Source organism: Rutilus rutilus (assembly GCF_951802725.1).
Source record: "Rutilus rutilus genome assembly, chromosome: 1".
NCBI lineage: Eukaryota > Metazoa > Chordata > Actinopteri > Cypriniformes > Leuciscidae > Rutilus > Rutilus rutilus.
Window position 1 is genome coordinate 75,267,741 of NC_140209.1, and position 72,089 is coordinate 75,339,829.

General features: G+C 41.3%; 2 protein-coding genes across 2 annotated transcripts; one reads left to right on the top strand and one right to left on the bottom strand.

Annotated features, from left to right (window-relative positions):
- The first annotated feature begins 15,748 nt into the window (after positions 1-15,748).
- Positions 15,749-39,835, top strand: LOC311288747 (phenolphthiocerol/phthiocerol polyketide synthase subunit C-like). The gene is made up of 7 exons (XM_084406327.1): positions 15,749-16,080; positions 16,473-16,554; positions 16,640-16,793; positions 30,945-31,105; positions 31,492-31,698; positions 33,842-34,023; positions 34,128-39,835. Exons 2-7 carry the CDS (start codon positions 16,497-16,499, stop codon positions 39,663-39,665), a joined length of 6,300 nt encoding a protein of 2,099 aa, XP_084262453.1. The 5' UTR covers positions 15,749-16,080; positions 16,473-16,496; the 3' UTR covers positions 39,666-39,835.
- A 12,210-nt stretch (positions 39,836-52,045) lies between these two features.
- LOC311276587 (patched domain-containing protein 3-like) lies at positions 52,046-57,065 on the bottom strand. Its single transcript, XM_084386350.1, has 3 exons — positions 56,886-57,065; positions 54,420-54,565; positions 52,046-54,340 (listed from the first exon to the last, which is right to left on the bottom strand). Exons 1-3 carry the CDS (start codon positions 56,897-56,899, stop codon positions 52,803-52,805), a joined length of 1,698 nt encoding a protein of 565 aa, XP_084242476.1. The 5' UTR covers positions 56,900-57,065; the 3' UTR covers positions 52,046-52,802.
- Between the last annotated feature and the right edge of the window lie 15,024 nt (positions 57,066-72,089).

Genomic DNA, 72,089 nt, shown 5'->3' on the forward strand with positions numbered 1-72,089 from the left:
AAACAATGCTGGCACTGCTCGCTCCAGGCATCCATAAAGTCTGACCTAACACCCCTCTTAGGCCTGCTCTTATTACTAGAGAACTCTGCGGCCAGCCTATGCAGAGGGGCTGCAATTTTAGCAAACCCCTCCACGAAACGGCGGTAATAGCTTGCAAAGCCAAGGAAGGAGCGCAACTCTGTGGCGTTAGATGGACGACGCCACTGTGATACTGCCTGCGTTTTACTCGGGTCAGTGGCCACGCCTGCCGCAGAGATCACATGGCCCAAGTACCTCACCTGTGACTGCAAAAACACACACTTGTCCAACCTCGCCTTGAGACCCTCCCGCTCCAGTCGACCCAGAACAACCTCCAACCGTTCCAAGTGCTGCTCAACAGAAGAAGAAAACACAACAATATCATCCAAGTAAAGGAGAAGAGATTGACATTGTTGAAATGTCATGCATGTCAAAACGCAGTCTTATGCCTATCCCCCTCAGTAACCGGGACTTGGTTATACCCGCTGGTTAGATCCAAAGTGGAAAACCAGCGGGCACCCGTTAACGTATCCAGCGACTCCTCGATGCGCGGCAATGGAAACGCATCTTTTCTCGTTTTGGAGTTCAGCTGACGGTAGTCCACGCACATGCGCAGACTACCGTCTTTCTTCTTAACAAGAACGATTGGAGAGGCATACGGACTACAACTTTCTCGAATTACTTGCGTCTCCAAAAGCTGATTGATATGTGCCCTAACTACTTCGTATTCGGATGGAGGTATGCGCCGGTAACGCTGTCGAACGGGAGTGTCATCAAGGAGAGGGATGTCATGGGACAGGAGATCTGTACACCCCAAATCTCCCTCAAAAGTGGAGAAAACGGACTTATACCTTGAAAGAAGGGCCCTAACCTTACCTTGCTCATCCCCAGACAACTGGGACAAGTCCAATGCATCCAATTGCCCTGGCACAGTTGAGGAACCTACTTGGGAATTGGCGGAACAAATAATCCCCAGCCCAGGCCTGACCTCCGTAACACCTGGAGGCAAACTAACAATATGCACACTCGACAATGTACCGATCACTCGACGAGGAAACAGGAGAGCGTCAGTAGTCCCAACGTTGACAACTGGCACATAGACTATACCCCTGACCACCCTAACAAGGGCCGAGGAGATCAACAGTCCCACTGGGAGTCCAAACTCTGGCGGCTCAAGAAGCACAACACCACTAGAAAAAGAGTCAGAACAGGTGGCTTCTACCAATTTGAGGGCACCAGCAGGGATGCGAGCAGCTCGAGGACCCCGCACCTTAACCTTACCTATACTCTTAGAAGACTGCTGAATGCCTACCTGATGACAAAACTGTAAAGCCTGAAAAACTGACTTGGGAGCATGTGACACTGCTGGGGATTTAAACCAAGAGGATCCATGTTGTCCAAAGAGTTCCTGGTAGCATCGGCCCAATATGTTCATCCCCAGCACCCCAGGGGCTTGAGCACCGATGCCACCAGGAGGATCCCGGACCACCAGAACACCACATTTCGGGACCACCCTACCACAGAGCTCCACATCCAATTCCACATAACCTATGTAAGGAATAGATAAACCATTGGCAGCCCTCAGCTGCAGCCAATGACAAGACATAAGGCGATCCTGGCCCCAGGGCTCAAAAGATTCCCGAAAGCAACTTTCAGTAATCGTAGATACCATGGAGCCAGTGTCGACCAAACAGGATACAGGTACACCACTCATAATGACAACCAAATGCGGGCAGGAAGACATCAGTTGCGACACAGGGCAAACACTACCTAACAAATCAGAGCCAGTATATTCCCCAACCGAGCTGTGGCCCAACAACTCGGCGGGAATTAGTTTTCCGGCAACGAGCCTGAACGAGACGGTCTATGTTCCGGTACCCGGATGTCCGTACGAGGCAGCAAGGGCGCAGCGACCCGCTCCCCATCACACTCTGCAGCAAAATGGCCAGATTTCTGGCACCTTCTACAAACAACAGAATTATTACGGAAAGGTCGGCCACGACGAGGCTGGTCTTGAAATTGAGCGATACTTTGCGTAAGCTGATTTAACTGTTGCTGCTGCAAATGTAACATTTCCCTAAGTTCACTCATCTCCGAATGTCGAGGAGAATGGTCTGTTCCAGAACGCGAATCACTTTGTACCCCATACTGAAACCCAAGTGCCAATGGAACAGAATGGCTACGTCCTCGCACTCCCCCGGGCATACCCTCACGTTCCCACCTAATGGCCTCGCCACGGACGTCTAGAAGTGTAACTGAGGGTTGGCGACGGACCAACTGCTTCAACTCACGACGAAGGGTACTGTCAAGAACATGTTCAACGAATTGGTCGCGCAACAATACCTCAGCATTTGGAATCGCATCCGGCGAACACTGCTTGGCCTTCTCAAGGAGGCCCATAAGAGCAAGGGAAAACTCCAACAGGGTTTCCCCCTCCTGCTGCCTCCTAGAGAAGAAAGCCTCCTGCAACGCAACATATGATTGGGAACACCCATATACTTCTTTCAATGCCAAAATAATTTTGGCAGGGTCCTCACGTTCCTCTAGAGGCCGATACTTTATCTCTTCCCGGGCTTCCCCCTCCAAGTGATCAAACAAAAAAAAAGGATTGGTCTGCAATGGATAGATGACGAGCACGCATACAAGCCTCTACCTCTTCAACCCACTCATTAATCCCTATCCCAGACCTACCACTAAATTTTGGGCACTTTCGGTCTCTTGGTATAAAAACAAACCGCTCAGTCAATGCCGCACCAGCCCCAACTGGTTGAGATGCAACTACGGACGGACTAGGTAAACTAGGGTCATTACTAGGACCAGGCAACCCAGTCTGTGTGCGCTCCTGTCTCAATTTGGCATTATCAGCTCTTAATTGAGCCACAAGCTCTCTGAGTTCCTGCATTTCCTCTTCCATCATAAAAAAAAAAACTCTACAAAGTTCTAATAAATTATGGATCTTACCCAAAAGAGAGGTTCCAAATCCACAAACGAACACTGCTGTTTTGCTTCTGCCAAAGAAAAAAGAAAAAAACAAAGAACACAAAAAGGTATCCACACCTCAGGCCAGAGAAAAAAAAATAGAGAAACCCTGCCGACACTACGCCAAATGTGGCGTTATGGACAGATTGATAGATTATTACTAATTCCAAAAAGGTAACGACTACGCCACCCAGAACTTACTCTGGGAAAAGCCCAAGGGGCACAGGTTCAAGTTCTCAGAAAATGACCAAGAGGCATGGGTACCTTGTATAAAACTTGTACATCTTTATTAAACAACAATAATTAGAATTTGGCTCGTTCAATGAATCACACGTAACAGCAAGAAGATTTCCCTCAGCAAGCAACACCAACTGCTGCAAAACGACAAGAAAAGAGAAACCAAAAACACACACAACAAAAGAGCTGGGGCTTACCACTAGGGCGGCAGGCTTGACACCGGGCTTCAAAGATGCCCGTAGTAGTAATAATGATAATAACCACACACGTGCCCCAAACCACTCACACCCTCCAAAGGATTCACGGCAACTCCACGCCACTCTGATGAACAGTGAGACAACCACATGGGAAGGGTCAGCCTGCCCACTCCAGGCCCCAGCTCCAGTACAAGAAAAAAAGAAAAGGTTACAACAAAAAGAAATATCAACAAACAACAAGATACAAAAACAACAATAATCAAAAGAAAATAATCAATTACAACAAACCAAACATCAATTTGGCAAAACAAAATCAATAAGAGCAACACTGATCAATTGCAAACAAGCCCTACTATTTGCAACAAATCAAGGAAAACAAAACCAAAACAGAAAAATCAAACATAAAGCAAAATAAATGAAGCCAAAACAAAAACACATAAATACAAAACAAATGAATATAAGAAAACACAATAAAGGAAAAACAAACGTTACTGTATGCAATGCAAACTTAACGGATGCAAAACATTAAACAAAAGCAAACAAATACTAAAGATAGAAGTAATTGAAAGGAAAAATGGAAACACACAAGAATAGGAGGCAAAATAATTAAAATTAATGAATACAACCCAAATCATTAAACCAAACAGACTTAAAGCAAAACAGCAGTGTTGAAGGTGCAAGCCATGCTGAAATCAAGTGGTTGCAGGATGCAAACTGGAAGCCAAACAGGCCCACTTACAACATGGTTTCAACTCCTAAAACACAAAATAATTAAAACCCCATTTACCTTTATAAAAGCCAAAGGGAAATAGAAGGTTATACATACCAAATCGTGCAAAACACATCATCTATCCGGCAGCCACCACTCTATTTGATCACATGCAGACGGCGGAATTCACCCACAAAGGCATCACATGCAGTTCGCACATACAGCGGAGCGCCACGGCAAAGCAACGGTTGTTGATCATCTATGGGTGCAACAGGCACTCAACCGAACGCCAGCCCAACCGAAATTACTGGTAGCAAACAACAAACATGTAAAAAGGACCTTTAACATCTACCACACGAAAAACCACGGAGAAAACACCCATACATACCCCTCGTGCAGCGCAACGAGACGCCGGAAGTGAGATCGCCAGGTATGACGCAATACCCGTTTTACCGTATCGCTAGCCTTATATACACGCTCCCTCGCAAATATTACCCGAGGGAGGGGCGTGGTCAAAAAGGACCACAGCAATAATTTGCATTTCACCACACTAACGGACTTTTTCGAAGACACTAAACCATTTCTATTAAGTAAATATTCAACGAAAGCGAGTGATTTACATGAAAGAAAGTCTCAGAAACATTTGTATGTACTATTTGTGTAATTTTATGTACTAAACTTACCTTAAAGTTGTTAAAACAACAGTGATAGACGGAGTTTCGCTGATTGTCAGTTGAGCTGCTGCCTCGTTTCCATGGTAACGCCCTCCGCTCCAGTTCAAATGCGGCTTGAATGTTCAGCGCGCGCGCCCATTAAAATACATACAAGTCACGCAGCATTTACATTTAGATTGATGAAATGAATTATTTGATAAGCAGCTAAAATATCATGAAACTTGATATATTATTAAGTGGATACTGGGCCTGTGGCCATCGCAAACTGTAAATTGAATGAAACTATGAAAGCATTAAAAATGTAAAACAATGTTTCAAATCATTTATATATATATATATAATAGGCTACATTATAACATAATATATGTCTACCTTTAGAAATGGTAAACGAGGTGTAGAAATAAAATAGCAAAAACTACATGATATAATTATGAACATATTTTCATAAAGTATGTCAATCATCATTAGAGCGTCACCCTCAGGCTGCATGAATGCAAGGACATTAACATTTTTCCAAAAGTGTGTATGACATGTTCAGTGATGATTAGCGTAAAAAATGTTATCAGAAAATGTATAGGCTATTAAATGAGAAGAGACAACTGAGAGTAAGCATTCACATATCACCTCTAAGTCCTTTTGATACTTGATAATCAGGCTGCCTACAGCGGTCTCGTCTGTTAGGCTACTCGTCAATGAAGAATCGCTTTAATGTTAAAATGTTATACTGTTATATTTTATACACAAACAGAACGTACCATTGGAGATTTGGCATGGCTGTATTAATACTGTCGTGACGTTTCTTTTAAAACCTATTTCAACGTGCAGACTACGTTATTTTAACACCTAAATAAAACGTCTTGCCAAAGTTGCATTTTGGTCTGGTTTTGTTTTCGTAGTAGACGAACGTGATATTTACGTTTTTTTGACTACCTAAAGAAAACATACCTGGTTGGTATTTTCACAACGTTTCTAAAACGTTTTATTTTGGTTACATAATTTTTTTTATTTTAGGTGTGGTTTCTTAAACGTTTTTAAAACGTTGCAGTGCAACATTACCTAATTGCAACCAAAAAACAACGTTGTGAAACGTTGTAAAAACGTTTTGTGTTTGCTGGGATCCGCTTTTGAATGCGTTGAACGACGGAGTGAAGGACTGGCCCCCCAACCGGAGACCTATGAGCGTTCAATGCATAGTAAACATAACGGCAGCTGATACCAATGGAATGAGGGCAGAGACAGCAGAGCCGCTACTTTACCTGTAGAAGCGCAGCAGCAAAACACGGAGCGAGTGACCCGGAAGTATGACGCACTTCCGTCACCAGCGAGCAAGAGGGCAGTCAAAAGGACTACTACCTGTATTTATGGGGGGGGCTATGACACTGATTGGCCAAAAGAACGCAGAGTAGTTATGAGTTAAACTCATACTGCTACAATAAGTAGCGGTAAATTATATATACAATATAAAATAAACAATTAAGGGTATAGAGGAATTCATTATAAACAACATATAGGGTAATGGGCTCACCTTTCTCTCATTCGGGAAGAATCCAAATATATTTCCATATTTGAAATGTAACATTTGGTTTCGAAACTATTATTCATTATGTAAACAAGGCTTTGCACTGATGTGTTTGGTTCGGCACAATGCTTTTACAGAGGACCATTTAAGTTGAGCAGTGTAACTTGTGTGTTTGGTTGACTGTCAGCAACTGTAATGAAAAGGCAAAAGGATCCAATTGCGAGTGAACAATCAGTTTATTAATAACAAAGCAAAAACAGATAGAGATGCTGGTCAGAGTCGTCGTGGGCAGAGATGGAGAAGGACTCGGTAACGCAGGGACGCAAGCGAGACGAGAACCAACATGGACCAGGAACAAAGTCTCTGAAAAACCCTGTGGATTAACAGTTTTCTAGCAATATTAATTATTAATCTTAAGCAAAAAAATAAAAAATAAAGAGTTCATACTCAAACAGAGTATTAAAAACCTCCGTGGAAGGTAAGTCTTGGAACAAAAAAGTAGATTAACAAGAAGTAGATTAAAAAGGTACTAACACAAAAATGTGTTAATGCCCAGAGTATTAAAAAACTAAAAATATATGAAGAAAATAACTGAGCAAATACAGGCTATTTCTCAAGCCCAATGAAAAGTAGTCCTTATTCCTAGCGGGAGATCTGAGTCCGAGTCTTTTTCCCAGTGATTTCAGGTCTGGCTGCTGCTCTAAGACTGTCTTGTCAGTTAGACGTGAACGTTGATTTGACTTTATTATTCCCATTGCAGAGAAAGCACTTTCACACACATACGTAGATCTGAAGATGTTTAAAGCTCACTGGATTAATACAGGGTATTTCAGAACACTGGACTTGGTCCAGAAAGTCTCAAAGCTCTCTTCTCTATGTCCATCTTTAAGGGTGTTGTGCTGAGTTGCTCCTCAAACGCTGCCCACGCTGAAGGGCTCTGGCATGACTGCGAGCTCTCTGAGCGCTGGGTGAAAAGGAGCCTGGAAAAGTGAGTGAAATTTCTTTCCTGGAGTTGCTGCGCGAACAGGTCAATTTTCTTCAAATGCAGCCACATCGTTCAGCATCATCCGGAGGATCTTTTGTTCCCCTTGAAGCATACGAGCTTGAGTGCATTTAAATGTCGCGTAACATCAGTCAGAAAAGTTGCATTGTGCTTGAATGTGTCATCTTCGAGGGCCGCCAGTAAATCACGACGGGATCGGAATCTCTGGGCATTAAAACCATCTAACAATCAGGGATGGGCAGTACTGAAGTGTGAATCGATGGAGCTTTTTCTAAATGGTTTACATAGATGGCCTGTGTGTGGGGTAAGCGTGCAGCTTTCAGTGGCAGGAATTACTGGAAAAACAAGCACTGATGAAGGATACACCACAACAATCTTCAGCTTTTAGTTTTATTGTAGGCCTACATAAAAAATAATAATTAAAAAATGGGTAAATAGTGTCAAATGAATCTAAATTAAGTCTAATTTTTTATTTTAGATACACTTTCTAATTTGAATAAACTTATAGAAACAAATAAACTTTACATAAAATAAACATAAAAGTACTTAAAAAGCATTGGACTACCTGCAAAAACAAAAACAAAAATCAAGAGTTTGAAATTCAGTTTATGAATTTATGTCGAGTCGTCTCTTCATGGCCGTCGAGTCATCTCTTCACGGGCGTCGAGTCGTCTCTTCACGGCCGTCGAGTCGTCTCTTCACGGGCGTCGAGTCGTCTCTTCACAGTCGTCGAGTCGTCTCTTCACGGCCGTCGAGTCGTCTCTTCACGGCCGTCGAGTCGTCTCTTCACGGCCGTCGAGTCGTCTCTTCACGGCCGTCGAGTCGTCTCTTCACGGGCGTCGAGTCGTCTCTTCACGGGCGTCGAGTCGTCTCTTCACGGGCGTCGAGTCGTCTCTTCACGGCCGTCGAGTCATCTCTTCACGGGCGTCGAGTCGTCTCTTCACGGCCGTCGAGTCATCTCTTCACGGGCGTCGAGTCGTCTCTTCACGGGCGTCGAGTCGTCTCTTCACGGCCGTCGAGTCATCTCTTCACGGGCGTCGAGTCGTCTCTTCACGGCCGTCGAGTCATCTCTTCACGGCCGTCGAGTCATCTCTTCACGGGCGTCGAGTCGTCTCTTCACGGGCGTCGAGTCGTCTCTTCACGGCCGTCGAGTCATCTCTTCACGGGCGTCGAGTCGTCTCTTCACGGCCGTCGAGTCATCTCTTCACGGGCGTCGAGTCGTCTCTTCACGGGCGTCGAGTCGTCTCTTCACGGCCGTCGAGTCGTCTCTTAACGGGCGTCGAGTCGTCTCTTCACGGGCATCGAGCCGTCTCTTCACGGCCGTCGAGTCGTCTCTTCACGGGCATCGAGTCGTCTCTTCACGGGCATCGAGTCGTCTCTTCACCGCCGCCTAGTCGTCTCTTCACGGGCGTCGAGCTGTCTCTTCACCCCCGTCGAGTCGTCTCTTCACGGGCGTCGAGCTGTCTCTTCACGGGCGTCGAGCTGTCTCTTCACGGGCATCGAGTCGTCTCTTCACCGCCGCCTAGTCGTCTCTTCACGGGCATCGAGTCGTCTCTTCACCGCCGCCTAGTCGTCTCTTCACGGGCGTCGAGCTGTCTCTTCACCCCCGTCGAGTCGTCTCTTCACGGGCGTCGAGTCGTCTCTTCACGGGCGTCGAGTCGTCTCTTCACGGCCGTCGAGTCGTCTCTTCACGGGCGTCGAGTCGTCTCTTCACGGGCGTCGAGTCGTCTCTTCACGGGCGTCGAGTCGTCTCTTCACGGGCGTCGAGTCGTCTCTTCACGGGCGTCGAGCTGTCTCTTCACCCCCGTCGAGTCGTCTCTTCACGGCCGTCGAGTCGTCTCTTCACGGCCGTCGAGTCGTCTCTTCACGGGCGTCGAGTCGTCTCTTCACGGCCGTCGAGTCGTCTCTTCACAGGCGTCGAGTCGTCTCTTCACGGCCGTCGAGTCATCTCTTCACGGGCGTCGAGTCGTCTCTTCACGGGCGTCGAGCTGTCTCTTCACCCCCGTCGAGTCGTCTCTTCACGGCCGTCGAGTCGTCTCTTCACGGGCATCGAGTCGTCTCTTCACCGCCGCCTAGTCGTCTCTTCACGGGCGTCGAGCTGTCTCTTCACCCCCGTCGAGTCGTCTCTTCACGGGCGTCGAGTCGTCTCTTCACGGCCGTCGAGTCGTCTCTTCACGGGCGTCGAGCGTGATGGGTTGTAGGGCAATAGAAGATCCGTTAAATACACTGGAGCTAAACCTGGAGCTCAATGGCTGCTATTATGCATAAGTTTATTTGTAATTGCCAGAAAGAAAGAAAGAAAGAAAGAAAGAGAGAGAGAGAGAGAGAGAGAGAGAGAGAGAGAGAGAGAGAGAAAGAAAGAAAGAAAGAAAGAAAGAGAGGGCAGAGATGAGGTAAGTCAGTCGGCCTGTGTAGTTTCTTCATTCACTGTGACCTACACCTGCACTGGATGGCCAATTTCACATGGAGTTTGTGTATTTTCAAAATACAGAATATTTTTCCACACAGTATTTTGTATTTAAACATGCTGTAAAAAATGACCTGTGGGGTATTTTGAGCTAAAGCTTCACACACACACTCCGGGGACATCAGAAGCTTATTTTACATCTTGTGAAAGGGGCATAATAGGTGCCCTTTAAACTGATGTGTGTCACTTGTTCAGAGAGTAGTGCTCGTAAGTGTAATGACAATATAATTAGACCTTTTAAATGTTCTTCTGCGTTTCTCCCTCGTTTTCGAGTTTGTTGTCATATATGGTTAATTTTTTTTAAATGCCCTGAGCTTTACAATGCCCTGGTAAAGCTGCCCTCAACTCTGTGTTTTGTGTTTTTTTTTCTCCTTGTGGTTGTGTTGCAGGTCTGCATTTGATTGGTTGTTGTCTCCCCCATACCTGCAAACTTGTCGCTTTTCGGCGACAATCGCCGTTTTCTTGGTCAATTGGGTCATTTACGTGAATCGCATAGAACCGGAGAGTTTTTTTTCGGGGGGGGGGGGGGGGGGGGGGGGGGGGTATTGTTTCTCACAGTAACTGCCATGCAGGCTAGAATTGCGAAACATTATTGGATAATTCTTATAATTGACATTTCTCTGGGCCAATCGGAATCTTAGCACTTTTTCTCTTGGCCAATTGGAATCTTAGGACTTGCGTCAGAATCTTGAAGCACACAGCGTCAACTGAGCTGAGCTTGCCATTTGATGAGACGCCTGGCTACCGTGCGAGTCTAATGGAAACTCGCGCATGAATTTTCCTGCATTTTAGCGCCCACCAAAATGATTTTTTGTCCCGCCAAAGTCTTATTTGATCGGTGAGTAATGTAGATGAACGGCTGCGTTTGTGACAGGGCGTATGTTTAACTGAAAGAACGAGCAGAGAGAGAGAGAGAGCCGGTCACGCGCGCGCACTCTCTGTGTAAACTATGGGAGGCCGTATGGGACGAAACACATTGAAAACTTGCGATACACACTGAAACGCTTGCGCTACACACTGAAACACTTGCGCTACACACTGAAACTCTTGCGATACACACTGAAACACTTGCGCTACACACTGAGACACTTGCGATACACACTGAAACGCTTGCGCTACACACTGAAACGCTTGCGCTACACACTGAAACGCTTGCGCTACACACTGAAACGCTTGCGCTACACACTGAAACACTTGCGATACACACTGAAACGCTTGCGCTACACACTGAAACGCTTGCGCTACACACTGAAACACTTGCGCTACACACTGAAACTCTTGCGATACACACTGAAACACTTGCGCTACACACTGAGACACTTGCGATACACACTGAAACGCTTGCGCTACACACTGAAACGCTTGCGCTACACACTGAAACGCTTGCGCTACACACTGAAACGCTTGCGATACACACTGAAACGCTTGCGCTACACACTGAAACGCTTGCGCTACACACTGAAACACTTGCGATACACACTGAAACGCTTGCGCTACCCACTGAAACGCTTGCGCTACACACTGAAACACTTGCGCTACACACTGAAACTCTTGCGATACACACTGAAACACTTGCGCTACACACTGAGACACTTGCGATACACACTGAAACGCTTGCGCTACACACTGAAACGCTTGCGCTACACACTGAAACGCTTGCGCTACACACTGAAACGCTTGCGATACACACTGAAACGCTTGCGCTACACACTGAAACACTTGCGCTACACACTGAAACGCTTGCGCTACACACTGAAACGCTTGCGCTACACACTGAAACTCTTGCGCTACACACTGAAACGCTTGCGATACACACTGAAACGCTTGCGCTACACACTGAAACGCTTGCGCTACACACTGAAACGCTTGCGCTACACACTGAAACTCTTGCGATACACACTGAAACACTTGCGCTACACACTGAAACGCTTGCGCTACACACTGAAACTCTTGCGCTACACACTGAAACACTTGCGATACACACTGAAACGCTTGCGCTACACACTGAAACTCTTGCGCTACACACTGAAACACTTGCGCTACACACTGAAACACTTGCGCTACACACTGAAACTCTTGCGATACACACTGAAACACTTGCGCTACACACTGAAACTCTTGCGATACACACTGAAACACTTGCGCTACACACTGAAACTCTTGCGCTACACACTGAAACACTTGCGCTACACACTGAAACACTTGCGCTACACACTGAAACACTTGCGATATTGCGATACTAAACAAAAGAAACAAATGCTTTCAAGGCAAGCTTCTATTCCATTCCAAAACCTTGAGTGTTTTGGATTCCAAAGTCCATGTTGTTTTTGAAATCCTCGTAACTTGGACTGTGAACAGCTTGTTTTCTCTGTCATTAATATTTCTGACAAAAGTAAGAATAGCAGATGTTGTCCGTTTTGTTGATAGTTTTCAGGGAGCTGTGACAAGATTGAAATTGGACAAAGGTTGCAAATTATTCTTGACCTTTTCTTACATAAAAAAAAAAAAATAAGTTTGATTCATTTAAATGGCATGACACTTGATGACTAAGCTCACACTTTCTATAGCTAAACAAAATAAATAAATACATTGAAATAATGTCTGATTGTGGGCTATGTTTGAAATCTAGTGGCTTTTGTTAAAATTTCATGTTATTAAGTGTTAGTTTGTCCCGGAGATTGCAGCAATATTCCACTAGTGACTAGATGTTTCTATCATGAATGAAACTAAGAATTGTACATCTTTACAGTGATAAATAAACCGCGCTTCTGTTTCCAAATGAACCAAACTTCCGGTTGCAATGAAATATGGGAGGCCGCATGGGACGAAACACACTGAAACGCTTGCGCTACACACTGAAACACTTGCGCTACACACTGAAACGCTTGCGCTACACACTGAAACACTTGCGCTACACACTGAAACACTTGCGCTACACACTAACGCTTGCGCTACACACTGAAACACTTGCGCTACACACTGAAACGCTTGCGCTACACACTGAAACGCTTGCGCTACACACTGAAACACTTGCGCTACACACTGAAACACTTGTGCTACACACTGAAACGCTTGCGCTACACACTGAAACACTTGCGCTACACACTGAAACACTTGCGCTACACACTAACGCTTGCGCTACACACTAACGCTTGCGCTACACACTGAAACGCTTGCGCTACACACTGAAACACTTGCGCTACACACTGAAACACTTGCGCTACACACTGAAACACTTGCGCTACACACTGAAACGCTTGCGCTACACACTGAAACGCTTGCGCTACACACTGAAACACTTGCGCTACACACTGAAACTCTTGCGATACACACTGAAACGCTTGCGCTACACACTGAAACGCTTGCGCTACACACTGAAACGCTTGCGCTACACACTGAAACGCTTGCGCTACACACTGAAACTCTTGCGATACACACTGAAACGCTTGCGCTACACACTGAAACTCTTGCGATACACACTGAAACGCTTGCGCTACACACTGAAACGCTTGCGCTACACACTGAAACACTTGCGCTACACACTGAAACACTTGCGCTACACACTGAAACTCTTGCGCTACACACTGAAACACTTGCGCTACACACTGAAACTCTTGCGCTACACACTGAAACTCTTGCGCTACACACTGAAACACTTGCGCTACACACTGAAACACTTGCGATTTTGCGATACTAAACAAAAGAAACAAATGCTTTCAAGGCAAGCTTCTATTCCATTCCAAAACCTTGAGTGTTTTGGATTCCAAAGTCCATGTTGTTTTTGAAATCCTCGTAACTTGGACTGTGAACAGCTTGTTTTCTCTGTCATTAATATATCTGACAAAAGTAAGAATAGCAGATGTTGTCCGTTTTGTTGATAGTTTTCAGTGACAAGATTGAAATTGGACAAAGGCTACAAATTATTCTTGACCTTTTCTTACATAAAAAAAAAAAAAAGTTTGATTCATTTAAATGGCATGACACTTGATGACTAAGCTCACACTTTCTATAGCTAAACAAAATAAATAAATACATTGAAATGATGTCTGATTGTGGCCTATGTTTGAAATCTAGTGGCTTTTGTTAAAATTTCATGTTATTAAGTGTTAGTTTGTCCCGGAGATTGCAGCAATATTCCACTAGTGACTAGATGTTTCTATCATGAATGAAACTAAGAATTGTACATCTTTACAGTGATAAATAAACCGTGCTTCTGTTTCCAAATGAACCAAACTTCCAGTTGCAATGAAACGACTTCCGGACACACTGAAAATGTTTGTGCTCTCTCACACATGCGAATGTTTGAAACGTGCAGTCTTAATGCAGGTACAGTGTTTCAGTGTGTAGCGCAAGTGTTTCAGTGTGTAGCGCAAGTGTTTCAGTGTGTAGCGCAAGCGTTTCAGTGTGTAGCGCAAGCGTTTCAGTGTGTAGCGCAAACGTTTCAGTGTGTAGCGCAAGTGTTTCAGTGTGTAGCACAAGTGTTTCAGTGTGTAGCGCAAGCGTTTCAGTGTGTAGCGCAAGCGTTTCAGTGTGTAGTGCAAGTGTTTCAGTGTGTAGCACAAGTGTTTCAGTGTGTAGCGCAAGTGTTTCAGTGTGTAGCGCAAGCGTTTCAGTGTGTAGCGCAAGTGTTTCAGTGTGTAGCGCAAGCGTTTCAGTGTGTAGCGCAAGTGTTTCATTGTGTAGCGCAAGTGTTTCAGTGTGTAGCGCAAGCGTTTCAGTGTGTAGCGCAAGCGTTTCAGTGTGTAGCGCAAGTGTTTCAGTGTGTAGCGCAAGTTTTCAATGTGTTTCGTCCCATACGGCCTCCCATACAAACGACTTCACCGTCTCCAAACTAGGCGCTGTGTTGCTCTCTCTCCCTCGCACGCACATATTAATCAAAAATAAATCGACACGGTGGTAAAAGGTCGAAAGACCTTTTTTTTCTGAATTACTGCTGGGTGTGAATTTTGCTAAATAAGTTTCCTTATCTTCTCTGAAAAGCTTTCTGGACATTCAGCTGACTTAAACAACACTTTAATTAAACGAAATAAAACTATACAGTGATGAAATGTTTTTATGTTGACACAAATCTTGGATGTCAGTGTCCTAACTGCTGGGATAATCACACAACGCGCACGACACGTCCAATTCGCGAACTAATGACTCCTTTGAACCGATTCATTTTAATGAATGGTTAAAACAACTAATCTTTCCAACAGTGAATTCAGGAGACGTCTGAATCGGTGTAACTAATCAGTAACACTTTACAATAAGGTTATATTTATTACATAAATTATATAAAAAAGTACAGTTTGCTAACTCAAGCTTAAACTTAAAAATAAAGAAAACCACTTGTTTAAAAAAAAAAAAAAGCATATGACTACATTTTTCCACACAGTGATATCAAGAATCGATAAGAGAATTGATAAAGAATTGGATCGATAATCAGAATCGTCAGTGGCATTATTATTGATAAAATCTTATCAATTCCCATCCCTATGTGAAGACCGACTGAAAAAAACATGCCATACCCCCCCCCCCCCCCCCCCCCCCCACCACCACCACACTGTCACCTTTTTTAGTCTGAGGAGTTTGCAGGTCTGCTCCCCTCTTCCCCCGTCTGCACTCCCATTCTTCCACAGCTTTACACGCCCATTCCCTGAGGTGGGAACGACCAGGCTGAAACAGGGGGGTATCATGACACAGTTAAAGGAGAAACTCCATCAGGTAATGGACAGGCCCAGTCAGCTCAGTTCTCCACTGGCCTAAAATATGTCTTGGGTAACATTTCTAAGGTAGAAAAAGTATGTTTTGAAAACATTGGAAATATGATTGTCAAATTATAGGTTCCTATCAAACATAACATCCAGGTTCAGGAGTCTGGCCTCTCTCTATTGACAAGCGTTAACTTCCTTGTAGGCGGGTACTCAACTATTGGATCTGCCCAGAGCCACTCTGGATATGCCATAACCAATCGCTAACCTTTGGGCTATAATGCAGCAGCTCTGTTTAGTCAGAACTGAGAAGGAAAATACTGACCATTCAGTCTTTGATATCATTCATATTCTGCTGATTTAGAGGTTTGGGGGAAATATAGAGCTAAATTGTCTTAGGTTATATCTAAATATCAAACATGTGATAAAGAGTTGAATCAACTTTATCTATTTAAAGGAACATTAATAACAAAATTGTTTCATGAGCTAATGGAAGTCACTTCTCCTTAAGCTCAATAAATATTTGGTAGACTCCGCATCATGTAAGCATTTTCAACAAGACAAGATACAGCGTGAGTAACCAGGCAAGTCCATATTTCTCATTTCATTCGCTTTATTTTTTCTTGTTCTCAGTGCCAAAATTTTAAATAATAATAATAATAATAATACAAAAGAGAAACTATTTAACAAAAGAAAAGTATGGACAGCTTCAGCTTATCAATATATATTACACATTTTCATAAAACATTAAATGTATAAAGTTAAAAAGTTTTGTAACATTTATTTATTTATTAGCTATATTTAAAATCAGATTCCACATTTCATCCGATGTTCAGATTGTCTCTACATTATACAGGATTTTTTTTTTTCTGGTTGACTAGTAGTAACAAGTAGTAAATATATATTTTTTCCTGCTGAAAGAATGCATGAAGAAGAAAGCTAAAATATTAATTGTGTTTATTTGTGCTGTCTATAGATTGTAACACACGGCGCATGAAACATGATGGATGATGATGTAGAAATTGCCATTGTTGGCATTGGATGCCATTTTCCTGGAGGTAGGCTAGCATTATTTTCATTATTTCTTCATGCTGTGATTTTGGCCTTAATAGTATTTACATTGTTTGTTCTCCTGTATTTTAGGCGAGGGACTTGAAAACTTCTGGCGAGTCCTCCTTCATGGAGAGAACTGTACAGTTCAGATCCCAGACGAGAGGTTTAAGCTCTCTCAATGGTACGACCCAGACGAGAGTAAGGCCGGGAAGACGCACACGGCTAAAGCAGCGCTCATCGATGGGTACGTCTTCAGTTCATGTGCCCTCATAACAATTCAGTTTTAGTCTTAGTCTTTTGACATATTTTAGTCATCTGAATTTAATTTTAGTTGACGAAACACAATAAGATTTTAATGATCTACAGTAGATAGAAAACGACGAAAATTTTGTTGACTAAAATCTTTTACAATAAAAGTTTAGTTAAATTGTAATTGTTAATTTTGAATTTCTCTAAAATGTTCAGTCTGTCCCGAATAGAGTTCCTTTTCTCTTTTTAAGAGTCGTCACTCTTATCCAGATCCACATGTCTGCTCTCCTCTTTCTCCCTGATGTTTGCATTGTTGAACGTTTATGAGACGTGCACACCAGCTCGTGTCCCGCCAGGTAGATCAGCACGTTACAGTATAAATGTGCGCATCACAAACGCAGGACATCATTCTGACGGGATCTCTTCCCAAATCGTCCCTACCGAACATTTTCGTCTAGCTTTTATTTGTTGATGAAAATGTCAAAATATTTTCGTCATAGTTTTAGTCTCGTTTTCGTCTGTAAAAAATAAAAAACACTGGCAGATTAGTGCTATCTGGTAGAAATTTATTTAATAAAAAAGTGTCATACATAGTATAACAGCATTTTAAGCAGGGCTGAGAAAACGCTCAAAAAAACTGTTTGCTAAAACTGTTTGATAAAAATCTCTCTGTGTGTGTGTGTGTGTGTGTGTGTGTGTGTGTGTGTGAGCAGGGATGGGCAGTATTTCAGATACATGTATTTAAAATAAGTATTTGAAATACAAAATACTATTTTGTAAAATAGTACAAAATATTTTTAGATTTATTTTTCTTCTAAAAAAATCAAATGTAATTTGTATTTAAATACATTTAAGATGAGTATTTTTGTATTTTCAAAATACATACAATACTTTTTGCCAGTCAACCTGTTTCTCAGGGTACTGATCTCGTGCATCAGCTAGTTCAGACACGCTCTGCCCCCAGTGTGGAAAAGTGTGAATCGATGGAACTTTCTCTAAATAGTTTGCATAGATGGGCCTGTTTGTGGGGTAAGCAAAGTTATCCGTGCAGCTTTTAGTGGGCAGGAATTACTGGAACGTTGGAGTGGAAAAAGAAGCACTGATGAATGATACTCCACAAACATCTTCAGCTTTTAGTTTCATTGTTCATAAAAAATTATAATAAGGGGTAGTTTAGGGGTAGGGCACTGTAAGCCCTTCTAGTGGTCCAATGGGGGTTTCCAATAATACGGGTAAGGTTTCTCTGCGTATTACTTGTCTTTCCTTTTCGCAACACAACACAATTAAATGCAATATATTTTCTCACATGTAATAACTCGTTGTTTCATCTGACCGAAGATATATACATAGCCCCCTTGGATGCCCCTCAGGAACTTGATTCAATCGTTTACTTTAGTAGAGTTTTTTGACCACCATTTAAAGACGTTAGTCGATCAACTTTACCTTTCTTAAAAATGGCTTTGTTTTAATGAGCTTGCATTTTAATGGGCTAAAAATTCCGCATGGTTGTATGTTTAAGGCGAGACACTACAGGTGAATAGGGTAAAATGTTTAACTAGCAAATATCACCATGAAACTTTCCCAGTTGATTACCTACATTAAGATGAGAAAAAAATGTATTACAAGTTTTCTGTAATTTAATGTTTAAATATGCAAATTAGGCAATATCTAATCAAATATGCACTAATTTGCATATATTTTAAAAACGAAATCTGAGTATTGGATAAAGCTGATATTTTTTCATTGTGTTCACATATCAGATGGGAAAAAATTACAGAGGGATTTATGGATATCTACTTTTGTTATCCTGTAAATCAGAAAATACTGTCAATAGCCTTAAAAAAATGATTTTCGCCATGTTTTTTGGAATAAAATGTTACATAAATCAGGCTAGGAATAATATATTTACAAATCCCTCTGTAAATGTCTTAATAATATAACTAGGTACAAGACTGGAAAGTTTGGTGTATATAGGTGCTACTGAAGTGGAGATTTCGGACTTGGAGTATGAGAGAAAAGTCATTTTGAGAAAACGGGCTTTAAAGATTTTTCATCAGCCAATGAGATTGCGCATTCAGCCCTTTTACTTTCACGATTGGTTGCTGATAAAAAGGAAATGACCATATTTGGATCCGACAGGATTGTACACTAGAGAGAGAGCTTCCTAACGGTGCTTGTGATGACAGGCTGCCGGCAGAGATCGCGGAGCAGCGGGAGGATTAAGAACGCAAACTTTTGTTGAATTTATGAGAAATCTACAGACGCAAACAGACAAAGTGTAATAAAATAAAGACCTAAATGTGTATTTCGGACTTTTTTTCAACACAAGTCTGAAAGAAGACATGTTATTGAAGACAAATATCCATGGGCAACTCCAGAGTGGTGAAGAGTCCATCCTCTCTTGAGGAGTGTGGTTCCAGAGCCCAAGCCGTGCGTAGAGGTGATCCCGACTATCTCTAGTCGGAACCTCTCAACCTCACGCACAATCTCAGGCTCCTTCCCCGCCAGCGAGGTGACGTTCCACGTCCCTAGAGCTAGCTTCCGTGTCCAGGGATCGGGTTGTCGAGGCCCCCGCCTTCGACTGCCGCCCGATCCTCTCAGCACCGGCCCCTTACGGCCCCTCCTGCAGGTGGTGAGCTCACGGGAAGGCGGCCCCACGTCGCTCCTTCGGACTGAGCCCGGCCGGACCCCGTGGGGGGAGGCCCAGCCACTAGGCGCTCGCATACGAGCCCCAACCCCGGGCCTGGCTCCAGGATGGGACCCCGGCTGCGCCATACCGGGCGACGTCACGGTCCTCTGTGTAATTTTTGAACCGCTCTTAGTCGGACCTGTTTGCCTTGGGAGACCCTACCAGGGGCATATAGCCCCGGACAAAATAGCTCCTAGGGTCATTCGGGTACTCAAACCCCTCCACCGTGTTAAAGTGGCAGTTCAAGGAGGGTAAATTAACCCCCTGAGGTCGGCGGTATCGCCGGCGATACCAGCTCGCTTTTTTTTTATCAGTGTAAAAGAAACTCATAAATACTCTGTTGACTTTGATTTTCCATAGGAGTTTCATACATCAATCGATTCTGTTAAATGTGTATTATTTTTCTGTATACTCACAATAAAAACAAAGTGTTGTGCTTTTCGCCAAATTAAGAAAAATAATCACGGAGCGAGTTCTGCCTTCTCTCTGTCCATGTAGTCCATTCTGAAACGCGTCCGAAAATGAATCATAACTCAGCGAATACTTCTCACACAGGCACGTGATATATGTCTTTATGAAGCTTGAAATCTCTTCTTTTAAATGAAGTAATTAATAAAAAAAACAAATGTTTTCAACTCATGTAATCCGTTTGAAAGCAAGGAGAGGTACCGTTTTTTCCTTCTGCCTAATTATCTCTATAATGAACTGAGGCCGCCCCGCCCCCGGCGCTATTGACATGGTAAATAGTTTAGGTAATCTATGCTTCGCACCCGCCCCCCGATCAATGCCTTGAAAACACGAAGTTTCATCAGATCAGATTCACTGATAGTTCATCGCGTTTAGAGAGGATGGCGCGTTTCTCCGGTAAAGACGCCCTTCAGATGATTCTGGACAGCGAGGAATAACTCACCTTGGCTTTTCCTCAGAGGAAGATTGTAACTCAGACGAACGGCAGCATGTTCAAGAGCGAATTGATCACGCCGAGTAAACACCGAGTTTTCACGTAAGTAAATACGTGAACTCAAGTGGTCTAGTGGTAGAACATTTTCCTAGCGTGTCAGAGGTTCTGAGTTCGAATCCGCACTCATATAGTTTTTTTTTTTTTTTTTTTTGTCAAATCAGATTATGTTTATCAGTGGTTGTATATCAGGCAGAGACATGTTTGTGTATTTTGTTTTGTAATTTCACTGGAACGAAAAGAGAGTCTCCACAACGGATTGAAGCGCGCGTCCGAGTGAAGACTGCGCGAGCCTAAAACAAACACAGTATCCGCGTCTGACTCGCGGGAATCCACGGCGCAAACCTGTGAGGGGCTGTGTTTTCTCGAGCCCCATATCAGCTCAAGAAAACACAAGTTTATTCAGATCATTACTTGTTTACACCGTCTCGCAGCGCTGTGAGGAATAATAATAATAATGGAAAATGTCCCTCAAAAGGTAGATGTAAACAAACTATTAAAAGGTAAATATAATTTTTTTTTCTTTAAATAATTTTTATTGTGTTTTATTAGTAACAAATTTGGGGAGAGGATAAATATTCCAAAACTGAAAATACAGTATGAGAATTTACTGCACAATTACTAGACATGTTTACCTTGGATATTATACAATTTGCAAGCACAATTTGTGGGAAAAAAAATGTATATAAAAAATATAAATAAAATTTATTTTTGTGTATAAATATATACACATATATATGTGTGTGTGTATGCACATATATATATTTGTATAAGCAACGTATTAAACTGCAAATTAGCATTTATATTCCTTATAATAAAAATGAAAGACCTATGTTACAGACATATGAAAGACAACATTTCGTTGATTAGTTTTGGATAGATTATACATTTTTACTGTAAAATATCTGCCACCTCAAATAAGCTTTTATTTGCCAATTTTTTTTGTCAAAAATAATCAAATAATCAATCAAATCCTTAACTTTGAAATATGTATGATAAAATGTATACTTTAGTTTGTACAAAGAAAGATTACACTTGAATTGTTGTTTATTTAAATATTTACAAGGTAGATGTAAACAAACTATTAAAAGGTAAATATAAGCCTTTTCTTTAAATAATTTTTATTGTGTTTTATTAGTGACAAATTTGGGGAGAGGATAAATATTCCAAAACTGAAAATACAGTATGAGAATTAACTGCACAATTACATGTTTTCCTTGGCTATTATAGGCCAAATTGCAAGCACAATATGTGGAAAAATAAAAAAGAATTGAGATGCTTCCAACTGTTGCTCTTGCATTCTTGTGGCTCAGTGACTCACCTGAATGAATGGCTCATTAAGTATGCGGTCCTCAGGTGTGAACCACTAAATATGCATGATCGTCGACGCCCACTCGAATATTGCCTTTCCAAACAGAAAGTGCTTTGCAAAATTCAAATCAATGTATTGTGTTATGTGAAGGATTAGGCAGGGTGATTTTCACATAATTTTGAAGAAAAAACACTAGGCGATGACATCTATTAGACAAAAGTCTTATTGGCACATATTTAGTGTGTGTTTTGTGGTCTTATTTCAGAAACTTTAGTTTTTAGTTTTTTCAATAACCACGCATAAACATTATTCTCTCAAAAATGCAGACATGTACATTCTTGTTGCTCACATATTATGGTAGCCCTGTTTGTGCTAAATAGTGTGTAATTTTTTTTTGCCATTACTATGTTTATAAGCAACTGAAAAAAGCACAAATGTCAGGGCATGTCAGAACATCTCAAGGACCCCAAAAACACCTCAGACCCCAGAGGGTTAAGATCGACACATAAAGCCTAAGGAGTTTCTGGGTGTATCGCCCTCATTTCTGCTCCGAGGTTTTGATTGTGGCATTTCTTTGAGATTTAGAATCCAGTATTCCTATAGGCTAATTATTGTTTCTTTTATTAATTTAAGAACTCGTATTCTGTCCAAACGATCCATATAGGCTACTTTTGTGTCATTTTGTTTTTCCTTTTTTAACCCGTAATTGAAAAACGGTTGTTGTCTTTTTAAAACGCAAAGTTGAACACCAAAATTTTAATTTGAACTGGCTAAACCAACTGCTGCGCAAAAAAGTAAATATCGATGAATTTTCTGATTTTTGTTTATGACTTTTTGCCCCTTTATTAAACATTTAAAATATTCACAAATTAATATGCCAGGCTTGCCAGGCTAAACTTTGCCTGCTCTTTAAGATAAAATCTGTATCATCAGGCTGGCTATCAGACACTATCCATGTGAAAGAGGGGCGATTAACACCTTTATTGTCCTGCACCCTCACGATAAAGCCACTGAACTGCCCCTGCAAACCCCCCACAGGCTCTCTGAGAGGAGGGGAGTGTCTGAGACAAAGAGAAGTCACTATTAAACGATTATTATAATTGTATATAAATATAAAACCAGTCCTAATTGAAAGAGAAGAAGTTGACAAAAAGATTGAATGCAATTTTGGGTGATAATATAGCATAATGAGATATTTATAAGCTATTTTTTGTAGGCCGGGAACACAACAAGTGTAACAAGGTGACAAAACCCCTCCTAAAAAAGTAAGAAAATTTTCCAAAAACATTTGAGAAGTAGTTATACCCTTTGTGAACAAAGTCACTAATTTTCAGTCCAATGGGATAACATTAACTAGTATTTTCGGGAAAAATAAAATGTTCTCCGGGTCAAAATGATCCGAACACAACCTGAGGGTTAATAATAAAATAATTTGCAAAAAACATGCAGTTTCAACTCCACCAAATCTTTGTTTGTTTCATTGTTATACAGTAAATGTCAATAGTTCTTGTTTTGATTTTTCATGTTTGTTGTAGGCTTATTTGGAAATTACCATAGATGTAGTATTTCATCCTTACTGTTAATTGACACCAGCCACACTTACGTTTCAATTGCGGCAATTGCTGCTGTTTTGCAAAATGTCCCTTTGCGCCACCTGGCGGTCATTTCGTGAATGACTTTGAAATGCGAAATAATTTTTGCCACGGTGACTTTTTCCCAGCGGCTAGTGTGGCGGTAATAGGCATTTTGGTTGACTACCTACTGTATATATATTATTCATTTATTCACACTACTTTATCTCTGTGTCTGATTCAAAGCGGGCAGATTGTTTGATCTGACAAGCAGTAACTGACAAAAATAACTGTCAGTTTTACCCTTCCAGTCAAATATTGCACTGAAAACATAAATAACAGCTTTAAAGGAGTTGTATGTAAATTTATGACTGTCCTAAATTTCATTTCATTTTCTTTCATTCATTCATTCATTCATTCATTCATTCATACTTTAACGCTTTGCGCCGTGCAGTTCCTTGCCTCCATGTTGTGCATAAAAATGCATTAAAATGTAATGCACAGATAGCCGTGGATTATCCCTTGTTTAATTAAAAGGTACCAGAAAACAGGAAATAGCAAAATTCTGGGGGAGGTGTGAGTTGCGTCTTTCTAAAGATGACATTCCAGCCGTGTGTTTCTGGTTGCGGTCGTTTCCTGTCCTCACTGACGGCCACGATCACTGTCTCGCATGCCTGGGAAACATGTGAGACTGTGTTCGTGGGTGGTTCATGTTCTCGCACGGGAACATGACCACGTCGGCACGCCGGTCAACTCTTCTTTCTCCGGAAAGTTTGAGTCCCCTCTGTTGTTGGCCAGCCGCTGCTTGTGTGTAAAAGCACAGCTGCAGGTCTGCTCGACACTCTGGGGGACCGTGGAGATCGGCGAGAGCTTCCGCGGGGAAAACCCGACGGATCTCTCGCTCCTCAGCGTGTCTTGTGCCGTCGAGCTGCCGGGCTGCAGCGCGGGTTGTCACGGCAACCCAGCGCTCACTCGGCGCTGTAGGTGCGCGGTCTCCTTGTCTATTCTCCATTGTAGCGCCCTCCCTGGTGGCCACCAGGAGAGGTCTACTTCAGTAGAATGGCTTGGGTGATCTGAGAGCTGAGGGCTTCTCCTTCGGGGAACCAACCCCCTAGGGCCCCTCCCTCTCTAGCGCATCACAAGTTGTGCAGCTTCTGGATGGGATTGCTGGTCCTTCAAAATTGGAGGAATCTAGCGTTTCATTCAGGGCTCCAGCTGAGGGCAGATGTCGATTGCTGCATCGGAGAGAGGGCCTGTTTTGTTCTGGAACTGAGGGTATGCTGAGTTCCCACTGAAATAGTGTGTGTGCTTTAGGGCTGTCCCCGACTATGGATTTTCATAGTCGAATCAGAATCGTCATGTCTTGCCTATAGTCGACTAATAGTCGAATCATGTGTATGGGGGCGGGGCTTTAACGTTTCAACGATGAACAGAAAATCACACAAAGATATAGAAAAAAATGTATAAAAACATTTTGGATCAATAAAACTAAGAAATAACATAAATAACTCCAGAAAGGCCACACTGCAGACAGGATTTGCATTTCACATGCAAATCAGATTAAATCGGCTAAATTACATGTGCGAGCAGGCCAGCCTACAGCACAACATCGATGCACCGAAAAAATAAACAATTAATTTACTCAATTAAATTAGAACAGAATATACCTTTCTAATAAATAAAAATACAAAATGAAATAAATCAGAATCAAGTCACAAGATGAGGAGCAAATGTGTGCAAAATGCCTAAAGTGCAGGGGAACATATATTCAAAACACAAGCCACAAATAGTTAGATTAGATAACCCTGACAGATTAATAAATAAAATAAAAATAAAGAAATTATTAAAATAACGATAGTAGCCAGAATTTTCAACTTTGTCTTTTTAACTGCAGAAACAACAATAAATGCTAAACTGGAGAGGCCGTCTTTTTAGCTAAAAATGTTCACAGCATCCAAAAATCTAATTAGAACCGGCTGAAAAGTTTTGAAATCACTTGTACCCTAATATAACGTTACCTGATCGCGAGAACAAATCCAGTCTTTCACTCTGTCTGTGTCCGTTGGAGTCTTTTCAAATTGTGCGCGCGGATAAAATACATTCTAACGTGAAACCCAGTCTATGCGTGAAACGTGTTAACGTTGGCCGGCAGAAGTGCGATCATGGTTTTCCTGATGCTAAATCCAGCCTTGGAGAATATCCTTTCTGATGGTGTACATTCACACTTTAGATTTTCTTATCCCAGACATTGTTAAAGATTTAAATCCTTGCCGCGAAGACGCTCCTCTGACGGTCACGGATTGAAAGTGAAACTTAAATCTGTCACGGGGTGTTTGGATTTATTCACGGACCTTAAAAGATATTTATTAAAAGCTTCTTTCTTTGCACATTTTTATATACAGCATTATCATAATAGGCTGAATATTAACGTATTGACATAAAAGCTAATTCTATGTGAAATCAGACATTGAGCGCCCTCATATAGCCAAAGTGGCATGATCCTCGTTTCATAACACCTCCGCGAAGATTCGACCGTGAGATCAAACCCTATCGAAGCATCGAATCTTCGACTATTCGGGGTCACCCCTAGTGTGCTTATGCTGAATCAGATTCAGAACTGACAGCCATGCTTTCCCGGGTCTTTCTCGGATGTGCATTGAAAACTTAGGAGTATGGAGCTATATTGGTGCCAAAATATGGAACGCCAAAAGTGCCAAATTCTGCATAAGTTTTCACCTCTCTCGCTACCCTCGATTGTGGGGTGGCTGTGCCTCTGGCGAGCCACCTCTGCCCTGCATGCGAGGCCAAGGCACTCTTATTGCACGAGGGTAGTTCTGAGCCAGAGTTGAGCTGCGCTTGCCGACTGACCGTGTTCAAGTCACAGCGCAGGCCCTCGGCCAGACGATGTCCACCTTGGCGGTCCAGAAACGCCCCTGGCTGTCCTTGCAGAGATGCGAGACGTCGTCAAAGTACACTTTCTCGATGCTCCCATCTCACAAGGTGGCCTTTTCGGCAACACTGTTGAGAATTGGCCCAGCAGTTCTCTGCAGTTAGCAGCAGACTGAAGCGCTTTCCCCGACGTACCACCAGAGTGCCTCGTGGGCCGCCCCTCAGTCTACTCGTCGCCAAGGGTGTCATCCCCTGCAAAAAAAAAACACTCCGGCACAGCCTGCTCTACTGTGTCCGCTGCAGGAGGATGACACCGCCCGTCTAAGCCACTGTTTAAGTGGTCGGTGAAACAATCACCCCTGAGATGGGTGACCCGGAGATGGGTGGAGCTGCTCTCACCCGGTGAGGGCCGGGGAACGAATCTTTTGAGTGTTCCACCACTGGAGTCACAGTGGTACCTAAAAAAAAAAAAAAAAAAAAAAGAGCAGTACTTCTATATCTGGGTCTGAAGAGGGTCAGGAGAGCAGTGGGAGGAGAGAATCCTCACCACTCTCATCCGCCTCTTCTATCGCCAGCAGGCAACAGTGTGCGGTTCGAGAACGCAACCAAGCCGCCTCCTGCACCTCCTGCCTCGTGGAACCGGGTAAGTGTTGCACAGCACACTCAGACTCCGCTGCGGGCCGCCTCCCAGAGAGAGCCTCCCGAGCCGAGCCCCTGTGTTCCACCTCGCTGCCCCACTTCGTGTACGCCTACGGTCCCATTGGTCCCGCTTGTACGGTCTCTGCGAGCCTGGCTAGTGCTCCCCAGTCCGTCTCGCTGGCTCATTCGGACCATCAGGCTCGGCTATGCGATTCAGTTTGCCCGGCGTCCCCGCAAGTTTCGGGCCATCCACTCCACTACAGTGAGAGCAATGCCCATGTCTTGTGCGCGGAGATCGCACACCGATAGAGCCGGTCCTTCCAGCCGATATGAGGTCAGGGCACTACAGTCCCTACTTCATTGTACCCAAGAAAGGTGATGGGTTACGACCAATCTTGGACCTGCGAGTTTTGAATCGGAGCCTTCACAAGCTACCGTTCAAAATGCTCACGCAGAAACGCATTTTCGAATGCATCCGTCCCCGAGATTGGTTTGCAGCGATCGACCTGATTGACGCGTACTTTCATGTCTCGATTCTTCCTCGACACAGGCCGTTCTGTGCTTGCGTTCGAGGGTCGAGCATATCAGTACAAGGTCCTGCCCTTCGGCCTGTCCCTGTCTACCCGTGTCTTCATGAAAGTCACAGAGGGGGCCCTTGTTCCCATGAGAGAACAGGGCGTTCGCATCCTCAACTGTCTCGACGACTGGCTCATACTGGCACACTCTCGAGATCAGTTATGCGAACACAGGGACCTCGTGCTCAGGCACCTCAGCCAGCTGGGCCTTCAGGTCAACTGGGAAAAGAGCAAACTCGCCCCCGTGCAGAGGATCTCTTTTCTCGGTATGGAGTTGGATTCGGTCACTCAGACAGAGTGCCTCACAGAGCAGCGCGCTCAGTTGGTGTTGAACTGCTTGAACACGTTCAAAGGCAGGACGGTGGTCCCACTGAAATTCTTTCAGAGGCTCCTGGGGCATATGGCAGCAGCGGTAACCCCGCTTGGACTGCTCCATATGAGACCGCTTCAGCACTGGCTTTTCGGCCGAGTCCCGAGATGGGCGTGGCATCACGGCACTCACAGGGTGACAATCACACCGGAGTGCCGCCAGACCTTCAGTCCGTGGTCAGACCCCTCGTTCCTTCGGGCAGGAGTCCCCTTGGAACAGGTGTCCAGGCATGCTGTGGTTTCACAGATGCCTCTCCCACCGGCTGGGGTGCCAAGTACAACGGGCATGAAGTGTCAGGGGTGTGGACGGACATCACATCAACTGTCTTGAGTTGCTTGCAGCACGTCTCACTCTGAGCCGCTTAAAAAAGCCGCTTCAGGGCAGAGACGCGCTGGTCCGTACGGACAACACTGCGACCGTTGCGTACATCAACCGACAAGGTTGTCTACACTCCCGTCTCATGTCGCAACTCGCCCGCCATCTCCTCCTCTGGAGTCAGAAGCATCTGAGGTCGCTTCGAGCCATGTATGTCCCCGGTGTGCTCAACCGTGTGGCCGACGAGCTATCACGAGCTGTGCTTCGGGAGAATGGCGACTCCACCCCCAGGTGGTTCAGCTGATTTGGAAAGAGTTCGGGGAGGCTGAGGTAGACCTGTTTGCCTCCTCAGAGACCTCCCACTGCCAGCTGTTTTACTCCCTGACCGAGGGAACACTCGGCACTGGCTCACAGCTGGTCCCGGGGCCTTCGCAAAAATGCGTTTTCCCCTGTGAGCCTACTTGCACAGACTCCATGCAAAGTCAGGGAGGACGAGGAGCAGGTCCTTCTGGTGGCTCCCTATTGGCCCACCCGGACTTGGTTCCCAGAACTCATGCTCCTCGTGACAGTCCCTCCCTGGCCCATTCCTCTGAGGAAGGATCTTCTGACTCAAAGACGGGGCACCCTATGGCACCCGTGTCTGGACCTCTGGAAACTCCATGTCTGGTCCCTGGTGGGATGCGGAGGTTCTAGGTGACTTACCCTCAGAGGTACTTAACACCATCACTTCTGCGCGAGCGCCGTCTACGAGACGTGCGTACGCCTTGAAGTGGAACCTGTTCGTCGAGTGGTGTTCCTCTCGCAGAGAGGACCCCCGAAGATGTTCGATAGAGTCAGTGCTTTCCTTCTTGCAGCAAGGGTTGGAGCGAAGGCTGTCTCCCTCCACCCTCAAAGTACACGCTGCCGCTATTTCAGCTTATCATGACCACATAGATGGCAAAACAGTTGGAAAGCACGACCTGGTCAGGTTCCTTAGGGGGGCGAGACGATTAAATCCTCCTTCGCCTCCCTCCATACCCTCTTGGGACCTTTCCCTGGTGCTCCGAGCACTTCAGGATGCTCCCTTTGAGCCTTTGCAGTCAGCAGACTTAAAGCTTCTCTCCTTGAAGACTTTGCTGCTGATTGCACTGGCCTCGATCAAGAGGGTTGGGGACCTGCAAGCATTTTCGGTCGACGAATCGTGCCTAGAGTTCGGGCCGGGTGACAACCATGTTGTACTGAGACCCCGGCCTGGCTATGTGCCCAAGGTTCCTACCACTCCCTTTAGAGATCAGGTAGTGAACCTGCAAGCGCTGCCCCTGGAGGAGGCAGACCCAGCCCTGGCTTTGCTCTGTCCCGTTCGCGCTCTGCGTATGTACGTGGACAGAATTCAAAGCGTCAGGACCTCAGACCAGCTCTTTGTCTGTTACGGAGGCCAGCAGAAGGGAAGGCTGTCTCCAAGCAGAGGATGGCCCACTGGATAGTGGATGCCATTGCCTTGGCTTACCAAGCTCAAGGCGTGCCCTGCCCGCTCAGGTTGCATGCACACTCCACGAGAGGCGTTGCATCCTCCTGGGCGCTGGCACGTGGCTCCTCGCTAACAGATATCTGTAGAGCTGCGGGCTGGGCGACACCTAACACGTTCGCTAGATACTATAGCCTACGTGTAGAGCCGGTGTCCTCCCGTGTTCTCGCCCTAAACGGGTAGAAGCACTGTGAGTACCGGCTCTGTCGGCTTGCTGCACCCTACTGTGCACCCTTATTGCTCCAGAGTCAAAACCTGTCGAGTCCTCCAAACACCCTCGGCCCGGACGTGGCGGAGCGTCCGGTGCCAGGCCTTTATCCGCTGAATCCTTGAGAACCGGGTCTAGGCTGGGTCCCATATGTGTGACCCTACGGGGATCCCATATGTGTATATCTTCCACGGCTGCTCCTAAACGGAAGCCCGTGTCTTTCCCTTGGGCTAAGTCACCCACTATTCATAAGCAGTACAACCCTCGGGTTAGTCCATATGTGTATTCCCACATAACTCTTCTTAAGAATGTGGCTCCCGCAGCGTTCCCCTCCCTCAGATCGGGCACGCTTTCCCAGTGTTATCCAATAATCTCACTGTATGGGTTATCATGGAACAACAGTGATGGATACTCTCGGTGTAAGCCCTCTCCTATCGTCCTTCCAGGCAAGAAGGTGTAGAGGCTTGCTCAGGGCGCTGGATGCAGCAGCTGTGGCGCTTTGGTAGGGATTCCTATTCGTCGTTCACCACGACGTACGTCGTAGTGACCGGACGATAGGGAACGTCTCGGTTACATATGGTAACCCTCGTTCCCTGAGGGAGGGAACGGAGACGTACGTCCCGTCGCCACATCTGCTGCGACCCGCCGGAGCAGCCAGCTCACCGGCTCGGCTCCTCAGCAAAAAACTGAAGTGCAATCGCACCAGCTGCTCGTTAAATACCCGCGCTGCGAGGCTGCACAGCTGATGCAAATGATTGCACGCCAATATGCATTGGCTCGTTTAGTTTCACTCGAAGTAGATTGGCCTCTCTAGCGAGATTCCTATTCGTCGTTCACCACGACGTACGTCTCCGTTCCCTCCCTCAGGGAACGAGGGTTACCATATGTAACCGAGACGTTTCTCCCATACAGTGAAAGTCAGTGAGATTCAATGTTGTTAGGAGCGCACTAACTTTCAAAGTATCATCATGTTCCGCTGAAGAAAATAAGTCATACAGGTTTGGAATAACATCACGTGAGGATGAGTGATGATGGAATTATCCTTTTTGGGTAAACTGTAGGATCTGAACTCCAAAAGCAATAACCCCATCATCATTTACCTTTTATTCTCTGTAGCTTGAATGAGTTTGACCACAAGTTCTTCGGCATCACTAATGCTGAAGCAATCACCATGGACCCTCAGCACAAACTATTGTTGCAGTGCACCTACAGGGCCCTAGAGGATGCTGGGATACCAATGGAAAAGGCCAGTGGTACGCGCACAGGAGTATTTTTGGGTAATATATAAGCTAATATATGATACATAAAAAAAGTTACTTTTGGTGTCTTTAATCCCCGGTTAAGATTCATTGCTAAATAGTACATACATTTTCTCAGTTTTTCCCCCTATTAAAAAGAGGGAACTAACTTGTCCTGACCTCAATATGTGCACTTGTGCTTTAACTCATTTGTGTCACAGCACAAACAGCACACAAGGTGCCCACAGCTAAGGGCTGGTAACATAAATGTTGCTTGTCCGAGCCCTGCAACTGCAACTATTGTTGCTTTGAGCAAAGCACTTAACCTTAGGTTGCCTTGTAATAGGAATACAGTAAGTGACTATGGACAAAAGCATATCGCCAGCTAACATGTCTAACATGTTTTTTGTTTGCTTGTTTTTCAGGACTCATGAACAGAGACTTTGAGCTGGCAAATGTGAGGAATAATCCGAAATACATAGACCACACCACAGGCACTGGCTCTGCAATGAGCATAGCTGCCAATCGCATCTCATACATCTTCAACTTCACTGGTCCCTCACTGACCATTGACTGTGCCTGTTCCTCATCCCTCGTCGCCCTCCACTTAGCTTGTCAAGCCATAAAACAAGGTAGTCTTCAAAAATATATGTATGTAAACCATATGGATCAATTGATTTGCACATTTTAAGAATCCATATACTGTATATTGTATGTGTACTAATAGACAGTACTGCGTAATGACATTAGATGCTTCATGTTTTAACCCTCTGGGGACCAAAAACAATAATTTTCATTATTTTTAGCAATGAAAATAAACACTAAATGCTCTGTTAATTTTGATCTTTCATTTTCGTGTAATACATCAATCGATCCTGTTCAGTTTCTATTTTTTTTCTGTATACTCACAATAAAAATAAAGTGTTTTGCTTTTTGACAAATAAAGAAAAATTAACACGATGCGATTTATGCCTTCTCTCCGTCAGTAAACTCCCATTTGAAACGCGTTCGAAAATGATCTATAACTCCGCGAAAATTCAGTCAAACAGGCAAACAGACCCACGGGCATAAAGCTTGAGATTGCATCTTTTAAATTAAGTAATTTATATAAAAAACAAATATTCTCAGCTTCTGTAATCTGTATAAAAAGAGAGCGACTCCAGTCAAGCTCATTACGAGCCATTCAAAAGTAATGTGACCACTCCCCGGAGAGCGCGTGCTATTCAAACGCAAATTCTGAGAACGCCCACATCAGCTGTAAACAAAGCGCGTCGCGATCGAGTGAGGCATAATATAGCCTACCTTATGGAGAAAAGATTCCTCAGAACAGTGCTGATATGAGGAGCAATATCTCCTGATATGAGGAGCAGATCCCGCTGAGGAGTGAGGTAGGCTGTTTTCTTTTCTCAAGTGTGGAATAACGTTATGGAATAACGTTAGTGTAGGCCTATGCAAACCGCAAAAAGATGAATCGCATTTCTATAATATGACTCGCCTTTCTGTGAGATGAATGAAGGGTATATATTTGTAAAGACTGTTTAGCCTAAATATGAATCGCGCGTCTGTGTGTGAAAGAATAAACTGCTTTGCTATAGCCTACTGAGATGAGTAAAAATCGACTGGAATATGTTGAAATAAAATGTATTTGTATAAGCAACGTATTAAACTGCAAATTAGCATTTATATGCCCTAATATTTCATAAAAACAACGTTACAGTCAGTCACTTGTTGACTAGATTTGGGTACAGTTTTTAGGCTACTGTAGAATATACTGCCACATCAAATAAGCTTTTGTTTAGCAATTTCTGCTCATATCTAACGTTATATATATATATATATATATATATATATATATATATATATAAATATATATATATATAAATATTATTTTTGTCAAAAATAAAGTCATAGGCTAAGATGTTAGATGTTCCAATGTTGGCTATATTCAAACTAATGAATACATATGATAAAATGTAGGCCTATAATCTTTTTTCTTTTTCTTTTTTACAAAGAAAGAGTACACTTGAAATATTGTTGAAATTGTAATTATTGTTGTAATTGTAAAATTTTTAATAAAATAACAAAACATATTTACAAGAGAGATGTAAGCGAAATCTTAAATGGTCAATATAAGTCTTCTTCTAAATACATCTTTTGTCCTTGCATTGTGGCTCAGTCAGTGTCACACCTGAATGAATGGCTAATTATGCAGAGTCATTATGCAGAGTGGGTGGGACATTGTAATCTAAGGTGTAAACTACTCCTCCCCCTCGCATATTGGCTTTCCAAGCAAAACCTGTTTTACACCATTTAAATCAATGTATTTTTTTTTGTGAACGATAAAGCAAGACTATTTTCACATCATTTTGAAGCTAGAACTCAAAGGGACAACATCCATTAGTCAAAAGTCTTGTGGACACATATTTAATATGTGTTTTGTGGTCTTAATTCAGCAACTTTCATTTTAATTTTTTCCAATAACCACGCATAAACATTATTCTCTTAAAAATACAAACATCTACATACACGTTGCTCGCATATTATGGTAGCCCTGTTTGTGCTATATAGAGTGAATTTACACCTTTGCCATTAACATGTTTATAAATAACTGAAAAAAGCACAAATGTCAAGGCATGTCAGAACATCTCAAGGACCCCAAAAACAGCTTGGTCCCCAGAGGGTTAAGTATGTTTTGCCTTTGAATTAATCAAACAAATTATTAGCCATTAGGCTCCCCCTATCCCCCTAAGTTGTGTGGTTATCTGTATTCAACAGGAGACTGTGACATGGCCTTGTGTGGCGGTGTGACCTGTATATTGGAGCCGACCGTTTTTGTGACTCTCTCCAAGGCTAAATTAATCTCTTCTGATGGAACGTGTAAACCTTTCAGCAGCAAAGCAGACGGATATGGCAGAGGTGAAGGATGTGGGGTCGTTTTATTAAAGCCTCTGAAAAAAGTAAGTAAAAAGATTGTCTCATATAAACACAACACAAGGACAGCAATGTACCTAATGATAAACTACTGCAAGAAACACCCATAATGTTGTCTGTATTTTGATAGGCTTTTGAAGACCATGATCATATTTGGGGTATCATCAGCAAAACTGCAGTAAATCAAGATGGCCACACCGTTAGTCCAATCACCAAACCATCCATGGTACAGCAGGAGGAGCTGCTCAGAAAAATCTACTCAACAGAGACTGACCTGACTAGTGTCCAGTACCTTGAGGCTCATGGGACTGGGACTCCGATTGGAGATCCAATAGAGGCAGGTAGCATCTCAAAAGTCATTGCCAAAGCAAGACCTCAAAAGTCAGGGCCACTCATGATAGGTTCTGTTAAAGGCAATATTGGACACACAGAATCTGCCGCAGGTGTTGCAGGGCTCATAAAGGTTGTTTTGATGATGCAGCACGAAACCATAGTGCCATCATTGTTCTACTCCGTGGAAAACTCCAGCATAGACACTGAATCTCTCAATATCAAAATCCCAACCATAGCAGAAAAATGGATCAGTGACTACAGATCAGGGAGGTGTGCAGGAATCAATAACTTTGGGTTTGGTGGAACAAATGCACATGCAATTGTCAGACAATATGTTCAGTCAGAAAAGCCAAAAGCTCAGCAGTATTTTGTGGTCTCTGCAGCATCAGAAAAATCCATGAAAAATATAATTAAAGATACGGCAGAACAGATAAGCAAAGGGAAAATATCAGATCTACAGTCTTTACTGTACACATCCGCATGTAGAAGAAGCCATGTCAAACACAAATACAGGAAAGTATTTCAAACGTCATCATTGGCAGACCTGAAAGAGAAACTTACTGCTGCTGTGGAGAAAAAGCTTAAACTGTCAAAGACAGACCCCAAGCTAGTTTTTGTGTTTTGCGGCAATGGTGTTACCTATCAGGGTATGTGCAAGCAGCTCCTAAAACAAGAGCCAGTTTTCAGAGAGGAAATCGTGAAGATTGAAACTTTGTTGCTAAGCCATCGAAGTTTGAATCTGAAAGTGATGCTGGAAAGTGAATCTGATGGAGGTTTGAATCTGATACAGATGCTGGAAAGTGAATCTGAGAAAAGTACAGAGCCGTCTGATCCAAAGATTGTCCAGCCTCTTCTGTTCGCTATTCAGGTTGCTGTTGTCAAACTTCTGAAACACTGGGGCATCAGTCCTGATGCTGTTTTGGGGCACTCTATTGGAGAAGTCGCTGCAGCTCATTGTTCTGGTTTGCTGTCACTTGAAGATGCAGTGAAAGTCATCCACTACCGCAGTTCTCTGCAAAGCACTGTGACGGGAGGGAAGATGCTGGTAGTCAGTAATATGGCTGTTTCTGAAGTCTTGAAAATTCTTCCTTCTTATTCAGGAAGGGTTTGTCTGGCTGCTTATAACAGCCCTCAGTCTTGCACCCTCTCAGGAGATGCAGATGACATTGACAGGCTGCAACAGAATTTGAGCAACTCAGCCAGTGGAAAAGATTTGTTCCTTCGCATTTTAGATGTACCTGCAGCATTCCACAGTCACAAGATGGATCCCATTTTATCCAAAGTGGAACAGAGTATAGGCTCATTGCAGGCACATAATTTGGAGACAGAATTGTTCTCAACAGTGACAGGTGTTAGCTTGTGTTCCTCAGATTTTATTACTGGTGAATATTGGGCAAAGAATATCAGAGAGCCAGTTGAATTTGAACAAGCTGTAAGGTCTGCAGCTAAAAACAAAAGGAGTGTGATATTTGTTGAAATTGGTCCAAGAAGATCTTTGCAGAGGTACATCACTGAGACTCTGGGAAATGACTTCACTGTGATTCCCTCAGTGCAGCCTGATAAAGATCACGAGACCATGCTTGCTGTTGTTTCCAAACTGTTTGAGCTTGGGATCAAAGTGGACTGGGAAGCGTTCTACAAAGGTTTTGAGGCTGAACCAGTTCCCTATCCACGATACCAGTTTGATGATGTGAAGAGAGATGTCTTCGCTTCTAACTCGCAGTTGATCAGTCCCACTGGCAACCATCCAGTAGTTACACAAATGGGTACAGACAGTTCAGTGTTCAGCTGTGATTTAACCTCTGAATCAGTGGCCTTTCTGCAGCACCACAGGCACAGTGGGGTTCCCATCATTCCAGGGGCATTTTTTGCAGAGTTGGGTTTAGCAACTTGCATGGCATATGCAAAGCCTAAAGTCCCACTAAGTTCTCTGCAGCTCAGCATAACATTCCAGAATCCATTAGTTTTCACCCAGAATGCCCCAGATTTAAAAGTTCAGCTGCATCATTCTAACCATGTGGCTGATAACACATGCAACTTCCAAATACAGTCTACTTCTGCAGTCTATGCGCTTGGCACAGTGGAAGCAAAACCAGGTAGAAGTCCTGAAGAACAGTTCATTTCATTAGACTGTATTTCCAGAAGGTGCACATCCCACATGACTAATGAAGAACTCTACAAAATTCTAAGTCACGCAGGATTTGAGTATGGGTCTGTCTTCAGAAATAATGCAGATGTTTATTGTGGGGAAGAATACAGAGAGGCTATATCTATTGTGAAGATCCCAAAGGAATTACTGCCTCAATTACATGACTATCACCTTCACCCTGTGGTCTTGGATTATTTCATGCAAATTGTTCCTGTAACTATAGGGCATGTCCTATCAGCAATACCTCAATTTCCTGCACAAATTGAAAGCCTGACTGTTTTTGAACCATTGCAAGAGGAGATGGTTGTTTATCTGAGAGCAGTACATGTGGGAGAAGATGATTTTGACATTTGTGGCTGCTTAACCAATAAACAGGGTAGGGTGTTAGTTGAACTGAGGCATGTGAAGATCAGAATGCTAGGAAGTCGTTCCCATGTAGTCAAGGAGTACTTCTACCATAACAATTTCAGTATCATCCTTGAAGTTGCCAGATTTGATACACCAATTAAGGCACTGGTCTTTTCTGACCAGGTAGGAATTTCTGAAGCTTTGCAACAGTACTTGGACCCAACATCTAGATATGTGTCTTCATCAAACAGTAACATACTGTTAAAAGATGGAGTTGAACTTCTTTTGTCAAAACTGAACATTTCAAATGTAATGAAAAACTTCCAGGAAATTTTGTTCATGTGGGGTGATGCAGACCTAACCTCTCTCGAATCAGAGAAGGTCTTGGACAGTATGGCAGGGTGTTGTGAGATTTTCCGAAAGCTTGTCGGATATCTCAAATCACTTAATTTCCCAGGTGATATCCGAGTAATAACCTATAGGTGCTCTGAGAGCTTAGTGGAGCACATAAACCCTGGGTTTGTTCTGTCAGGCATGACAAGAGCATGTGCAGCTGAGTTGCCAGAACTTTCCTTCCAGCTGATTGACATGGGCTCTGATTCTTTTGAAGACATCAAAGCTCTGGTTCACGTCCTCAGATCATACCCCTGTCACAAATATCCAGAGCTAGTAGTGAAGGAGGGCACAATTCTCAAGCCTGAAATCACCCACACACCTTTGCCAACCATGGCAATCTCTTCAAGAAACATCCACATGTTGCAAAATGAAGACTTCATTTTGCAAACATCTGACCCATATATAATGACAAATCTCTCAGCAACAAATATGGATAATCATACTGAACTGAATCAAGAAGAACACATTGAGCTTCACCTCAGTAAAATCTGTGTTCATTCATCAGATTACTTTCCAGTCAGCATTTCTGACCTGAAGTATGGCCAGACATTGTACTGGAACAAGCACACAACTGAAAACCATAAGCTCTTAGCCCTTGACTTCAGTGGCACTGTCACAGCTGTGGGTAAAGATATCAGCAGATTTAAAGTTGGTGATCATGTTGTGTCTTGTTACCCTGTGGCTGCCACATCTAAAGTAGTTCTCCCAGCAGCTGTTTGTTGGAAAGCAAAAACGCTTTCATTCCTGAATGACGTGCCTTGTGTCTCTTATATGGTACTGGCTTGGGAGATCCTGCATGAGGCTTTGCCCAAAGCTAAAGAGAAATGGAAATTGGGGATTTTCTCCACTGTTCCTGACTCAGCTTTGATGAATGTGTTAATTACTACTGCAAACAGATCAGGTTGGAATGTCAGAGTGAGCACACAGGCTGATCAGCTGTCTTGTGATTTTAGTGAGGTTGTGGGAGCTGTTCTTCTACCTCCTTTTAATGTAGAAATCGCTGAAATAGCTAGTAGTGTTAGTGGCATCAAAGACATTGTTCTTGTCTATGACAACCAGACAGAATTTCCATTCAATATTACAACATTCCGAGGTACAAATGAGGAAGTCCGCTTTCATGCCCTCCTCATGTCCCAGATAATGCAAAAAGGGTCTCTGCAAATGCAAATGCAACAAATCTACCGTTGGCTGAACTCCATGCACTTGGACAGAAAGTCCTTATATTTGGATGCAAAAGCTAAACAAAGAATGAAATCTCAAGACATTGATCTTCTGTCTGTAAAAGAATCTGAATCATACTTCAGATGCCAGATCATACCCATTATCATCCTGAACAGTGAAGACAAGCACCAGCTGTCTGACATTCCAGTAATGGCCAAACAGAGTCTATTCAAGAAAAATGCTGTCTATATTGTCACAGGTGGTCTAACAGGGTTGGGCTTTGAGACTGTGAAGTTCATTGCTCAGAAAGGAGGAGGAAACATTGTCATTCTGTCTAGAAGTAATCCAAACCCTCAGATGCAACAAGCGATAAGTCAGGTCAGTAGTGATTGGGGCTCTGTCATTAAGTCTCTGCCATGTGATGTTTCTGTATCTGAGAAAGTGGACCAGACAATTGTTAACATTGGAAAACTATTTCCATCCAGTCCCATCAAAGGGGTGTTTCACAGTGCGGTTGTCCTGCATGATGGGCTGATTGAACGTCTTGACAAATCTCTTTATGAGAAAGTTATGAGGCCAAAAGTAAACGGAGTGATTAACCTTCACCGTGCTACCATTCAGTGCAATCTGGATTACTTTGTGTGCTATTCCTCCATTGCTGCCTTCATTGGCAATGTCTCACAAACTAATTATGCTGCGGCTAATACATTCATGGACACTTTCTGTCAGTATCGCAGAAACATTGGGCTTTCTGGACAGTCCATTAATTGGGGGGCTTTGAATCTTGGTCTTTTGTTGAACAAAGTCGATATTCAAACATTTCTGGAGGCAAGGGGAATCATGCTTTTGGAGATTCCAGAAATCCATGAAAGTCTTGAGCAGTGCCTCTTGATCAACAAACCTCAACAGGTTGTATGCAGATTCGATTTCAAAATCAAATGGAATAACATTTTCAGTCAGAACAAATCACTGAAGGTACGCTTGTTCAAAATAGCACAGGAAGCGATTAGTAAAGCTGGAGTGAACATTTCTAGACCTGAACAACCCATGACATCATCCTCACCACGTGATTATCTGAGGTTCATGATTAGCGAAACGAATGGTGTTGAGATGGATGAGCTGAATGATGATGTTCATCTTTTTGATTTAGGCATTGACTCAATGTTAGCCATGACTCTGCAGAGTCGTATCTTCAATGATAGAGGTGTGAATGTCCCTCTAATGACTCTGCTGGATCCAAATAGCACACTGGAAACTCTCACTAAAATCCTGGAGAACTGAGTGAAGATGATGGCAATTCCACATACTTATAATGGTGATTTGTATTTCTCCACAGCAGTCTTTTTGAAGCCTCAAAACAAATAATATTGTTTTAGGAAATTCATGAACTTTTGAAGTGAAATGGGTGTATAGCATGCTTTGTACTACAGTACTTGATTAAACAATCCACCTTTCTGAATAAGGTATTTAGCAGATTTTACAATATTACAACTACATTTCACCAAACTCTGTTGTTTCTTGGTGGCATATTTCAGGATACCTGCATCCTCTGTATTAACAGTAGGCCTACATATCATTATGATAAATTAGGTTATGCAGAAAATTCTGACTGGACTTAACATTGTTCATCTTTGTTTTACACTATAAAAATTGATAACCTGAAATTGTTACCGTAAGGAGCTATTTTTATTTTAATTAATCCAAAATAATTTGTTTTGCTCGTGTGTATATATATATATATATATATATATATATATATATATATATATATATATATATATATATATATATATATATCATTTTTTTTGTTAGGTTGATTCAGTGATGTTAAATAATATCTTTGACTTGAATTAATTTAGATAGTACCAATTTTACAGTGTAATTTATGTTTTGTTCATCAGGTCACACTAGGTATAAATGAGAAACAAACTTCTTCTAGAGAGCTTTCTGTGTCTATTTTACTGCACTTGAAACCTAACCTGTTTGTGTGGCACATACTGACATGCTTATTCTTTTTTCAGCATATTGAGACAATCTATTCTATTTAAAAACAATCTATTCTGACTAAAGAAATCATTAATGAATTTTTAAGTTTGGTCTGAGGTAACAACAAAGACTAAATTAAGTTGTATGAAAATAATTTTACATGAATGAAGATATCTAATAGTATCTGTAAGAGTTGTTTTATTTCCAAAAGGCATTATTGTTTGTATTCTGAACAATGTTTAAAATATTAATAATGGTATGCTTGCACTTCCTGCATAGCTTTAGGCTTTCTGGGGTAATTAGTAGCATCATGTTCATATTTTACAAAGAAAATGTTGAAATAAAATGAGATGCCGATATGGTATGATCATTTATTAGTAAAACTACAATGAAAGCAGTAAGGAATGTCATAGAAATTTTCTCATTTCAACTGTGCAAGATATTTTTGAGGAAGATGTGGTATGATAAAATAAAGAACAGTGAAGTATATGTAGCCAACAACCCTGTTACTCAAATCTCTGCAAAATAAAGAAACTGAATGAAAAAAGTCGGTAAGACTTTCTATGAAGCCTGTATTTATAATGCATTACAGTATACAGGTACTCTTAATGCATTACAATAGATGCATATTGCCTTATAGACTGTTTATTGTGTTACTTTTAAACACAATGTAAATACCAGTGAAATAAAGTATTTTTCGAAATGGTACAAATATTTTTGTACCATTAAAGCATTTATAAATCGGGACTTTTATTTTTTCAATTTAATTGTTGAGTTTTTATGTCGAGATTAAAGTTAGGGTTACTTTTATTACCAAGCTATCACGAAAGAATAATTGGTAACGAAAGTGAAAGTAAAACATAACAGCGATTTATTTTCAAGGCTTAAACTATAAATAAATAAATAAAATAAAAAAAACGTATTGTTTGTTGTGTTTATTCAGGATATGTATGTCTATAGCGTGTTAAACCTTGTTTTAAATAATTGTATTATCTGTCTTTTAGGGTTATTACATGTAATAATAGTGGTAAAATATGTGATTTCATTGAATAAAAATAAATCTGAAATCTCATAAAGTTGTATTTGCAATGTAAATACCAGTTAAGTAAAGAAACCAAGCATAACAATTTTTTTTTTTTTTTTTTATTCAACATTTAAAAATCGGTGCTTTTATCATGAAAAATATGATCAGTAAGTCACATGTAATTGAACCTGTCACTCACCAGCGATCTCTTCAGGACTGAAAAGAGTTAAAATGGACATGTAAGTGCTTATATTTTTTCATTTTGGATTAGTAAAGTGTAGTCTGTCTATCTATCTATCTATCTATCCATCAATATATCTATCTATCTATCTATCTATCTATCTATCAATACATCTATCCATCTACATGTGAAACTCGAAAAATTATAATATCGTGCAAAGGTAAAAAAAATTCAGTAAATCAACTTAAAAGATGGAACTACTATATTATATACACTCATTACATGCAAAGTGAGATATTTCAAGCCTTTATTTGTTATAATTTTGATGATTATGGCTTACTGCCTATGAAAAATGCAAACATGTTGCTCACATATTATAGTAGCCCTATTTGTGCTGAATAGTGTAATTACACCTTTGCCATTAATATGTTTATTAATATATTAATATGTTTGAATTACTGAAATAAATGAACTTTTGCACGATATCCTTTATATCTATCTATCTATCTATCTATCTATCTATCTATCTATCTATCTATCTATCTATCTATCTATTTTATTTTATTTAATCTATTTAATTTGTGTATCGTTCTTTCAGATGATTGTTTAATTTGTATATATTATATCATGTGTTTTTGTTTTCCAGATCTTTTGAAAGCATCAAAATTCATTGCAGTGCCACGAGCCGCAGGAGGACATCGCGTCACATCTGGCCACTGTATGCCTCCGAGACCGTACCGATGCTGAAAGGGCAGCCGAGGTCCAGAGAGCAGAGTTTTTAAACGTCAGACAATATTGAATAAGCCAAGGAAAGACATGGAACGGATACGAGGGGACCTCCAGGTGGGCCGTAAAATTACAAATGCAGACATGACCCTTTACAGGTACTATTGTGAGGCGGTCCTGATCTACCAGCACATGCAGCTACCCGGAGCTGTGGAATACTTTACTGCTAGTTCATCAAATGAATTTATACTTGTGACATCTAATATGTATGCATTAGTAAATTCACTCACTCACTCACTCACTCACTCACTCACTCACTCACTCACACTCACACTCACACTCACTCGCTCACTCACTCACTCACTCACACTCACTCACTCACTCACTCACTCACTCACTCATTCACTCACACTCACTCACTCACTCACTCACTCACTCACTCACTCACTCACTCACTCACTCATTCACTCACTCATTCACTCACACTCACTCACTCACTCACACACACGTAGGTCTTCCTTCTGAAGGGAGCTATGATGGAGGATCTGAATGAAGAGGCAGGGTACCTTTTTTTTTTTTTTTTAATCCGGGGAGAAAGGCCTGTGCATTGATGCCCAGAGCTTCCCTTGCAGCTGTCACCCACTAGCAGACACGTCTGGCCGCCGCATCAATCATTCCTCCAAGTCTGCCAATATAAAGCCATTCTGCTGTAAAATGGTTGTTAACGGAGAAGACCGGGAAGTGGTTTAATTTAAGGCTCTGCAGAACATCCCCGTTGATCAGGAGGTCATATTCGTCATAAATCGTGCCGTGGGCAGGGGTTAGATCTCGAGTGACTGGACGAGTACGCCCCAGTCCATGTTTTTTTGTTCAAAAGTTCACTTCACTCTTTTAGATGTAAAGTTAGCCCATATTTTGTAGTTTTGTATTTTATTGTTATTTATTTTAGTGGTAGTATGTGTATTTATGTTTCATTTTTACAAATTTTTTTATTTTTAAAGTTACATTTTTATTTATTTATATTTAATTTACTAACAAACTTTTATATAGTGATAATATGATGGGCCCGTGTTCATAAAAAAAAAAAAAAAAAATCCCCCAAAATACTATTTTTTAACCCAGCCTCTGACATTACACAAAGCAGTGCAGTCAGTGCCAGTCCCCAGCCCAGATAAATGGTGAGGGTTTTTACTCACTTATTACCCATCATCCTCTCTGGCCCTCACCTGCATGCACTTACCTGACTCCTTCCCTGCACGATACCTACCTGAACAACTTGTCTTCAGTCATGTGCTTCCTTCATCCGTCTTCAGTCATTGCCTCGATCTCCATTTCAGAACAGACATCTATCCTGAACACTGTATTCATCAGTTACTCTCCTGCTTCCATCGCTGCGATCACATACTTCTGCAAATAAACCTGTTGATTACTTTACCTGTGTGAAAAAATAAATCAGTATTTACAACATTTATAATAAGTGCACCATATATGGTATAAATACTTATAAATATAACATATGTGTATATATATATGTAATAACATTTAATAATCCATAAGCATTTCACATATTATATGTACACTAATTGTATAAAACAATTCTGTTAGTACACCATAAGTTATAAAAATGAACTAGATCAATGTGATTAATGCCATTCATAGTTTCCATCGTTAAGTTGTGTCTCCCCCTAGTGGGCAAGCAAAATGTATTTATTATACATGTGTTTTACGATTGCTATGACAGATTTTTCAATACATTTAACAATTTTCCAAAACTTTATATTGTGAATTGAAACAAATATATCCCCTGTATTTTATTCTATTGTTACTGAGAAACAGCTGATTGAATTATGCAAATAGATAATTAGAAGATGACTCTTTTTTTTTCATTCTTCTGGTGCTTTTTCTGTTCGTATATTTTGTATTTTCACATAATAAATGGCAGCTATATTGCATATTTTTGTTATCTTGCAGTAATGTCCTTTTGCAAATAAAGTCTTTATTACAGCAATTCTGTTTCTGTCTTCGTTTTTTCGTTTATACACTCTATAAAGCATCTGAGATGGGTCTTTTTTATTGAATTTCTGCAGCAAAAGACCTAAACCCAATAAAACAAAAATGTAGAGAGGCTTCAAAAGAAACTGCAGTGCAAAACACAATCTATGATCAATACAATATACTGTCTGTTGTATAAGGGCAGACCTGACACATATAAGATAATGCAGTTTCTGTAATGTTAGTGTTTTTATGACACTGTGTTATGATTGACTAAATCTTCCTGTTGGACGAGAACATGTGTTAGTGCTTTGAAAAATTATTTGATTTTGAGACGTGTTTGCAGTGTTTTGGTAGACATAGTGCATTGTTGCTAGTGTATTATTGTATTTTGAAAATTAGTTTAGTTTACAATGTGTGATTTTGAGCATGAAATGAACTGTTTTGCCAGTTGTGTGTTGTAGGTGTGTTGGTGCGTTAAGAGTTTAGGGAATTTGTTAAAAGTATTCTGTTACGGCCCTTTATCTAATTAGGCTCGTTAAAACACATGTAAGACAAGGACCGTACATATCAAGAATCACAGACGATTGGGTGAAGTTTCAAAGTGTACATCGTTTCTTTTAATGAAACATGAGAGAGCGCACCAACAATAAACAATAAATCAAACTAATAGCACAGGTAGGGTAGCAAAAGGAAAACAGAAAGCCTGACTATCTAACTCTGTAAGCAAGATCTTATCTGCTCCCGAAGAAAACAACAAACAGAGTGAGTCTTCCGGACCACTGCTTTCCTACGCTGTATCAACTAAATAATAAAAGTGATCAAAGAAAATACCCACTACCTGGCTTGAAAATAACCAAAATAAAAACTCAGTCCATGATCTGGAACAGCCGAGGCGAAGACCGTGGACTGCTCGCCATGTGGCAAGAAACCCCAGCTGTTACTGATCAGCAGGGTAGAGGCAGCTAGAGCAGCGAGCGTCGCGAGAGCCGAGAGAACCGAGAGAGCCGAGAGAGAGACCAGCCTCAATTCCGGACCGGCTTAAATACGGGGTTTCCCATGACGTCATTCATGACTGCACCTGCGATCTCAGATAGAACAATTAACATTCAGCAATTTAAAGCACCACCACATAACACCCTCACCCTTAAATAATTAATTGTAGGGTAAAAATATATATCTTACCTCAGAGCCTGCAATTAATTTAGATGCGAGATAAAGCATCCGCAACCACGTTATCCTTACCCCGAATGTGACGAATGTCAAGCTCAAAAGGCTGTAGGAATAAACTCCAACGCATCAAACGTTGATTGTTATTTTTCATCCGATCAATAAAAATCAAGGGATTGTGATCCGTGTAAACAGTCAATGGGTACGAAACAGAACCAACATAAACGTCAAAATGTTGAATAGCAAGAACAAGGGCGAGCGCCTCCTTCTCAATAGTCGAGTAACGTCGTTGAGGTTTATTAAATTTACGTGAAAAATAGCAAACAGGATGTTCGACGCCAGTGTGATCTGATTGAAGGAGAACAGCTCCAGCACCGGTGTTACTTGCATCAACAGCAAGAGAAAACGGAGTGGTAAAATCAGGAGCAGACAAAACGGGAGAATTAACTAAAAGGGCTTTAACTCTCTCGAAACTCGATTGACAAATCTCAGACCATTTAAATGGAACCTTAGGACTAAGAAGGTCGGTTAAGGGCGAAGCAACTACAGAAAAATTCTTACAAAAATTTCTGTAGTACCCAACCATACCCAAAAACCGACGAAGCTCACGACGTGTATTGGGCACGGGAAAATGAGTGATGGACTCTACCTTAGACTCAACGGGTCGAACCTGACCGCTACCAACAATCTTTCCCAGATAAGTGACCGTAGCTCGGCCGAATTCGCACTTCGCTAAATTAACCGTAAGGTTAGCTTGAGACAAACGACTGAAAAGCGTATCGAGTTGCTCCACATGTTCTGACCAAGACGCGCTGTAAAGGACCAAGTCATCCAAATATGCTTCAACGTTATGCATGCCTTCGATGACGCGATTGACCAGTCTCTGAAAGGTTGCCGGGGCGTTTCGTAAACCGAAAGCCATTACGGTATAATGGAGAAAATGATCTGGTGTTACGAACGCACTGATTTCCTTCGCACGATCTGACAACGGCACCTGCCAGTATCCTTTAAGCAGATCGATCTTCGTAACAAACACAGCATTTCCTACGTGATCCACGCAATCTTCCATGCGAGGCAATGGATAACTATCTGGTTTGGTCACAGCATTAACGCGTCTAAAATCAGTACAAAAACGAAATGTACTGTCCGGTTTTTTTACGAGCAAACAGGGTGAGCTCCAAGGACTAAAACTTTGCTCTGCGATGTCATTCTCAAGCATGAAGGTCACCTCATTTTGCAACAACATTCTCTTTTCAGGACTTACCCGATATGCGTGCTGTTTAATAGGCAACGAGTCACCAATATCGATGTCATGCTCTATTAACGAAGTACGAGATGGAATATCGGAGAACAAATTACTGTACGTCCGAATAATATTAGTCACATCAGCTCGTTCGGCAACGGTCAAATGAGAAAGATGTGAGTCTAAGGTTTGAATGATCTCAGAATTTTTCAATCTTCCCGCAACCAGTTCGGTAGAAGGAAACTCTACATCCTCATCGAAAGAAGAATCATCACCGCTGTCCGATACAGCAGAACACAATGGGTGGATCGAAGATTCAGGCCTGGACAGCGCCTTGGTGTCAAGTATATCAGCACTGGACAGCCTCTGTCCTCCGGCCACCGGAAAGTCTGTGGGTGAAACGGTTAACACAGCCGACTTTTTTTCAGACAAATCTGGCGATCTTTCAAAGTACGGCTTGAGCATGTTAATGTGACAGAGACGAGTTTTCTTTCTTCTGTCTGTCGTCGAGATAACATAATCAAGCTCACTCACCTTTTCTTTCACTCGATAGGGACCAAAATAACGAGCCTGCAAGGCAGACCCAGGCACTGGCATCAGCACAAGCACCTTGTCACCAGGAGTAAAGCTACGAAGTTTAGCACGACGATCAAAACGCTGCTTCATTCGTTGCTGTGCAATCTCCAAATTCTCTTTGGCCAATTCGCATGCACGATGCAACTTAAAACGAAAGCTTGAGACATAGTCAAGTATGTTATTTTGAGGTATATCACTAGTCCAATGATCTCTGATCAGCTTCAGTGGGCCACGAACAGTATGCCCGAACACTAACTCGGCCGGACTAAAACCTAACGACTCCTGCACTACTTCTCTCACTGCGAACATGACCATAGGCACTCCTTCGTCCCAATCTTTTTGAAACTCAAGACAAAACGCACGCAGCATTGATTTTAAAGTCTGGTGGAACCTCTCAAGTACTCCCTGACTTTCCGGATGGTAACAACTTGAGGTGCAATGTTGGATATGCAGCTGATCTAAAGCTTGCTTGAACACACGGGACATAAAATTCGTGCCTTGGTCCGACTGAATAGTACGTGGAAGTCCAAACAGTGAAAAGAACTTTATAAGTGATTTTACGATCACTGGTGCAGTGATTTTACGCAGAGGAATGGCCTCTGGAAAACGCGTTGACGTGCACATTATAGTGAGCAGATATTGGTTTCCCGACTTCGTGCGAGGCAAAGGACCGACACAATCGATCATCACACGCTCAAATGGTTCACCGATAGCTGGAACAGGATGCAACGGAGCAGGTGAAACATTCTGGTTCGGTTTTCCCGTCATTTGGCACACATGACAGCTTCTGCAATAACTTGCTACATCAGTTTTCAGGCCAGGCCAGAAAAAATTTCGGAGTATTCGATCGTACGTTTTATTTACTCCTAAGTGACCGGCAAACGGGCTATCATGCGCAAGACTCAAAATTTCAGAGCGGTACGAGGAGGGAACTATTATCTGTTTGACGATTTGCCACTCATCATCAGCAGATGCAGTAGGTGGTCTCCACTTCCTCATCAACACTCCATCTTCTACAAAGTATCCTTGCGATACGTGTTCGAGTTGCTCAGCAGGAACAACAGCTTCAAAGAGGGATGACAACTTCTCATCTTTCCTCTGTTCAACAATAAGCTGCTCGCGAGACAGAGACAATTTAGTAGGCCCCATAATATGTTCATCTAATTTTTTAACGGCACTATCTGAACCGTCAACAAAATTTGAACATCTCACTTCACAAAAATCAGAATTAGAAAAGAATGTATCACTCAAATCAAAATTACACTCACTTTCTGATTCACTAAGGCTTTTACCTTTTAGTCTCTGAGTCATAGCGCGAGTAATAGCACATGAGGGAAAAACCTCAGGATATTCCTGAGCTAAGGCATCAGCAACAGTAAGACACAGAAAAGGATCATCAGTTACCTCAGGGCTAGCAAAAACTTTTCCTCCCGCTAAGTCATTCCCTAAGATAAACGTGACATCTCGAACGGGAAGACATGGTCGCACTCCAACAACAACGCGGCCAGACACAAGGGAAGATTCAATTTCGATCTCGTGCAAAGGTACCTTAACGAAGCCCATCTCAAATCCTTGTACTAAGACACTTGAACCAACAGAGCTCTCATCAGACAACGGCAATATTCCTTCCAGAATAAAACTCTGAGCAGCGCCTGTATCACGAAGTATCTTGACTGGTTTGCGCGAAGCACTACCTGACAAAGATACAAATCCGTCCATCAAAAACGGCACATATCCCTCATTTTCACACATGTCAGCTTCCGAAGCCAACAACTCAAGTCCTTTCACTTGTGGCATGGACGTCATCAATAAACCTACCGGTTTAGGAACACGGTTTTTCTTTTTGAGCACACTGCACTCAGAAATAATGTGTCCGCGTTTCTTACAATAGAAACAAACGGGTGAGAACACAGACTTATCAGAACTTAGCGCCGCTTTATCAACAGGCAGGGGGCGTTCAAAATTACGCTGAGAAGACCGAGTGCTGTTAGCTGAAGGAAACTTCGGTGCGACACTAAACACGTTCTTATGTGTGAGCACATATTCGTCAGCCAATGTCGCAGCAACAGAACATTTAGAAGCTTTTTGCTCATTAAGATAGATTACAACGCGTTCTGGTAAGCAGTTTTTAAATTCCTCTAAAATAATCAGTTCACGAAGCTCTTCAAAAGTGGTCACTTTCATGGAAGCACACCAACGATCAAACAGTGATTCTTTCTCCCGAACGAACTCAACGTAAGCCTCATCAGTTTTCCGTAAATTACGAAATTTCTGACGATAAGCCTCGGGGACTAGCTCATACACTCTGAGAACGGATGTCTTCACTTGCTCATAATTAAGAGAGTCTTCGACTGATAAAGAGGAAAAAACTTCCTGGGCTTTACCCACAAAAACACACTGTAACAACATGGGCCAAAAAGTCTTCGGCCATTTCATATTGACAGCGACGCGTTCAAAAAGAGCAAAAAATTTATCAACTTCTTGTTCTCGAAAAGGAGGAACAATACGAATATTACGACTCACGTCGAAATCAGAAGTGTCAGATAAGCCCCTTTCACGAGCGCTTAACTCAATCTCTTTTAGACGGCACGCTTGCTCCATTTCGAGCTTTTTCAGTTCAAGTTCATGTCTCTCACGATCTCTAGTTCTCTCTCTCTCACGCTCCCACCCTTCTCTCTCTCTCAACAAAACTATCTCGTGCTCTTTAGCTTGCAACTGCAATTTTTTAACCTGCATCGCAAGATCTTCGGAACTACCTTCAAATTCAACATCAGGATAATCCGTCATCTTTTCCTCATCACCAAAAACGCCTTGTTCATGCAATGAATCAACAAGCAGAATCTGAAGCTCATGTTTAGTTGAAGTCTTACGAAAATTGACCTTAAAATGAGCAGCAATCTTCGTAAGATCTACTCTATTAATTTGAAACAGCTCAGCTTGCGTCGGTTTCGCAATGAAGTTCGCTAATTCAAACATGATAAAAAATAACGTCTGGTTATTATAAGGAAAAAATTTAACGAGCACTACACGAGAAAATATACACACACACCAATCGACTGTGATTCAACAAAGTTACTGAAGTTACTCAAGTAACAAATACAAAGTGTGAGCAGATCAAAAGATCAAACAAAGCCACACAAAATTCGATCCCGGACGAGCCCCCAAATATGTTACGGCCCTTTATCTAATTAGGCTCGTTAAAACACATGTAAGACAAGGACCGTACATATCAAGAATCACAGACGATTGGGTGAAGTTTCAAAGTGTACATCGTTTCTTTTAATGAAACATGAGAGAGCGCACCAACAATAAACAATAAATCAAACTAATAGCACAGGTAGGGTAGCAAAAGGAAAACAGAAAGCCTGACTATCTAACTCTGTAAGCAAGATCTTATCTGCTCCCGAAGAAAACAACAAACAGAGTGAGTCTTCCGGACCACTGCTTTCCTACGCTGTATCAACTAAATAATAAAAGTGATCAAAGAAAATACCCACTACCTGGCTTGAAAATAACCAAAATAAAAACTCAGTCCATGATCTGGAACAGCCGAGGCGAAGACCGTGGACTGCTCGCCATGTGGCAAGAAACCCCAGCTGTTACTGATCAGCAGGGTAGAGGCAGCTAGAGCAGCGAGCGTCGCGAGAGCCGAGAGAACCGAGAGAGCCGAGAGAGAGACCAGCCTCAATTCCGGACCGGCTTAAATACGGGGTTTCCCATGACGTCATTCATGACTGCACCTGCGATCTCAGATAGAACAATTAACATTCAGCAATTTAAAGCACCACCACATAACAATTCAAAAAATGGTCATAGCGATTGTAAAAAAACTGTATTTCCATTCATAGTTTCCATCCTTATCCTATGTCTCCCTCTAGTGGGCAAGCAACATTTATTTATCATACATGTTGTAAACACTTATGAAAAAAAAAAAAATATATATATATATATATATATATATAACATTCATGCATTTATAACATTTCGAATTTTGCACTTTTATTTTATAATATTACAATTTGTGGTTTTCCATTGATTAATGTTATTAAATCATGATAAGTAGTTTACTTTATTATATATTTTTAATTCAGGTAAATTTTTTATTAACCACTGAAATCACTTGAAAATTAGTGGAACGTGTCCAATCGAGTGTGCTTAGTACAGTAGAGGTGGGTTAATACACGTTTTTAGTGTTTAAAACTAATGAGGCCTCATTCAAAAATGTCATACGCTGACAGGGGTCAAAAGGTCAAAAAAGGGTCACGCGTCCGTAAGGAGACGGAATGTTGTAGGACCCTGAAATTCTAGGTTTGAGTGGTTTTGGAGGGGTCTGGTCCTGGTTTTAGACGTTGTTGGTCATTCAGTGTTTCTGTAAAAAAATAAATAATAATAACACTGATAATACTACAAATTCTCCTACTAATAACAATGTAAACCGCACTAAGGATTGATGAGCTGCTGGTTCATGAATATTAATCACGTCTGCGTTTGCGCATCAGTTTCTGCTTTCTCATAAAGGCTGAATAATTCCAAATGAATATGAAAATAATTCCAATATCTTTACAGGAAAATACAACAAATAATATCGTTTACATGTAGCACGTCAATTCTGTGTGGTATGTAAGACTCTTTATCTCTCTGTCTTTGAGTGCGTGAGAAACACTGAGCGCTCTCAGGCTCCTCACACTAGTGTTTACTGTGCGTCAAATACACTGTGCATTCATTGAGATGAACTGAAATAGTGCGCTTTACGGATTGCTTTACGGAGAGTGAAACTCTCATGTGCTCAGTCAGTTTTTGGTGAGTGAACATATATCTGTGTGTCCCAGTTTCAGATTGTAGAGCGATAAACTAGTTTAGTGATGAAGTCCGCCTCAGCTTCACGTCTACCTTCTGCCATAGTTGTTCTCACACTGAATGTTTTCACCCAAACAGACATACATCATCAACTAGGCATTATCGTAATTATCGCAGGAAGACTAATTGTTATCGTGAGGAGAATTTGTACCAGTAAATCACAAATGATAATATATTGCCGATCCCTACTTTACACACATCATGTTTTGAATAAAGAAAACGCTGTACTTGTTCAAAGAACCAGTTTTTAATTGACCCTTGCACTGCAAACAAGCAGAAATATATGGCAGATGTGTTCAAGCATTTGTGTAAATACTGTCATAAATGACTAAATCTCAGTATAATTGTCACTGAACAGAATAAGTTCTAATGTTCAGTAATGCAGTTTAATCAATGTACTTGAATGTAATTGGATTACAAAAGCAAAGTTGTGTTTGCATTGAGTAATACTGATGACAAGGATAAAAAAATATATATGTTTAAAAAATATACTTGATTATGATATAAATAGTGTAAATATAAATAGTATTAGTAAATATAAATAGTATTAGTAACTTCAACACGCAACATCTTTCAGTAAAGTAAGCTCAGCAACAGTCAGGATCAGCAGACTCTGTGAAAGCAATCATTCCACTTTGCTCTGGAAGATTTTTTTTGTTTCTCTCAACTCAGACGGTTACTAAAAGTGCCGAGGAAGGTCAGGAACACCGGTATGAATATGATGCAATGGACGGCCCCAAACAGAATGACTAAGAACATGATTTTGAAGAAGGTCCTGAAGAGGTAGCTTTTAGCAGTCGAGAGCACCACCACACCGACGATGGTGGACACCGCACCCTGAATGATGGGATAGCCCAGTTTAGTGACGGCATCTGTGGCTCTCTCATTCGCTGAGAGCTTTTCACTTGACACAAAAGCATAGGATATGTGAGCAGAGAAGTCGACAGAAAACCCGATACAGATAACAAGATTAATCATAGACACAGAGTCCAAACTAACATCCCATAATGCCATGAAACCGGCCACTCCCACAATGACAGATGCGATGGCAAATGTCACCCAGAGAGAGCAAAGAGGGTTTGGGATCAACAGGAGTGAAATGACTAGCATTGCACATGTAGCAACTACTATATTCTGGATTGTATTAGTAATGATGACGGCATATTGGTCGAAATAGATGAATGCGGGGTGATACACTATCAGATCAACGGGGGGCTTCAAATTCCCACATTTTCCTGCGGTTTCTCTGAATGCATTCAGCATGTTCTTCTCATCAATCGCTGTGCGGATGTTTACAGTCTGAACGAACATACGTGACGCATGGATTTGATTGTTAGTGAAATTAACATCTTGACTAAAACCAGACTGACTAAGAAATGCAGTTAAATGGGTTTTGAACTGTGTTTCACTGTCTAAATTGAGACGTGCCTTCTGTCCATACTGTATGTACGCACTCAGCCAAGAAATCGTTGGAATGCTTGAATTTGCCATTGGTAGATTTCGAAAATTTTCCAAACACGAGTCAAGACTTTTGCGAGCAGTTGGGTTCCAGTACTGAAAGTCCTTACCCTTTATAACTAACATAACATTGGGACCAAAGGCAGAGAAGAATTCATCTTCTTTGTCATAGTAACTACCAACATATGAGCTGTCTGCTGCTAAATGCTTCAGATCTAGACCTTCCTGCATCTGGAAGCATCCATAGATACTGACTGCCAAATACCCAGCATAGATCAGACACACGAGCGCCTTAACCCACATTCTTGTTAAGAAAGGGCCGTAATAGTTTTTAAAGAATGAATCTATTGGCATTTCAAATTCCTTATCTGTGTTTTTATCATACGCCCCACCAACACAACAACCTCCATCATCACCAGTGGCTTCTGGGAGTTTCATGAAGGTCAGCCAGTGTCTGTTGCCTTTCTCTCTCCGTCCGTTCAGTGCGAGACACGCGCCAAAGAAGGTGACGTTGAAGATGTAGCAAAACAGAAGAGCTGTGCTGGTGTACATGCAGAAGGACTGAACTGAGCGGAAGGGCGTCATGAGGCCGATGTAGAAAGCCAGCACATCTGTCAGCGTGGTGATAGTGATGGACACGCCAGCCTCTTTGTACGTTTCTGCTAAACGAAGCTCAACGGCTTTATGAACTTCAGTCTTCTGCCAGCAGGAGATCATAATGAACATGTCATCAACGCCAACACCTGGAGGAAAGCAGAGACGGTGAGCCTGTGAACATCAGCTGTGAGACACCTACTAGATGATGAAATACATAACATTTACCCAGAATCAGAAAGGGGGCTGTGCCCACGGTCATGGCAAACGGCATCCCACAGAACAGCAGCAGACCAAAGCTGGCCAACACGGCCATCCCAGCGGAGACCACACCGAACGTAGCCACCCACACCTTCGTCCTGACAGGGTCTAACCTGAGGAAGAGGACATGCTATAGACATCAATCACACAGTCTAACCTGAGGAAGAGGACATGCTATAGACATCAATCACACAGTCTATCCTGAGGAAGAGGACATGCTATAGACATCAATCACACAGTCTATCCTGAGGAAGAGGACATGCTATAGAGATCAATCACACAGTCTAACCTGAGGAAGAGGACATGCTATAGAGATCAGTCACACAGTCTATCCTGAGGAAGAGGACATGCTATAGACATCAGTCACACAGTCTATCCTGAGGAAGAGGACATGCTATAGACATCAATCACACAGTCTATCCTGAGGAAGAGGACATGCTATAGAGATCAATCACACAGTCTATCCTGAGGAAGAGGACATGCTATAGAGATCAATCACACAGTCTATCCTGAGGAAGAGGACATGCTATAGACATCAATCACACAGTCTATACTGAGGAAGAGGACATGCTATAGACATCAATCACACAGTCTATCCTGAGGAAGAGGACATGCTATAGACATCAATCACACAGTCTATCCTGAGGAAGAGGACATGCTATAGAGATCAGTCACACAGTCTATCCTGAGGAAGAGGACATGCTATAGAGATCAATCACACAGTCTATCCTGAGGAACAGGACATGCTATAGAGATCAGTCACACAGTCTATCCTGAGGAAGAGGACATGCTATAGAGACCAATCACACAGTCTATCCTGAGGAAGAGGACATGCTATAGAGATCAATCACACAGTCTATCCTGAGGAAGAGGACATGCTATAGACATCAATCACACAGTCTATCCTGAGGAAGAGGACATGCTATAGAGATCAATCACACAGTCTATCCTGAGGAAGAGGACATGCGATAGACATCAGTCACACAGTCTATCCTGAGGAAGAGGACATGCTATAGACATCAGTCACACAGTCTATCCTGAGGAAGAGGACATGCTATAGACATCAATCACACAGTCTATCCTGAGGAAGAGGACATGCTATAGAGATCAATCACACAGTCTATCCTGAGGAAGAGGACATGCTATAGAGATCAGTCACACAGTCTAACCTGAGGAAGAGGACATGCTATAGAGATCAATCACACAGTCTAACCTGAGGAAGAGGACATGCTATAGAGATCAATCACACAGTCTATCCTGAGGAAGAGGACATGCTATAGAGATCAGTCACACAGTCTATCCTGAGGAAGAGGACATGCTATAGAGATCAATCACACAGTCTATCCTGAGGAAGAGGACATGCTATAGACATCAATCACACAGTCTATCCTGAGGAAGAGGACATGCTATAGACATCAATCACACAGTCTATCCTGAGGAAGAGGACATGCTATAGACATCAATCACACAGTCTATCCTGAGGAAGAGGACATGCTATAGAGATCAATCACACAGTCTAACCTGAGGAAGAGGACATGCTATAGAGATCAATCACACAGTCTAACCTGAGGAAGAGGACATGCTATAGAGATCAGTCACACAGTCTATCCTGAGGAAGAGGACATGCTATAGACATCAGTCACACAGTCTATCCTGAGGAAGAGGACATGCTATAGACATCAATCACACAGTCTATCCTGAGGAAGAGGACATGCTATAGAGATCAGTCACACAGTCTAACCTGAGGAAGAGGACATGCTATAGAGATCAGTCACACAGTCTAACCTGAGGAAGAGGACATGCTATAGAGATCAATCACACAGTCTAACCTGAGGAAGAGGACATGCTATAGAGATCAATCACACAGTCTATCCTGAGGAAGAGGACATGCTATAGAGATCAGTCACACAGTCTATCCTGAGGAAGAGGACATGCTATAGAGATCAATCACACAGTCTATCCTGAGGAAGAGGACATGCTATAGACATCAATCACACAGTCTATCCTGAGGAAGAGGACATGCTATAGACATCAATCACACAGTCTATCCTGAGGAAGAGGACATGCTATAGACATCAATCACACAGTCTAACCTGAGGAAGAGGACATGCTATAGACATCAGTCACACAGTCTATCCTGAGGAAGAGGACATGCTATAGAGGTCAGTCACACAGTCTATCCTGAGGAAGAGGACATGCTATAGAGATCAATCACACAGTCTATCCTGAGGAAGAGGACATGCTATAGAGATCAATCACACAGTCTATCCTGAGGAAGAGGACATACTATATTGATCAATCACACAGTCTATCCTGAGGAAGAGGACATGCTATAGAGATCAGTCACACAGTCTAACCTGAGGAAGAGGAAGAGGAATCACAGATCTAGGGATAGAAACGTGTGCTTATGTGAATATTTTTAATTATTTATACCTTGAACAAGACATAATCGAAATGGTAATGGCCAGGGAATATGTAAGAGAGAAGAGTGGGATAACAGAGTCTGAATTGGTCTCAAGCTCATTCTGTCTTGATATTGATGTATAGTAAGACACATGGACCTGTAGAAATGAGATTAAAAAAAAAAACCACTGGGTTACACTTTATTTAAGATGTAATTGTTACAGTGTAATTATATATTTAAAGGGTTAGTTCACCCAAAAATGAAAATTCTGTCAGTAATTACTCACCCTCATGTTGTTCCAGCCCCGTAAGACCTTCGTTCATCTTCGGAACACACATTAAGATATTTTTTATTAAATCTGAGAGCTGTCTCACTCCTCCATAGGCTTCTAAGGCATTATAACTTGCTGGCCCAGAAAAATGTATTAAAGACATCGTTAATATATATCGTTCCCCATCTTCAGAGACACTCTTCAGAGACCTTGCGGTCTGCTACTTTTGCTGGGTCAGTGCCAAAGCCATTCTCATTCTCCCACACAAACTACAACACACGCTCTGTTAAAGACGCACGTCGTCCGGAATTACACACGCACTCACTGACACACCCACTGACCTTACAAAGCCACACATATGGTGTGTTTGTTTGACTCAGACTATTTTTGTGGTTGAATTTTCTTTTGTCATTTTTCTCTACGATGAACTGAACTGTTGATTTACTAAGTCTTTGTGCATGGACCAAGTGGGTTATTGTGGACTTTGAGAAATGTGCACAGGTTCGGAGTTGGTATTATGTCCACGACGTGTTTGTGGAAAAAATAAAAAACGTAGTGGGGAATAAAATTGTTATTATTTTGTTGTATTGCTATTTTATTTTTATTTTTTGTTTACCATTTGAAAAGATAAACCATTGGAGTTGAAGTTGCTGCTGTTGGTTTTTTTTTCCTTTCAAAATTGAATAGCTCATTAACTTGTGACACTGAAAAGGTTTTTTTTTTTTTTTCTCATTAAAGAGATGAGGGGAAGAAAACTCCAGCCTATTGTCACTTTTGTGATTTCTATATGTAACAGGTGGTTGTGTTAAGCTATCCTGGGTTTATTTTGACAGGCCTACTCCTGTCTGGCGCCCGAGCAATATTGTTAAAAGTATTATTGGGGCCCACCACCGTTACACTTGTCTGGACATGGACAGTATACCGTACATACATTTTCAATGGAGGGACAGAAAGCTCTCGGACTAAATCTAAAATATCTTAAACTGTGTTTCGAAGATGAACGGAGGTCTTACGGGCTTGGAACGACATGAGGGTGAGTCATTAATGACATAATTTTCATTTTTGGGTGAACTAACCCTTTAAGTACTGAGTAATATTAAGTACCTACAGTTGGTACTCAACCAGAATAATACTTTTACTGCCGCCGTTCCCGCGGGTGTGCATTTGCTGCCTTTCACCGCTAAGAGGCGCTACAATCACAGACTTTGAAAAGTGTCAGTTTATTCTCTCTATTGCGTAATCTGCCGCCGCGCCGTGGCTCATTGAGAGCGATTGAAAGCTGGTAGCAGATCAATTCTAGTGAAACATTGCAGTTAAACGAATTCATAATCACAATATTGAAATTACAGTACAAATTTAGAACTGAAACAAATGTAGGCTTTATTATTGCCTCAAATTCAAGCAAAGTAGGCTAAACGTTAACAGTGTGTCCAATTTTTCTATAATTTAGAAAGGTTATGCTTGTCAATAGGTTATGTGTCTTACAGTTCGTGTTATTTTAATTTGTCAGTAGATTTATTAACTTGAAACATAACAGTGAAATAAATTATCAAACTAAATACAAAATAAATAAGAAATAAAAGTAAATGATCAGGACTTGATAACCGATGTTAGTCGGCAGCATTTATGTTTTAGCATTCTTTATTAAGAATTATATAGGCTTACAGTATTACGATTAGCATAAATTTCTTTAATATATAATGAAAACATTTCAACATAAAACATTGCAATAGAAAATTTTAGGCTACATCAATGAGGCTTTGCATGACAAGACGTTAAGCTCATTCTCTGGCCAGAGTTCAGGCGCTAGCTGTGTGGTCAACGCTACAACATGTGCCTCACGGAGCTTCAAAAGATCCTAGTGTGCGAAGCTCAGCTCTACCGTCTTATAATTTTGTTCCTAGTTTAACATTTGTCAAAAATAAAAACTTTTGAAATGTTAATTTATTGATTCGAAACACTTTTCTGAGCTTTGTTGAGTTTGATTTGATTTGGCCATAGCAACAAAATAATGTTTTCAAAACAGATACATTGGACAAATCTGAAAAAAAGACTGATTTTGTTGACTTGGCTATAAAAAATAACAGACTAACTAAATAGTATTGCTTTCAATATAAAAAACAATGAAAATGTAAGAGAACACTAAAATGAATTAAGTTTGAGACCCCATCGCACATTTCAAGGTTTAGATAAAGTGTCGGGACAGTTAATTTATTTAAAACAGGGTTGCATCGAGTTTAGTTTATTCCCTTTGCAATGCAAAATAAGAAACACAGAATCTTATTCTTGTGACATTTTAAATTTGTATTGCCAAAGAAATTGCAGCAAAATGAAACAATTAAAACAGTACAAAATGAAAATAGTTCAAAGCAACATAAATTAACATGCGTTTTTCTTTGCCTCTCTCTCGTGCGCTTGATCTCTTTTTAGCAAGTTTAAGTTTAAGTTTTTGGGGTCTCTCTCGAAATTAAACATTTCAGGGTAAAAACACATCATAAAGGCTAATAATAATACTGTATGTCATCCACACAAATAAAAAAAAATAAAAAAAAGCTGTTACAAATGATTTAGCCTTTGTTGCTTCAAAGACACAGAATGCCTAGCAGAATTCTCCTTACAATAAAACGAGGTTGATCGCGAATTAACGCGCTCTGTATCTGCTGATCACTCACATTCGTTTAGTTGGCATGAATGCGTTTTCGTCAACAGTTCATGTTTGGATAATGCCAGATTGACAATCATACACAGTGCTCAAACATTCTAAAACTCTACAAAACCAGTTGCAACAACTGGATTGAACACTTCAATTGAAATTTTGTGTGAAAAACCTTTAAATACAATAAATAAAACTACAGTAGGCTATAGGGCCTACATTTGGACACATCAAGAGATTTATCCTTAAAAGAATTTTGCCTTTGCCTGTTCTGTATCATCAGGCTGGCTATCCGACACCCTCCATATGAAAGAGGGGCAATTAATACTCCTGCACCCCCACGATAAAGCCACTGAACTGCCCCTCCAAACCCCCCACAGGCTATCTGAGTCTGAGACTGACTTAAAACAAAGAGAAGTCGCAATTCACACTTAAATCATGCTATTCTAGACATTTGCATTAGGCTATTAAAGTGTTGATAATGAAGGAATTAAATAATTTAGGCTACATGTAAGTAATATTTCTGTCATAAAAGTTTATTAACTAAATATAAAAAAAAATTATTATTCAAATAAATCTCGAACCACAGTGCTTCAAGCTGCTGTTAAACTAAATAACATTATAGAATAATTATGAGCTTAAATGGAACAATATCACAACATTCCGACAAATAAATGAATTTATCTGTTTTTACATTTTAATTCAGGGCGATTTACTTTTAATTAGACCGAGATTTTCACTCTTGCCTTGTCCTTTCCTCATTGGGAAGCGCTCACATGATAGCTAAACATGTTTGAGTAGATCCTCTGTACCTCTCAGTTTCATCTGGATTACATAATCAGATAACAATTATTAAATATTTAGACATTTAAAGGCTTTAGATATAGACTATTTTTTATCGTGACTGAGCTGAGGCTTTCGGTTCATTTTTGTGATGCGCAGTTCCCGGAGACAGAGACGACAGTCAAACTTTTGTCGTTAGACTAATATGAATAAAAGCGTTTGTCGAACACTAATTCAACATCCCAGAATAAAACCCGACTTCAGAACTCGCCACTCGGTGTGGAGTGCCAAAGCACTTAATTATAACTTCAATTCAAAACAATCTCAAAACGCTTTGTGACATTTTGAAAAGCCGTGCATGCATTAAGGCCACTGGAACCATGAACTTAACAGAAACGCTGGTTCTGATTTTATTGTTTGTCGTTTAAACGTGCCTGTTGCATATCTTCATTTTATATATTTTATATGGTCTATTGGTGAAGTATAGCATTGATTACTGTGTGTGTGTGTGTGTGTGTGTGTGTGTGTGTGTGTGGGGGGGGGGGGGGGGGGTGACCTTTCCAACGTGATGACGCAATTTATTTTTAGAAAATGACAGATTGTTTCGTTAGATAAGACCCTTATTTCTCAACTGGGATCGTGTCGAGATTTTGAAGCTGCATTGAGACGGACATTTGAACCTTCAAACCGTTGGTTGCCATTGAAGTCCATTATATGAAGAAAAATCCTGGAATGTTTTACAAAAAAAACGTAATTTATTTTCGACTGAAGAAAGAAAGACGTGGATATCTTGGATGACATCGGGGTGAGTAAATTATCAGCAAAACTATTTTTGAAAGTGAACTAATCCTTTAATTTTGCCACGGCGGTAATAGGCATTCTGGTCGACTACCTACTGTACATGCACTTACTATAGGGTTAGGGTAGGATTAGAGTTTGGTTGAGGGTTAGTTGCCTGTAATTATGCATAAGTTACTGGTATTACTATGGTAAGTACATATGTACCATATGTAACAAGAGCACTGTAAAATAAAGTGTTACCAAACACTGTTCCATAAAATTATTTACTCACACAATGGTCATTACCAGGGCTTGACACTTGCTTTTTTTGCTCACCAGCCACTGTGGCTAGAGCTTTTCCAAAGTTACTTGCCACTCTGCATTTTCACTGGCCACAATTTTGACATTGACACATTTTCATTCGGCCGGTGTAGCGTTTATACGCCTACGTATAAATATTATTAATTATTATTCATAACGGATTATGACCAATAATTAATATTTTAATTATTTTTAATTATTTTCAGAATTTACTGTAGCAGAATCAATAGTATGATCATTTTATCAGTTCATCCAATGAACAGAAAGCATAAACAAGTATTAACTCTAGGAAATATAATATCTTCCTGGCCAAGAAAGAATTAATCCCCAGCTAACAATAAATTACGAAGTAAATTAAGGGTAACAGCATAGGTAACTTAAATCGAAGTTCAAGACAATAAATCTGATAAGCACACACGAGTAATCTCTTTTAAATACAAACAATACTTTATTGATTATATAGGCTACTAACACATAAAGCTAATATCTAACACAAACACACGCATACACATTCATACGAGTTGCAGAAAGAAAGAGAGAGAGAGAGAGAGAGAGAGAGAGTTTTAAGAGATGAGATGATTAAATCCCAAGTTTCTATGCACTAATAAGACACAACCTGAATGAACCATCAAACATTAATTTAACCCTTCTATCGTTTTAAGACAGGTTATTAAATGTATCAATGCACCAGTTAAGATTTTAGCCTTGAGGTACTTGCGTCTTTGCTTTTCCTTTTGGGAATTACTTTTGTTGCGTAAAAGGGGGGTTTCCCTTTGTTCGTTCGTCGGCTGGCCTCCTCGTGCTTGGATAAATGTCTGTGGCGTTCCAGTCACGTGGTGTGCTGGAGCTGCTGAATGAAAAGTCTTTGAAGTTGAAAGTGTTCGTTGCAGCCGTGAATCGTTGACCGAAACTTTGCTGCAAAACTTTACTTAAAACCAAGACTTTCAATCGGAAAAGAAATGATGACTCAGAAAAGAAAGGAAATTGAGAAGAGAGTATAGGCTAGTAAGATGACTTGGATGCTGTTGAACCCGTTCTTCTGATCTTAATTTGGGTTCCTTCTGCTCCGTCTGTTACATGTTTGCTAGTCTGGTTTAGATCTTCATCTTTTTCTGCCCATCTTTGTTCTGCCTTTGTTGAGAGTTCTTCTTTTAAAACTTCGTTTGGGTCTTAACCCTCTGGGGTCTAAGGTGTTTTTGGGGTCCTTGAGATGTTCTGACATGCCCTGACATTTGTGCTTTTTTTCAGTTGCTTATAAACATATTAATGGCAAAAAAAAATTACACACTATTTAGCACAAACAGGGCTACCATAATATGTGAGCAACAAGAATGTACATGTCTGCATTTTTGAGAGAATAATGTTTATGCGTGGTTATTGAAAAAACTAAAAACTAAAGTTTCTGAAATAAGGCCATAAAACACATACTAAATATGTGCCAATAAGACTTTTGTCTAATAGATGTCATTGCCTAGTGTTTTTTCTTCAAAATGATGTGAAAATCACCCTGCCTAATCATTCACATAACACAATACATTGATTTGAATTTTGCAAAGCACTTTCTGTTTGGAAAGGCAATATGCGGAGTGGGCGTCACCGATCATGCATATTTAGTGGTTCACACCTTAGGAGACAATGGGGCCTGCATACTTAATGAGCCATTCATTCAGGTGAGTCACTGAGCCACAAGAATGCAAGAGCAACAGTTGGAAGCATCTCAATTCTTTTTTATTTTTCCACATATTGTGCTTGCAATTTGGCCTATAATATCCAAGGAAAACATGTCTAGTAATTGTGCAGTTAATTCTCATACTGTATTTTCAGTTTTGGAATATTTATCCTCTCCCCAAATTTGTCACTAATAAAACACAATAAAAATTATTTAAAGAAAAGGCTTATATTTACCTTTTAATAGTTTGTTTACATCTACCTTGTAAATATATTTTTTTATTAAAAAGGTTACAATTACAACAACAATTCAAGTGTAATCTTTCTTTGTAAAAACTAAAGTATACATTTTATCATACATATTTCAAAGTTAAGGATTTGATTGATTATTTGATTACTTTATTTTTGACAAAACATACTATATTTAACATGAGCAAATATTGGCAAACAAAAGCTTATTTGAGTTGGCAGATATTTTACAGTAAAAATGTATAATCTATCCAAAACTAATCAACGAAATGTTGTCTTTCATATGTCTGTAACATAGGTCTTTCATTTTTATTATAAGAAATATAAATGTTAATTTTCAGTTTAATACGTTGCTTATACAAATACATTTTATTTCAACATATTTCAGTCGATTTTTACTCAGTATAGCAATACAGTTTGCTAAAACCGAAACATTCATTCACAAACAGAAACGCCTGACTGTAACGTTGTTTTTATGAAATATTAGGGCATATAAATGTTAATTTTCAGTTTAATACGTTGCTTATACAAATAGCCTACATTTTATTTCAACATATTTCTGTCGATTTTTACTCAACTCAGTATAGCAATACAGTTTGCTAAAACATCATCATTCATTCACACAGAGACGCAATTTAAATTTAAACTGTCTTTTTGCGAGCTGTGATAAACAGCGCGCATCTCTGCGGCTGCCGTTCATTCATTCACAGAAACGCGATTAACTTGAGAAGGAAAAAAAACTTACTACATATTCGGATCCTCTCTCCTGCAATACCCGCACTCTGAGGTAGATTTTCCATTATTATTATTCCTCACAGCACTGCCAGATGGTGTAAACACGTAGGCTACAATGATATGATTAAACTTGTGTTTTCTCGAGCTGATATGGGGGCGTTCACAGGTTTGCCTTAGTAATTTGCGTTTGAATAGCACGCGCTCTCCGTGGGCGGAGTCACATTACATTTGAATGAGCTCTAATTAGCTCGACTGGAATCGCTCTCTTTTAATACAGATTTCACAAGATGAGAATATTTGTTTTTTATATAAATTACCTCATTTTAAAGAAGAGAATTCAAGCTTCATGCCTGTGTGGCTGTATGCCTGTTTGACTCAGTATTCGCTGAGTTATTGTTCATTTTCGGACGCGTTTCAGAATGGTCTTCACTGACAGAGAGCAGGCAGAACATGCATCACGTTTATTTTTCTTTATTTGGCAAAAAGCACAACAGTTTGTTTTTATTGTGAGTATACACAAAAATAATACACATTTAACAGAATCGATTGATGTATGAAACTTGCTTGTAATATCAAAGTCAACAGAGCAAAATTAATTTCTTTTGAACTGAACTGAAAAAAATCCAGCAAAACGTGCGGGCGCGTTTGTCGACCTCAGAGGGTTAAATATTGGAAAGTGTGGGTCCCAAACAGAAGAGCAACCAGCCTCTTTTGTTCGGCAGGAAGTAGAGAGTTTGAACTAATTTTCTGGAAGAAGATTAGTTGGTGGTTGGTTTCTACCCATTGTCGCTACATATCCCCCCTCGTTCAATGATGGGTTGAGTAGAAGACATCGGTGAACGCTGGAGAAATGGGTAGAGGAAGCAAACACACACAGAAAACAACAAGACAACACCTCCATGACTGGTCACTTTACTGGTGCAGGACATTAGATTATCTAGGCATAAACAGGTTCACTCTCTCAATATAGTTAATCACGTTGAACAAAGTTTAGTTCAATTTTAGGACCGTTATCCTAGTTTGTCTAGGGACGGTGATCGATAAACTTTGTGACTAAATTTGATTTGTTTGTTTTATTCTCTTCTAAATTGTTCTAGGTTTAGACCAATTTACCTTTCAATTTGTGATACGAATGATGCAGGGAGTTCTCTGGCTCACATTCGTTTTAAGGTGACTTACAAATATTAGGCGTGGTGTGTCAATCCTATTATTGTGACCCTTATAGGGTGGACAGGCATTTTACCTAATAAAAGAAGAAGGAAAGGAAGGAACAGGTAAAACAAACAAAACAGTTGAGTGTTCCTGATATGACTTATAACTACTGTTGCGCAGCTAAGGTGTCAGGTATCATGATGTAATGAGAGGTGTTCTCAGGTGTACTTGTTGGATGGATAGTTACCATGTTTCCTATGGTAAGTGTAGCTAAGTTGTTAAGCTAGTTTCTGAAGTTTGTTTCTACCTGTGGGGGAAAACATGTTTGTTGAATGTTTTGCATGATAGAGGTGGTTAACTTCTATGTTAGTGAGTATGTTAGGGGTGTTGAGTAGTGTATGTATGTATGTATGCATGTATGCATGTATGGTCAGATCTGTTTCAGTCTGCTTTGCTCCCCCCTTTGCTTGATGGCTTAGCTTTGATGAGCTTGTTGCCTTTTTGCCTTGGAAAAGGGATCTTCTGTTATCTGCTGGGGTATAAGGCAGGAAGGCAGGAAGTTCTCTGGCAGACATTGGGAGGTAGTTTGGCATGGATGCGTGAAGCTGTAGTGCGAAACTTGATCTCCGTTGTTGCATTCCTCCGATGATGCCTTCTGGTTGTGACAGACTTTCTGACCTTCTGTGCTTACTGTTGTTGCTGTAGCACGCACGTGGTTCTTGAGTTTGGAGCTCGTTTGGTGGTTTCTTTATGAGTGATGGGTAGCCAGGATGGTGTTTTCTGGTACCTCTGGGTGTTTGTCAGTGGTTGACTGTGAGAGACCACTTTGTTCTGTGTTGTTGTAGAACAAGTGGTCGTCATCTTCATTATGAAGGTGTATCAGATGAATCGGTGGTCTTCCGTTCCATCGCCATCCTGTTCATCATCCATGTTTACCTCATTTCCGATGAGAACTTTCGGTTTCCTCATTAGTTGCTCCATGTCTTCTGAGGGTAAACTGTCTTGTTCTTGGCACCACTCAGTTAAGCACAGCACTGAGTATGCCCGAGGTGGGTTTCTTGAGAAGCGTGGCTGGTCCCATGACTTTTCCATGCGGTTGGTGTGGTATTTGTCATCGGCATGGGAGTCACGTTCTCTGTGCTTCTTACGAAGAACTGTGGTGTTGTCATGCCACTGGTTGTCTTCCAGTGCCAGGCTTGTGTCTTGGCTGAAAGAGTTTGAAACTGTGGATGTTTTCAAACCTTTCTTTGAGGACATCTTCTGTTTGATGTGGGCCTTGTGTGTCAGGTCACGCAGCTGTTGGATTGTCATTGTGTCTGCGCAGGCCACGAGACCAAGATGATGACTCAATCCAGGGTGCAGATTTCTCAGGAAGAGGGTTTTGAAATTCACGTCCTCTTCATGTTCAGGTGAGTTATGTGCACCAAAGAAGGCTTGTCGAAAACGGTGGTAGTAGGCTTGAGGAGTCTCTTGCCGACCTTGTTTGGTTTCCAAGGCGATTAACACACCATGTTCCGACTCTGGGCCTGTGAATTCTTTAATCAGTGTCTCACATAGTAGCTGGTAGTTTGACTTGACATGAGCAGGTTGTCGGTCTAGGAAGCTTCGTACCTCTGGACTGGATGTGGATCGGAGGAGGTAGAACCTGTCTCTGTCAGTCACATGTGGTCTCACCTCTAGGTGGAAGTTGATATCTCGGATCTGGGACTGGATGTCGGAGCTCTCCGTGGAGTTCGGGTTGAACTGAGTGATATTCTTAACCAGCTTGTTGAGATCTTTAAAGGTCATCCCCTGCGCAGCTTTGGAGTCTACTTGGATGAGCTCTCTTTGTTTGTTGGCAGTGAACAGTTCTGTGGTGAAGGCTGGTGACATTTCGGGTTGTGGCCATTCACTTCTTTCACTGTATGCCAGTTCTTGGATGGAGGACTCTGTTCTGCTCAGCAGTGGTGATGCTAAAGGAGGTCTCTCCCTTCTTGGCTCTGGTTTCTGTTTGAAAACATGCCGGAGTTCATCTCTGACCGCGTAGAGCTCATCTCGCTGTTGGGTCAGATGGTCGATTTCAGCACTGCACCTTTCCAGGTGGTCTTTCAGAGCAGTGATTTTAGAGTTCTTGTCTTTAATGTCAGCTTTAGCTTTCTCTAGCTGATGTTCAGCAGCCTGGAGTTGGTTTACCAGGTGCATCTGGACAGTCTTTAATTCTTGTTTGTCACGTTCAGTGACTGCAAGGGCTTCTTGGAGCTTGTCAACTTGCTTCTTTGTTTCTTGCTTCACTTTGTCGGGCACTTCGAGTTCGACTTGAGCTTTCATTTTGAGCTGGTCAGTGCAGAGTTGAGTGTGCATCAGCTCTCTCAGGAACTCAGTGGTCTGACGCTTGAAGTCGTCCTGGACTTTCACTTCCAGCTTGCCCATGCGGCTCTGGGCACGAATCAGCTCCTCCTGCAGGTGGGTGATGTGCTTTTCGCTTAGCTTCAGCTGGGCTGTGAAGGCATTGCTTAAGGAACAGGTAATCTTGGTTAGTTCCACGTGGTTGTGGTTCTGGCTTGAATCATGTGTCAGGAATCTTCTCAGAATTATGATTATTATTAAAAATAATAACAGTTCAATTGTCTTTGGTGTGAGGCAGTCTGTAATGCCTCTGAGCCAGGCGTCCACGTCAGTGGGGTTTGTTGTCCACGCCATGTTGGCACGCTGGGGTGAAGAGACTGACACAGATCTGTGTGGGGTGTAAGCCTGTATGTGGTTGAGCAGCTAAGTGTTGTTTCAGTGACTGTACACCAATAGTGAAGTGTTGCAATGTCTAAGTGTGAGGAGGCTGTATTGGCACAATGACATCCTGGCTCTGGCTAAATCTACATCTGTCCACTGCAGAGGCTATAACCACAACCTGGAGGAGGAACTAGTATAAATGTATAAAAGTATAATATAACCTTAACCCTCTGAGGTCGAAAAACGCGCCCGTTTTGCTGGATTTTCTTTACATTGTAGCACTTTAAACTTAAATTACTCCGTCATTTATGGTAATACAGAAAAAAGAAATATAAAAAAAGAATCTGTGATATTTCTACTTTTGTATGTGTCCACTTACAATCAAATCAAAACATTGTGCTTTTGAAAAATAAAGAACATAAACAGGGTGTGCGTTCTGCCTCTCCGTCGCGGTGAACTTTTTTTTCTTGAGCACGTCTATAAACTGAAACAAAACTCAGCGAATACTTGTCACACATTTATGAGCCATATACCTTTATAAACATTTAAGTGTGTACTTTTAAATGATCGGATTCAAACTGAAAACAAATATTCTCTGTTTAAGTAATTTGTATAAAACCAACAAGATGTCCAGCTTCTCAAACGCTTGCTCATTACAGTTAATATGGCCACGCCCACTCGCGCAAAAGATATTCACATGCAAATCTCCACATGGAACGCGAACGCGCTCATTACCTCAAAAACAAAACACTTCATCAGTCTCTGCTTTTCGTCGAGTTTGAAAGACGTGAGCTTACATTGGCTTTACCCCAGAAGAAGAACGCGATTTGAAGACAAGAAAGATAAGGTAAGATATTCTTACATATTAGTTTGTTATTGTTGCATAAATTTCACATTGCAGTTGAACTGTTGCTAGATATGGTGAATATTATAATATTTAGACCCGTGTTTACTGTTACTGTGTTTGTGGATATCTGCTCAAACGTAGATATGTATATGGTAGGCCTAACCATAATGTTTTATATTTGAGCGCGATCGCGTTTGAATGTATCATATTTTTGATCGCGATCGTGTTTGAATGCATCATATTTTGGAAAAGCAAAACGCTCCAAACGGCTTCATGTTTTTACTATTATCTCATTTCATATCATCATAACGAATGGAAACATTTGAAGTAACATGATAATCAATATATTTTTCTCTAGCTTAGTTGTTACTGAAATCTTTTTGAAAATGTATATAGGCTGCTATATTACTGCGCATAGCCTATACCTACAAGGCACAACAAACCTGGTGTTCATTTATAATATATTGTTGGAAACATTTGTGTGAGTGTGTGTGTGTATTCTGTGAATTTTAAAAAGCAATTTTAACCAGAAAAATCTAAAATGTATTCCCAAAATCGTGCAGGCCTTTCTCTTGATATCAGTATGTTCACGTTTTTTTTTTTTCAGGGCCCAGATGCCACTGAGTCCTGCTGACTTCAACATTCACAGTACATGTCTCTGTACATGAACATGGTAAAGTGAAAATCAAACACCTTGGAAATGAAAGGTATGTACAATGTTTTTAGGAATGGCACAAAGGTCTCTTTCTTTGGATCATTGTTATCAATAAGTGCTTTTTTGTTGTGTATCTTTGGATTATGTTGTGTTGTAAATAAATCCAAACAATTTTAAAAGCCATTCTTTTTTAAATCTCCTCATTCTTTGTGCAAGATTGGTCAGAATGATGGGCCCTGATAAGCTCCTAATAGGGCCATTAGGGAGTGTCTTTGTGTTTCTCAGGTGTGGAAAGCTTACATATTAATGAGATGATCCGCCCCTTCGCATATTGCTTTATCACACAAAACACGTCGTAAAATTTTTAAATCAATATATTGTCTTCTCTGAATGAGCAGTCAGGGTGATTTTCACATAGTTTTAGAGCAAATATTCTAGGCTACGTCATACAATTTTCAAAAGTCTTGTGAAGAAATAATCAGTATGGGTTTCATGACCTTATTTCAGTGAGAATTTATTTTTGTATTTTCACAAACCACGCATAAATGTCATTATCTCAAAACTACAAACTTTTACATACATGCTGCTGATATATTATTGTAGCAGAGTTTGTGCTGAATACAGTGTAATTAGACTTTAGCCATGAAAATGTCACAAGTAACAGAAATAACCACAAATGTCAGAGCATGTCAGAGCATCTCCAGGGCCCAGAAAACAGCTCAGACCTCAGAGGGTTAAACCCTGCACACAGTGCACAGGCTCACATCCTCCAGGTATTGGGGAAACTCTGGGAGGCCCTGACACGAGGACCAGGGAGAAAAACTAAATGATTTAACTTCACTTTTATTTTACTTTACACAAGTACCAAGAGTACAGAGCACTGCCTTTCCCTGGTGGTTCATCAAACAGAATTAAGAGATCATTTTTGACTAAGGCTAGGTTTCACACACAAGTAGGTCTACATAACTAATGAGAACTACAAGCTGCATAAAAAATATTTCATCTACTTTACTAACATAATAAGTATATTACACTGGAGAAAAATGCAAAGGAAAATAAAAAGTATACAACTTTATAGATTTGTTTTGGAAGAGTTTTGTTTTGACACAGAAGGGGTAACAGTAGATGGTGGATGCTGAGAGTTTTTAGCAGCTATAGTGCCATAGAAAGAGGAGCTGGAAGGCAGGTGAAGTTCTGCACACCCTTCAAACTCAGTGATTAGCTTCTGTTGGTAGCAGCGCTTGCCTTCTCTTTGATATAAACACAAGTCAAAAGGTCAAACCCTTGTTGCCTGTTGTCGCCACAGAAAGAGTCGGTGCACAGAAGGGGGTAGAGTGACCTCTGCTGGTTGAGTTTCCACATAGCAAGAAGGGCTATAAATATGTTACAAAACTAAAATGTGAATTAAATAATAGAAACTTATAAATAAATAGGCTACCTGCTATCCTAAGCTACATATAAAATGAGTTCACTTGTCTTAATCTGAAGTTACAGGTCACCAATGGTCTTACAAATGTTTTATTCTCCCTAACAGCCAGAGTTATTATTTTATTAGTTTTAATTTTTATTTCAGTTAAAGGTGCATTAAGCAACTTTTCATGTTAAAAATACCCGTTTTTCTAACCCATACATGCTTAAACAATTGCCTGATGGGCTGAATGAGCCCTTCTATGATCACTGCGATTGCCTCTATAATCCTGTACAGTAAAATAAATAAGAGGGATTCGGGTCGGAATCGACTGGGCGTGACGTCATGCGCGTTCACGCTCACCTGGCTATGTCTGGCAGGTTTGTGTATTCGCCGCCATTATCTGCATCAGCGAAGACAACTCAAGCGACTTTTGCAAAAGTAGAAGATGGATTCAAAGAGACCGGCTTCTAGTTCATCCCAAACCCCAACGCAAACTCCACGTAACCGTGTGCACAACTCTGGTTGCAGTTTCGCGTGTCGCCAGAAGGGGGCATAGTTCTCCAAAAACTCAGAGACTTGCGCAATGCACCTTTAACTAAAGTGTTTTTTTCACACCCAGTGCTACTTTAGTTGTACTAAAAAACGTTATATTAGTTCAGTTTTAGTCTACAATCACCTCGCTAACTATAGTTACTTTTATTTTGAAAGTGTTACCGGTTACTTTCGCTTCCAAAAAAGGAATAGACCACGTGACTTCCGTTTTTGGTTTATAAACGAAAAACGAATTGACTGAAGTTCAAAGACTCTCTTCATTCTTTGTTCAAAAAGGAATAACGATAAAATGATCGCCAAAAACGAAAAACGGGCCGTTTTTAATTGGTTTTTAATTTTTTTTATTCTGACACCAAAAACGGTTATTTGGTTTTTCGTTTTGAAACAAACTGTATTTTCATTTTATAATTACAAATGAATTACGGATTATCCAGCATAGCCCACGTGAAT

What these genes read in the sequence shown, in the direction of transcription:
- LOC311276587 (XM_084386350.1), bottom strand. An exon ending in AGCCCCCTTTCTGATTCTGG is followed by an intron (nt 54,341 to 54,419) that starts GTAAATGTTATG and finishes GCTTTCCTCCAG; the next exon opens with GTGTTGGCGTTGATGACATG.
- LOC311288747 (XM_084406327.1), top strand. Translation starts at nt 16,497, where the DNA reads ATGATGGATGATGATGTAGAAATTGCCATTGTTGGCATTGGATGCCAT. An exon ending in TGGATGCCATTTTCCTGGAG is followed by an intron (nt 16,555 to 16,639) that starts GTAGGCTAGCAT and finishes CCTGTATTTTAG; the next exon opens with GCGAGGGACTTGAAAACTTC. An exon ending in TATTAAAGCCTCTGAAAAAA is followed by an intron (nt 34,024 to 34,127) that starts GTAAGTAAAAAG and finishes GTATTTTGATAG; the next exon opens with GCTTTTGAAGACCATGATCA.